Source organism: Bufo gargarizans, chromosome 5 (assembly GCF_014858855.1).
Source record: "Bufo gargarizans isolate SCDJY-AF-19 chromosome 5, ASM1485885v1, whole genome shotgun sequence".
Lineage (NCBI taxonomy): Eukaryota > Metazoa > Chordata > Amphibia > Anura > Bufonidae > Bufo > Bufo gargarizans.
In genome coordinates, this window is record NC_058084.1 from 470,182,827 (window position 1) to 470,245,781 (window position 62,955).

The window sequence follows — 62,955 nt, forward strand, 5'->3', positions numbered from 1 at the left end:
GTATTACTTGCTAATTCTACGAAAAAGAAAGCAGGAGTAGCCATTGCATTAAAAAACTCACTGGGGCTCCAAACAGAAAAAGTGATTTGTGATGAAGGCGGGCGATATATTATCTTAGTAGGCCGGATTGGCACGGAAGTAATGACTCTTGTCAATATTTATGCCCCCAACAAATCCCCAATTAGATTTTAAAACAAAGTCCTGACAAAAACTCGCAAGGTTCAAAAAGGTTCTTTGATGATGTGTGGGGACTTTAATGTTGTCCCGAACGGTTCTATTGATTCATCCAACTCAAATAGAGTATTGGCGCCCTCGTTGGGACGGTGGATACGAGACAATCAGTTTTATGACACGTTTAGGTGTTTAAATGCTAATTCTAGGGAATATAGCTTCTACTCTGCTAGACATAGATCATTCTCCCGAATTGATTTATTTCTCTCAGACAGATCTCTTTTGCCTAAGATTTCCAGCTCTTCCATAGGGAAGACATCTTGGTCAGATCATGCGCCCATCTCGTGCTCTATCTCCCAAATACTACCGACGAACACGCTAAGAATGTGGAGAAACAATACTTTTCTCCTCCGTCATCCCACATATCAAGCACGGACTAAAGCAGCTTTGATAGAATATTTCTCCCTCAATAACACAAATGATGTAAGTAGCTTTACTGTTTGGCAAGCTCACAAAGCGACAATCAGAGGAGAACTGATTAAACAAAGCTCTCACTTTAAAAAAAACAGGGAAGTTAAACTGACATCTCTCCTGGATGAGGAAGCTAGACTAGAGAGACAAATTAGCTCTGACCCGTCCTTACTACTACATAAAAAGTTAATGTCTCTCAGACATGAAATCCACTCTACTCTCCAAATAGATTATGACAGGCAGCTAACCTCTATGCGTCTAGCATACTACAAGTCGTACAACAAACCAAGTAGATTGATGGCGAGGAAGGTAAAACCACTGGCCCAAAAAATTAGTATTCCCTTTGTACTAGCCCCAGACAAGATATCTAAAATCACTCATCCAAATAAAATTGCAGAAGCATTCAACCACTACTATTCGAAGTTGTACAATCTTAATAAAGACGCTTCCACCCACCAACCATCCACGGAAAGCATTGACTCTTTTCTTCAAAAAATTAATTTGCCCTCTCTAAACTCTGAACAATTAGCAGATCGAAACTCCCCAGTTTCCAATTCTGAAATAGAAACTATTATTAAATCTCTCAAAGCGAACAAATCACCTGGTCCGGATGGATTTTCCAACGAGTATTATCAGATATTCTCCTCCATACTACAACCACATCTAGTGAAACTCTTTAATGGAGTCCTACTTGGGGACCGGTTCCCATCTGAAATGCTTCAGGCCACCATTGTCACCATACCCAAACCGGGGAAAACACCGGATTCCCCTGCAAATTTCCGCCCAATATCACTGCTTAATTGTGACATTAAGCTGTATGCCAAACTACTTGCTCATAGACTTATGAAATTTATGCCTGAATTGATCCACAGTGATCAGGTAGGCTTTACAAAGGGCAGGGAGGCCCCAGATGGGACTAGGAGGATGCTGGGTTTATTGCAGAAGGCTGGGTTCATGGCGTCGCCTTCTCTGCTTCTTACCCTGGATGCAGAGAAGGCGTTCGACCGGATTCACTGGGGATTTGCATCAGCAGTTCTAGATAAATTTGGGTTTCATGGCTATATAAAAAATGCGATTTTAGCTCTATATACTTCCCCCTCAGCTAGAGTATTGGTAAACGGGTCCTTATCTTCCCCATTTTTATCACAAATGGCACTCGCCAGGGTTGCCCTCTTTCACCTTTCCTATTCTTAATGGTTATGGAGCCCCTTGCAGAATTGATAAGGATGTCGGACAAGATTAGGGGTATCCCGGCAGGTAACCGCCAACATAAAATAGGACTGTTCGCAGATGACGTTATTCTCTCATTATCTGATCCCATTCCATCCTTAGGAGCGGCTTCTCAGATTATAAAAGAATTTGGAGAGGTATCGTACTATAAGGTTAATGAGTCCAAATCCCAAATATTAGCTATAAGAGTCCCTCCACCCTTGAAAGAGATATTGGAAAAAGAATTCCCTTTCCAATGGGCAGAACAATCTATTACCTATCTAGGTGTCCAAATATGTTTCCCCTTATCTAAAATAGTTAAGACTAATTACGATACGTTGTACAAATCTCTTCAATCTGACGTGATCAGATACTCAAAAATAGAACTGTCCTGGCTGGGGCGAGTAATAATATATAAAATGATGATTCTACCAAAAATTCTATATCTATTCAGGACTTTGCCTATTTCCATCCCGGCTTCAGTCATAGCTAAGTTTAAGTCTCAAATGCTTTCTTTTATATGGAATAAAGGTCCTCATAGAATTGCTGCCTCTATACTTTATAACCACAGGTCCCATGGAGGCCTAGGTGTCCCTAATCTCCAGGGGTATTACAACTCCTTTATCCTCAAGCAACTAAAACTTTGGCTTAGTACAGAGCAATATCCAAGCTGGAAACAGATAGAAATAGATCTTAATAAGGGGAAATCTCTCCGTTCACTTCTTTTATTACATGCAATAGATGAGAACTTTCCGCTCCCCACAGCACCGACAATGAAAGCAGCTGTCCAAACTTGGAAAACACTATTGCAGAAAACTGAACCTAAACCACCGTTGAAAACCTTGCAGATCCCTGTAGAGATTCTGCAATATTATATTCCAGACCTCTCGGTGAGTGGGTGGCAGAAAGCTGGGTTTCAGGTGTTGAATGACTTTTACGATGGAGATACCGTTAAGTCCTTTACGTGTCTAAAAACGTCTCATAATCTACCGGATTCTTACAGCTACCAGTTTACTAGAATATCCCACTTCTTAGGTAAAGGGCCTAAAAGAGAAGTCAATATCCCAGCAATTCTGCTCAATACAGTACTTAGCCCACAGGGAACTCCGCAGGTGCCTACAAGGGCAATCTATAAGTACATAACTAATGATGAGCACTTTACTAAAAAAGCACATCTACTAAATTGGGAGAGAGATCTCAAACTCTATTTTTCTCTGTCTAAATGGCAGATTGCGATTAGAACTACACATAAAGCCACGAGAAACTCTAACATGGTTGAAGGTTATTTGAAACTTCTAACAAGGTGGTACTTCACCCCAGTCAAACTAGCTAGATTCTATCCTAACGTTCACAATGTATGTTGGAGGTGCCAAGTGAAGCCTGGTAATTTGATCCATATATTCTGGGATTGCGATAGACTTCGCCCCTTCTGGGTGGGAATTAATAAGTTAATAGAAGATGTCCTGGGACGGAGTCTACTGTTGTCTCCAGCTATGGCGCTTTTATCGTTGGATATTGACACCATACCCCCCCAATTTAGACCTTTACTATGTCATATTTTATTAACGGCCAAATTATTGATTGCTAAACATTGGAAATCATCTCAGAGCCCTTCCATGACCGAACTAACAGACAAGATCTCCACCAATGTTATATTTGAACATTTATGGGCCCAGAGAACGAACAGGTTAAAATTTTTCTATACTTCTTGGTCCCTTTGGCTGGTTAAATTTCCTATGACTCAGTAAACAATACACGCTGTAATCCTCTTGAGCATTTCTCAGATGTAGCCTGCATTGGCCTAATATGTATGTAGGAAATTATATGTCCATGGATGTTTATCAACATCGCCATCTCTCCCACTTTTTCCTTTTTCCCCTCTTTCTCCTTCCTTGACTTACCTGTCTGATAACTTACTGAACTAATGTTATGGTTCCTTACCATGGTTTCCCTAAGTTCTATGCTGGCAGCACCCGAGCGGGTGCCATAGGACTTTCTACTTTAAATACAAAAATTGTCAATATACCAAAGTGGTGGCTGCGCCCACCTATTACTGAATTTATATGTTTTCAGAACTCTTGAGTGGCTGCGTCCACAATATGTCGTTGTCATTGGCTATCCATTATTGACAATAAAAATTGTTTTGAGAAAAAAAAAAAAAAAACATTCACCTTGTCAGCGGTTTTGGCAGCAGAAGTCCACAACAGGTTTTAGGGGCCTGCTTCCCAGCAATGCGGCTCTCAGCCCTTTAGCATGACACACATCCTTAGATCTCAAAGCACAGAGACTTCACAGCTTCTCTGTCAGATGGAAGATCATCCACACACAGCTGAGACTGCTGGCTGGGTTTTTATATAGGCCATAAAGACCCGGCCTGGAGCGCGGGGAGCAGCTACCCACTCAGCACTTTAGCTACTCCCAGTAAGAGACGTCCCGGTACGGCTTTACGGCCATACTAACAACAAACAGTGTCAGTCAGCACTAGCTGCCGCTGACCCTTAAAACTACTGGCTCTTACCTCACCGAGGCCAGGAACCTCGGTGACACATATCTTCCATCAATGATGGCCCCTTGCGCCTTTCTACATACCTCCCCCCTTTGTTCAACCCTGAGGGGGTGAACACCCGCCAGACAGTGTACCTGGGACAGGGCATCTGCGTTTCCCTGTAACCTGCCTGCCCTATGTTCCACAGCAAATTTAAAGTTTTGTAATGACAAGAACTACCTGGTGACCTGAGCATTCCTCTCTTTGGCTTGGCTCATCCACTTTAGAGGAGAGTGGTCGGTCACCAGATAGAACTTTCTCCCCAACAGATAATAGCGGAGAGACTCGAGTGCCCACTTGATGGCCAGGCACTCTCTCTCCACTATACTGTACCTAGTCTCGGCTGGGGTAAACAACAGGATGTTTCTCCCCATTGATGTCCTGAGACAGTACAGCGCCGAGGCCTACTTAAGAGGCATCAGTCTGTACCACCAACTCCCTCTTGAAGTCCGGCGTTACCAATACCGGGGACCCACACAGGGCAGACTTCAAAGCGGAGAAAGCCTTTTCCGCCTGCTCATTCCACTGGACCATATCCATGAAGCAAACATAATTACAAAAAAACAAAATGGCTGCACACCATTATATATGCAAACAATAGAGCTAAGGAATGGGGGTCATTCTAAATAAAAGTGGTACAATACCGACTATAAATGAGTAATGGAAGCTCTTAGCGCACATACGTGTCGGGCCCACCTACCAAGCGTCAAGGTGGCTTCCGCAGATGGGTCCCTATCACCAGCTACAAAAGTACTCTGCTCAGAAGTCCCAGGTAGATGGGCGTGTCCCATCTACCTGGGAGTACTTTTGAAGCTGGTTCCTACACAGCCCTGAATATTGGAGACTTTAGTAAGTCCAAAGTGAGGCAGTATCTTTAGTGATAGGGACCCATCTGTGGAAGCCACCTTGACGCTTGGTAGGTGGGCCCGACACGTATGTGCGCTAAGAGCTTCCATTACTTATTTATAGTCGGTATTGTACCACTTTTATCTAGAATGACCCCCATTCCTTAGCTCTATTGTTTGCATATATGATGGTGTGCAGCCATTTTGTTTTTTTGCATTCCACTGGACCGTCACTAACTTGCGTCCCTTCAAAAGGCCTGTCAATGGTGCGGCGACTGTAGCAAAATTGGGGACAAACCTCATATAGTACCCACCATACCCAGGAACGACTTTACTTGCCGAGTAGTGACAAGTGGGGGCCAATTCCTAATTGCCTCAATTTTGTTCACCTAAGGTTTAATAATTCCGCGCCTAATTACATACGCCAGGTACTTTGTCTTTTCTAACCCTATTGTGCACTTTTTTTGGTTAGCGGTTAAGCCAGCCTTCCTAAGGGAGTCCATTAAAGCCAGTACTTTAGGTAGGTGACTTTCCGATTCGGTGCTGTGGATACAAATATCGTTCAGGTACGCCGAAGGGTACCGACGATGTGGAGGGAGTACAATGTCCATTAGCCTTTGAAACGTGGCGGGAGCGCTATGTAGACCAAAGGGTAATACCTTGTACTGATACAACCCCTCTGGTGTGATAAAAGTCACTCGGGGCATGGGATATGCGTCAAACTTGGACACCTTATTCAGTTTGCAGAAATCGTTACAGAACTGCAATGTCCCGTCCGGCTTGGGTATTAAGACTATCGAACTGGCCCATTCACTTTTTGACTCCTTGATGACACCTAGCTGGAGCATTAGCTGCACTTCCTCCAAGATGGCTTGTCGCCGAGCCTCGGGTACCCGGTATGGTTTTAACGGGACTTTTGCCTGAGGCTCGGTGACAATGTCATGTCGGACTATGGAAGCGCGTCCAGGAAGGTCCGAAAACACGTCCGTGTTCCGACTAATATACTTCCTGAGCCTGTTTAGAGGAGAGTCTGTGAGCAATTTTCACTGTGGCAGCCGCTTCCCTTGCTTCATGACAGAGGGTCCGAAACCGCTTCCCCTAGGAATCCTGGTCATGGGCCGTCTTCCGAATAGGTTTCCCTATCTTTCCAGGGTTTGAGCAGATTCACATGGTACCCCTGCTCCGGCTTTCGACTCCCTGGCTGGTGTACCTTGTAATCACCCTCTCCCATTTTTTCAAGTACCTCATAGGTCCCCTGCCACCTAGCTAGGAACTTACTGTTTACGGTTGGTACCAGAACCAATACCCGGGTTAAAGTTCCAGACCCAAGCCTACTCTGGGCTCGCTTTGCTGCCTCCATATGCTCCCTAACCAGAGGTAACACTGTTTCCATCCATCCTTGCATCTGGGTGATGTACTCAACAACACTTCTGTCCGGTGTGGGTTGTTGTTCCCACGCCTCTTTGGCAACGTCCAACAGACCGCGAGGGTGTCTGCCATATAGCAGTTCGAAGGGCGAGAACCCAGTAGAGGTTTAATGCGTCTACCAATAATCATGGTATAAGATTGTCTGCTAATTTACAGTAAAGTAGATTACTGATTTCAACCATTGTGTGTCTGTATCAGCCTTCTCTGTGCACATACGCGATTTGAATTTGGAACCCATAATCATAGACACAGCGGTAATTGCCCTCACACCCCCGAGAACATGCTGGTGGGCTAACTCTAACACGAGTTTGCGATAAGCCTGGGGCACCACCAACTTTTCAATGGATTCACCTCGCAGCTGCTTTACTCGATACAACATCTCTTGATGAACCACAAAACGGGGAAACACTGACTCTGCCCCTGGTTGTTGTGGGTCCCAATCTATTATTAATACATTTTCCCAGGCTCAGGATAGGGTTGGGTCCCGGTGTTGTGCAGTACCAAAATTATCCCCGGAGACATTGAGGTCGGCTAGCTCCGGACCTGGCGGCAAGTCCTCCATGTCTCACACTATCATACTTAGCGGGGTTGTCTTCCCCTCTTCCACCAAAGTGGCGGTCACGCCTACTACTGGCCCTTCGGACTCAGGTTCCCAGGGTTCTGGTTTCCCCACTGAGCTGGGCCACTCTGCTAGGAATACATCTGTTTCACGAGTATTGGTAACTTTCGCATCTAGTCATAGTGCCGGGAAACCGGGATAGTCTCTCCCAATTATTAGTTCATACGGTAATTTTGTGGCGACGGCCACCTCATGAGTCCCCCTGCCGGCCACCGTTAATAGCGGTGGGATAGTCTTTTAAGTCCCCATGAATGCACACAACGCTGACCTTCCGGCCAGTATACTCGACGGGCCGCACCACGGCAGCTCTTACCAGGGACACCAGGCTCCCGGTATCCAGCAGTACTACCGCCAGTGTCCCTCACTTCCACCTGGCACAGGTGGCTATTGTCCATAGTCTCGGAGGTACCTGTGGCACACAGCTACCTGGCATATAATGAGTGGCGGTAGATATAGTTGGTGTCGATGGGTTCACCCTAATGGGAACAGTCGACCCTTATGTGTCCAGGCTCCTGAAATCGCCAGCAGACCACCGGGGCTGGGTCTACAGGGGGTACGCCAGGTTTAGCTGGCACCGGCCGCCAGCTCTAGGGTGGAGATTTCCGGGGTTTGATTGGCCCCCTCCCAAAATAACCCCCCTGTAGATTTCTGGTGGCCTCGTAGCACTCCACCAGGTTGACCATCTCTAAGGCATTACCTGGAGACACCTGGCCGATCCAGTGCTCGAGAGGGTATGGCAAAGCCCTCCAAAACAAATCCGCCAACAGACAGTCCAGCATAGCAGTGGTAGTCAATATGTCAGGCTGCAGCCATTTCTGCAACCAGTGTAGCAGGTCATAATATTGTGGTCTGGCGGGTTCAGCCGAGTTAAATTCCCACTGATGCACCCGCTGAGCCTGGGTGTCACGGCCATGGTTTGGTCGTGACTCTTGTGGTCGCATGCGGTTGTCAGCGGTTTGGTCTGGTTGTCAATCACAGGTGAGGGCTGTAGTATTTGCCTCACCTGTGGTTGCCGCTGGCAACAGTATTTATGTGGCAGCATGGCAGCCTGAGCTGTGTCGTGGCAGCTTGCTGTGTTGTGCGTGCGGTTGCACTTGGCAACTTGTGTGATTGGTGTGCACTTCCCATGTTTGGTGTGCACGGGGTTGTTTGTGTGTTCACTTCCCCTTTAAGTTGCAGTCTTCCCTTGTCTGGTGTGTGAAGGGTTAATTTCCTTTCCTAGGCTGTGAGCACTGGGTGTGTCCGCGTGGGTGTGGCCACTTTGGGCTATATAGCCTAGTTGGAGATCAGTAGCTGAGGGGTGCTTCAGCCATGCTTTGCTGGAGACACCCTCCTGGTATTTCCATCTGCCAGTGGGGGCCACCCTTGTGGTCATAAACTAACTGTGACTCTTAGGTTTATGTTGATGTCCACTTGATGTTTTCCTTTGTAATGTTATGCACCTATGGATCTGGGTTCCTGTGTGTTTGTGTGTGTGCTATGTCCATTGGTGTTTGCGTGTGGACACTTGCTGTCTTGCATGGGATCCAGTCTGTGTGTCTGTGGCAGGTAGGTGTGGAAGTGCTTTTCAGCCTCCTGCCATATCCATAGGCTGTTTATGTTCTCTTTCCTTTGCAGCTTGGCTAGTGAGACTCCTGTTCCTCCGTGTCCAGAAGGAACAGGTCGTCTTACCCTTCACTCCTAGTTCAGGGACCGGCGGAGGGTGAGTAGGGATCCGAGGTTCCTGAGCATGGGCCCTCCTACTTTCAAGGTCGGCCCATGCAGCTAGGAGTTAGGGTCAAATTAGGGACGCGATAGGAGGTGACCCGGTCCCTAATTCTGTCGTCCTGGCCAAGCAGCGCTTAACATCTATGGGCATCGCACGGCTGAGGGTTTTCCCCATCCTCAGCTGTGACACTGGGCCAATACATTCACCCCCAGTGTCGCCAGGATCTCACCTTTTACAGTCAGGTAGTCGGCCGCTTGATCATCGGGAAGATCAAAAAACACTTGCTGGGGTCCAGACGCCAGGAACGGAGCGACGACCTCAGCCCACTGGTCTCAGGGTAACTTTTCCCTCACATCGCCAGATAGGTCTCGACGTCATCCGAGGGGGACATCTTAGGATTTGCCGCACGGACAGCTTTCCGGGCATCGTTGACGTTCTTGGACGCTCTGGCCGCTTGCAATGCCATCACATGTTGTAATAGCAGCTGGTTAAATTCCTGCTGCTGCTTGTTAGCCTCCCGCTACTGCAAGTTAGCCTCCACGAGGGCTTTCTCGACCGCCTTCATTTTGTCAGGGGACACTGGTTGTAACCTTGGCGGCTTAATATAGGACGTGCACTTGTGCCCGGGAAAAACTAAAAACTTTTCGGCCTTCAGGGCCTGCCTCACTGTGTTTGCCTGCATCCAAATCCAATTGTGGGGATTCGCTCTGGTAGGCAGATTAGCGGACGCAGTATAGAGGCAACAACAAAGTCTTCAACTTAGGCTACTTTCACACTTGCGTTAGGAGCGGATCCGTCTGGTGTCTGCACAGACGGATCCGCTCCTATAATGCAAACGCTTGCATCCGTTCAGAACGGATCCGTTTGCATAACTGTTTATTTCAGATCTGATTTTTCACTTCGGAAAACTCAGATCCGACAGTATATTCTAAACACAGAAGCGTTCCCATGGTGATGGGGACGCTTCATGTTAGAATATACTGAGAACTGTGTACACGACTGCCCCCTGCTGCCTGGCAGATGCTGCCAGGCAGCAGGGGGCAGACCCCCCCCCTCCTGTATTTAACTTATTGGTGGCCAGTGCTGCCCCCCCTCCCTCCCCAGTACTAAATATGACCAGTGCGGCCTCCCCCTCCCTCCCTCCCCAGTATTAAATATGACCAGTGCGGCCCCCTCCCTCTATATTTATTGGTGGCCGGGCCAGTGCGGATTCCAAGTATTGTGAGCAGTGCGGCCTCCCCTCTCCCCCCCTAATTAAAATCACCCCCCCCCATCATTGGTGGCAGCGGAGAGTACCGATCGGAGTCCCAGTTTAAATCGCTGGGGCTCCGATCGGTTACCATGGCAACCAAGACGCTATTGCAGTCTTGGCTGCCATGGTTACTTGGCAATAAATACAAGCATTATACTTACCTGAAGAGCTGCGATGTCTGACCGGCCGGGAGCTCCTCCTACTGGTAAGTGAAAGGTCTGTGCGGCGCATTGCCTATAGCACAGACCTGTCACTTACCAGTAGGAGGAGCGCCCGGCCGGTCAGACATCGCAACTCTTCAGGTAAGTATAATGCTTGTATTTATTGCCAAGTAACCATGGCAGCCAAGACTGCAATAGCGTCTTGGTTGCCATGGTAACCGATCGGAGCCCCAGCGATTTAAACTGGGACTCCGATCGGTACTCTCCGCTGCCACCAATGATGGGGGGGGGGGGTGATTTTAATTAGGGGGGGAGAGGGGAGGCCGCACTGCTCACAATACTTGGAATCCGCACTGGCCCGGCCACCAATAAATATAGAGGGAGGGGGCCGCACTGGTAATATTTAATACTGGGGAGGGAGGGAGGGGGAGGCCGCACTGGTCATATTTAATACTGGGGAGGGAGGGAGGGGGAGGCCGCCGCACTGGTAATATTTAATACTGGGGAGGGAGGGGGAGGCCGCACTGGTCATTTTTAATACTGGGGAGGGAGGGAGGGGGAGGCCGCCGCACTGGTAATATTTAATACTGGGGAGGGAGGGGGGCCGCACTGGCCACCAATAAGTTAATTACAGGAGGAGGGGGGGGTCTGCCCCCTGCTGCCTGGCAGCATCTGCCAGGCAGCAGGGGGCAGTCATGTACACAGTTCTCAGTATATTTTAACTTGAAGCGTCCCCATCACCATGGGAACGCCTCTGTGTTAGAATATACTGTCGGATCTGAGGTTTACGATGTAACTCAAATCCGATGGTATATTCTAACATAGAGGCGTTCCCATGGTGATGGGGACGCTTCAAGTTAAAATATACCATCGGATCGGAGAAAACTCCGATCTGATGGGGACTCCTGACTTTGCATTGAAAGTCAATGGGGGACGGATCCGTTTGAAATTGCACCATATTGTGTCAACGTCAAATGGATCCGTCCCCATTGACTTGCATTGTAAGTCTGGACGGATCCGTTTGGCTCCGCACGGTCAGGCGGACACGAAAACGCTGCAAGCAGCGTTCAGGTGTCCGCCTGCTGAGCGGAGCGGAGGCCAAACGGTGCCAAACGGATGCATTCTGAGCGGATCCGCATCCACTCAGAATGCATTGGGGCTGTTCGGGGCCGCTTGTGAGAGCCTTCAAACGGAACTCACAAGCGGAGCCCCGAACGCTAGTGTGAAAGTAGCCTTAAACAGTTCAGTGTTGATTCACACATAAACAAAATGCCCGTTCCCCGTCTTGGTGTTCATTCACACCATGGCAAGTCCAGAGAACAAAAAACATTCACCTTGTCAGCGGTTTTGTCAGCAGCAGAAGTCCACAACAGGCTTTAGGGGCCTGCTTCCCAGCAATGCGGCTCTCAGCCCTTTAGCACGGCACACATCCTTAGATCTCAAAGCACAGAGACTTCACAGCTTCCCTCAAAGTAGAAAAGATAGTCCAGCACTTTAGGGGGGATATCGATGCTCCGTCTTTATTGGTAAAAAATTACAATCCCATACGGTGGACCCCACTGCACACTTGCACATCCGAGTTGACGCGTTTCGACCAGTCACTGGTCTTAGTCGTAACTAAATGTCCCATCTTTCTGCACATGTTGTCAATTTCATTTGAAGGAGGGGCTTGTAGTTAGTGTGTCCACCTGTTTCATAGTGGAGGCGCTATATATCCAACCCTCTCCTTAGTGTGTGTATTGTCATGAGTAAGGATCGCTACTGTCTCTGATCCGAAACGCGTATACTAGACTGTAACTGGCTTTTATTTGCACTGAAAAATAAAGGTAAAATTTTTAACCAAGCTGGACCCTTTTCTCTCTATTAAATGTCCCATCTTGGCTCTGGTCTTAAATATACACCTCCCACCTGTAACAGTGAGGAGAGGGGGGGATCCAGCCACAGAGCAAGGTAAGGCATTAACTCTGTTTCATGCAATCACCATTAACCCTATGTGTGAAATAAGAACATTTCTAAAAATACATATAATAAATACAATACAAACACAAGTTAAAAGATGCTCAAACCATGGTCACATTGCGACGGGAAAAAAAGAGGGGATATATTTTATCTATTTTGCAGTTTTAATTGCTTGTATAGTTCCCCTGAAAAAATAAATGGCATAATGTGAACAGGGTGTGAACCATGGCAAAAACAAAAGAAAGAGAAAAAAGAAAACAAATAAACCGAGGAGAGAGAGAGAAATGTCAGTCCTCGTCTGTCCGGAGTCCTGTGATGGCTCTAGCTGACAATATTAACTTGCGGATGTCATGAAAAATAATTAATAAATACACATTAACTCTTTTCTTAGGTTGAGTCCAGACGGACGTCCGGTGCCCAGTCTAACAATCCAATGAGCTTCACGTACTAGAATCTTTGTTTTGATGTTACCTCCTCTATGTGGAACTATTACTTTTTTGAAGGCAAAGCTACTGAAGCTATTCAGGTTGCGGTTATGGTCTGTGATAAAGTGATCAGCCGCATTAGATATGCCGATGGCAGACGGATTGGTAATATAATTTAGGTGTTCCCGTAATCTTGTTTTAAATGTTCTACTAGTGCTGCCTACGTAGAGTAAATTACGGCTAGTGCATTCGATAATATATATAACACCTGTCGTATTACAGTTAACGTGATTTTTTATTTGGAATGTTTCATTATTTTGTGCATTTTGAAAGCAACCATGGTTCACACCCTGTTCACATTATGCCATTTTTTTTCAGGGGAACTATACATGCAATTAAAACTGCAAAATAGATAAAATATATCCCCTCTTTTTTTCCCGTCGCAATGTGACCATGGTTTGAGCATCTTTTAACTTGTGTTTGTATTGTATTTATTATATGTATTTTTAGAAATGTTCTTATTTCACACATAGGGTTAATGGTGATTGCATGAAACAGAGTTAATGCCTTACCTTGCTCTGTGGCTGGATCCCCCCCTCTCCTCACTGTTACAGGTGGGAGGTGTATATTTAAGTCCAGAGCCAAGATGGGACATTTAGTTACGACTAAGACCAGTGACTGGTCGAACCGCGTCAACTTAGATGTGCAAGTGTGCAGTGGGGTCCACCGTATGGGATTTTCATTTGTACCAATAAAGACAGAGCATCGATATCCCCCCTAAAGTGCCGGACTATCTTTTCTACTTTTGCTGATTGGAGAGCTTGCATGGTTTCGGTCCGTGCACGGGAGACTCGATATGCAGGGTGAGCTGGATTTGTTTTCTACTGTTTTCACAGCTTCCCTGTCAGATGGAGGATAATCCACACCCCGCTGAGACTGCTGGCTGGGTTTTTATATAGGCCATAAAGACCCGGCCTGGAGCGTGGGGAGAAGCCACCCACCCAGCACTTTGGCTACTCCCAGTAAGAGCCGGCCCAGATCGGCTTTACAGCCATACTAACAATAAACAGTGTCAATGAGCACTAGCTGCCGCTGACACTTAAAACTACCGGCTCTTACCTCACCGAGGCCAGGAATCTCGGTGACACATACCTTCCATCAATGACGGCCCCTTGCGCCTTTCCACAGCATCCAGACAGTAGCAGCCCTGTTCATGTGCGCGGCACAAATACCACCGTCTATAAGCCTGTCTGCATATAGGATTACAATAAATATATGGGTGGAGTGGACCTTGCTGACCAAATGCTGCTGCCCTATAGCGCGGTCAGGAAATCCCGCATTTGGTATAAGAAACTTTCAGCCCACCTTAAGCAAGTAGCCTTGTATAATTCTTTTGTCATGTTCCAAAAAGCAGGGAACCAAGAAACATATCTTGATTTTTAAGAACAAATCATTAAAAATGTAATATTTGGAGAGCAGTGCCAGGATAGCAGTAGATAGCGTCATCTAGTCATGCCAGCAGAATTATCCCAGGGGAACATTTCCCATCAGAGGTGCCCCCTACTGCGGAAAAAAGCAGAGCCCAAAAGAGATGTAGGGTCAGTTACAAGAATGGGATACGGCGGGATACCACATATCAATGTGACACCTGTTCAGATAAACCTGGACTTTGCCTTAGGCCTCATGCACAAGACCGTACGTATCTTAATGGTCGGTCCATAAAAAATGGATTTGCAAATAATACGGATGACGTCCGTGTGCAGTCCGTATTTTGTGGAATGGAACAGCTGGCCCCTAATAGAACAGTCTTATCCTTGTCTGTAATGCGGAGAATAATAGGACATGTTCTATTTTTTTGTGGAACGAAAATACGGAAATGGAATGCACACGGAGTAACTTCCGTTTTTTTTTCCGGAACGGACACTGAAAGAAAATATGTTCGTGTGCATGAGTGTCACGGATGATGTTGCAGATAGCTGGAACTTATAAATAAACGACCGACTGGCTTGATCCCAAACTAAGGAGCATATAGGTGAGCTCTTTAAAACCCTAAGAGCTCTCCCTGACTGCTATGCACATGCAAGGGTCTCAATGGTAGACGATTGCATGCCCACGTACCTAAGACTGTGTGACACCTGAAAACCCTATAATAGTGAGAGGACACGACCACCGGCTCCCTGCACTTAATACGGACGGAGTCAGGGTCACCTAGAATCAAGCCAGCAAGGAAACACAATAAAGGAAAAGACCTCCGGCAGTGAACACCTCATCCAGGAAGTAGTATAAACCGCAAAGTGAGGCAGTATGGGAGGGAATATAAAGGAAGACGATTAGTCTAAATAAGTGACACCTGGCAGAAGGAAAGGAGATGACAAAGTGAAACCAAAACAAAGAACGTCATACAAGAGGTAGAAAAGAACGTCTGCCAGACCTTCTCACAGAACTGGCGGTGACAATGAGGCCTTAAGCAGTGTTACCGCAATTACCATACTTCCCTAGATTATTGATTTAACCAAGTTACACTCCACATTTCATTATATTATTAGCCAATTATAATTTGGAAAACTAGACAAACTCCAAAATGTAAAAACACATTCTCACTACACCCCTAGATGAATACTTTAGGGGGTGTAGTTTCCAAAATGGGGTCACATTTTGGGGCACCTCATGGTAACTTCAAATGCGACACAGCGCCTGAAAATTATTCCAGTGAAATCTGCCCTTAAAAAACCATATGGTGCTCCATCTGTTCTAAGCCCTGCCGTGCGCCCATATAGCAATCGACAACACATATGGGGTGTTACTGTAAACTGCAGAATCAGGGTAATATATATTGAGTTTAGTTTGGCTGTTAACCCTTGCTGTGTTACAGGAAAAAAATTGATTAAAATGAAAAATCTGCAAAAAAAGTGAAATTTAGAAATTTCATCTCCATTTTTCTTTAATTCTTGTGCAGCACCTAAAGGTTTAACAATGTTTGTAACATCAGTTTTTAATTACTTGAGGGCTGTAGTTTCTAAAATGGGGCCATTTTGGGGTGGTTTCTACTATGTAAGGCCCACAAAATGTCCTTATAACTGAAGTGGTCCTTAAAAAGTGGGTTTTGGCAATGTTCTGAAAATTTTTAAAATTTGCTTCTAAACTTCTAACGTCCTAAAAAATGAAAATAACATTTACAAAATGATGCAAACATAAACATATAGGGAATGTAAAGTAATAACTATTTTGCGAGGTATCACTTTCTGCCTTAAAAGCAGAGAATTTCAAATTCAGAAAATTAGACATTTTTCCAAATTTTCGGTAAATTTGGGATATTTTTTTTATAAATAAAGGTGAAACATATTGACTCAAATTTACCACTAACAAAGTACAATGTGTTCACGAGAAAACAGTCTCAGAATGGCTTGGATAAGTAAAAGCTTTCCAGAGTTATTACCACATAAAATGATACATGTCAGATTAGCAAAAATCTGTCTGGTCACGAAGGTGCAAAATGGCTCGGTCACTAAGGGGTTAAAGGGCCCAAGCACAAGTTTTGCTTTGGGGCCCAGGAGCTGATAATTCTCAGACTTAAAGCTATTACCTCTGATAAACATGCGAAAAATGTAATGTCTGAAAATATAACGGGTCATAGGAAGCGCAGGAATGTGACGTCACCTGGTGCGGGGGTCACGCAGGCCGCCCTCTTGTGGTTCACAACCGGTTATTCTCCCATCATGATCCTCAGGATAATCTCCGGTATCACCTTCATCAGACCTGTCCACAAATGAAGAAGAGAATATCTGAGCAGAGGTCCCCCCTCAGGTGTATCTCATCTGCTCCGGGCGTGTCCTTCCTCGGTGGTCCCATCCGCTCTTCTCATCGCTGCAGAATTTCCGGACTCTAGTAGGAACGCTGGGTGAGATCTGCAGAGGCGGCCATATTGGACTCACCGACAGAGAGCAGTGTCTGGTACTGCTCCACCACGACCTCCTTGTACAGCTCCTTCTGCCATTTCTCCAGGGTCGCCCACTCCTCTGCAGAGAAATACACCGGGCAGCCGGGGGAAGATGGCGTTAATTTTGTAGTGCCCCCACCCGACCAAACCACAGATGAATATGCCCAGACTGTGGGAGGTGCACATTGTTACCACCCTGATGGCGATGCACTGTACAGTGCAATACTCTGCAGCATATTTACAAATTTCATGTAAAGTGCTCAGCAATTTTCATCATATGAGGTGTGACTTTCTGCAGAGGGCCACATAAACTTACAGTAGGATATTGCGCTGGAGGTCAGCAAGTGTAATGCGCTGCAGAGCTCTAGCCAGGCTACACGGTTACTGCATGAAATGCAATGCTCTGCACAGGGCCACTATTTGAAATGTTCATTACTCTCAAATATTGTTCACAAATCTGTCTACATCTGTGCTAGTGAGCGCTTCTCCTTTGCCGAGATAATCCGTCCCACCTCACAGGTGTGGCATATCAAGGTGCTGATTAGACAGCATGAATATTGCACAGGTGTGCCTTAGACTGCCCACAATAAAAGGCCACTCTGAAATGTGCAGCTGGATCACACAGCACAGTGCCACAGATGTCGCAACGTTTGAGGGAGCGTGCAGTTGGCATGCTGCCTGCAGGAATGTCTACCAGAGCTGTTGCCCGTGCAATGAATGTTCATTTCTCTACCATAAGCCGTCTCCAAAGGCGTTTCAGAGAATTTGGCAGTACATCCAACCGGCCTCACAACCGCAGACCACGTGTAACCACACCAGCCCAGGACCTCCACATCCAGCATGTTCACCTCCATGGTCGTCTGAGACCAGCCACCCGGACAGCTGCAGCAACAATCGGTTTGCAAAACCAAAGAATTTCTGCACAAACTGTCAGAAACCGTCTCAGGGAAGCTCATCTGCTTGTCGTCCTCATCGGGGTCTGGACCTGACTGCAGTTCATCGTCGTAACCGACTTGAGTGGGAAAATGCTCACAATCGATGGAGTCTGGCACGTTGGAGAGGCGTTCTGTTCACGGATGAGGCCCAGTTTTCACTGTTCAGGGCAGATGCCAGACAGCGTGTGTGGCGTCGTGTGGGTGAGCGGTTTGCTGACGTCACTGTTGTGGATCGAGTGGCCCATGGTGGCGGTGGGGTTATGGTATGGGCAGGCGAATGTTATGAACACAGGTGCATTTTATTGATGGCATTATGAATGCACAGAGACACCGTGACGAGATCCTGAGGCCATTGTTGTGCCGTTCATCCACGACCATCACCTCATGTTGCAGCATGATAATGCACGGCCCCATATTGCAAGGATCTGTACACAATTCCTGGAAGCTGAAAACAGCCCAGTTCTTGCAGTGCCAGCATACTCACCGGACATGTCACCCACTGAGGATGTTTGGGAGGCTCTGGATCGGCGTATATGACAGCGTGTTCCAGTTCCTGCCAATATTCTGCAACTTCGCACAGAAGAGGAGTGGACCAACATCCCACAGGCCACAATCAACAACCTGGTCAACTCTGTGCGACGGAGATGTGTTGCACTGCGTGAGGCAAATGGTGGCCAACCAGATACTGACTGGTTTTCTGACCCCCCCCCCCCCCCAGTAAGGCAAAACTGTGCACATTTTAGAGTGGCGTTTTATTGTGGGCAGTCTAAGGCACACCTGTGCAATATTCATGCTGTCTAATCAGCACCTTGATATGCCACACCTGTGAGGGGGGATGGATTATCTCGGCAAAGGAGAAGCGCTCACTACACAGATCTAGACAGATTTGTGAACAATATTTGAGAGTAAAGGGTCTTTTGTGTCTGTAGAAAATGTTTCAGATCTTTGAGTTCAGATCATGCAAAATGGGAGCAAAACCGATAGTGTTGCGTTTATATTTTTATTCAGTGTAGTATACTGCTCTGCAGAGGACCCCACTACAGCTCAGCGTGCACAGTGTAATGCTCTACAGTTATATTATCAGATAGACATTATACTGTAATGCTCTGCAGGGATATCTTGTCCAGGTCTGTGAGAAGTCCATACAAACCAGTGTAATGCTCTGCACCGTCTCTTAGTGCAATACTCTGCAGCACGTGCTCATTTGGCAGAGACACTCGTTTTGGTAAAAACGCCTGCAGACACTCATCCGCTGAGCAGACATTCTGCGCCCGGGTGCAGGACACGAAGTTCAAAGCCGTTGGGTGACTGAGCACGTGACCTGAGGAGGGAAAGGTCTGTCATGTGACCAATGCTGACTACTGCAGCTCAGGAGCGTCGGAGAGAGACGATAATATATTCATGTTATATAATACTGTAATAATACAATAATGTCATAATAATCCTATATAATACTGTAATACAATAACGTAATATAAAACTGTAATAATAGTGTAATATACTGTAATGATACAATAATAAAGCTGTAATAATTTCATCATGATGTAATAAACTGTAATATAATAATGCTATATAATACTACAGTATAATAATGTAATGATAATGCTATATAATACTATAATAATGTAATGGTAATGCTATATAATTCAGTTATATAACAATGAAATATCATAATATTGTAATCATGTAATATAAAATAGTAATGCAATAATTTAATAATAATGCTATATAATTATGTAATAATTTAATAATGTAATATAATACTGCAATAATATGATAATAATGTAATATAATACTGCAATAATATGATAATAATGTAATATAAAATGAATACTGTAATAATATAATAATAATAATAATAGTGCAATATAATAAAATGCTATAATAATTAAATAATGATGGAAAATATTCCACAGTTTTCTATTGAGGTGCTACATGTCACTTGGCCAGGATGGTGCCAGGCGGGGTAGAAGAGGATTTGGCAGGGGTGGCACCATACTTGCCAACTTACCTGAAATATCCGAGAAGCTCCTGGAAGAGCTGGTGCATTTCCTGGGCACCCCTGGTAGGTTTTAAAAGCAAGCCTCCATGGACTGTGCGCGGCACCGGGATGTTGTATCATCATCAGGCACTTGGGAATGTGATATAAAAGTGTGCGTATCAACACCGGAAAAACGGTCAAAAGCCGGCCAGTGTGGGTGGCACACGTAGCTGCAAACAGACCTTCAGGACATGCTGGGAGTTGTAGTTTACCAAAAACCATACTTTGAGAGACAGGTATCCAGGGAGGGCAGAGGTTTTATTTGGGTGCAGTCATGCAGCTTTACACAGGCCAGGCTTGCCGGAGATTTGCAAAGTCTTCCTTTTGGGAGACAAGCACTTGTTCCAGGACCCACGTGGGTACGCTTGCGCAGTACCGTTCCATTAGAGACAAGCACGCACAGCTATCCTGCTTATAGGACACATTTGTTGTTTGACCCGAATCAGAGTGTGATTTACTACTACTAATAGAGGTGAGGTACGCCGTGCACCAGGATTTTGGGTATTTTCCATGTGACATTATTTCTGATTTGTCTCGTTTGATCATCAAGATTTTCTGTCTCAATTTGATGATGTCACTATTTTGTATATCTATACGCTATATGGAGAAAAGTATTAGGACATCTCCAGGAGCTTCTGTGACCTCACATTCTCTACCCTTAGGCAATAATATGGAGTTTATCCCCCTTTGCTCCTCTGGGAAGGTTTTCTACAAGATTTTGGAAGGTGTCTGTGAAAAGTTTTGCCCATTCATCCAGAAGAACGTGTGAGGTCAGACCCTGATGTTGGAGGAGATGGCCGGGCTTGCAGTCTCTGCTCTGATGTTGGATGGGGTTCAGGTCAGGAATCTGTGCGGCCGGTCAGTTCCTCCAGACTCCCCCCACCACATCTTTATGGAGCTTGTGCGCTGGGTTCAGTCATAGGGGAGCAGAAAAGGGTCTTCCCCAAACTGTTCCCACAAAGCTGTCCCCATATAAATGTCCACAATGTCTTATCTCCTGAAGCACTAAGATTCCCTTTACTGGAACTAAGGGTCCGAGGCCGACCCCTAAACCCCCCCCCATAGCATTACCCCTCCTCCACTGACCCCTGAAAACCCACATGGCATTACCCCTCCTCCACTGACCCCTGAAAACCCACATGGCATTACCCCTCCTCCACTGACCCCTGAAAACCCACATGGCATTACCCCTCCTCCACCTACTTCTGAAGACCCCCATAGCATTACCCCTCCTCCACCGACCGGTGAAGACCCCCATAGCATTACCCCTCTTCCACCGACCGGTGAAGACCCCCATAGCATTACCCCTCCTCCACCGACCCCTGAAGACCCCCATAGCATTACCCCTTCTCCACTGACCCCTGAAAAGCTCCATAGCATCACACCCCCTCCACCAACCCCCCATAGCATTACCCCTCCTCCACCGACCCCTGAAGACCCCGCATAGCATTACCCCCCTCCGCCGACCCCTGAAGACCCCCATAGCATTATCCTCCTCCACCAGACCTTACAGCCGGCACAATGCAGTCAGGCAGGTAACCTTCTCCCAGCATTCACCAGACTCGTCCATCGGACACCAGATAGAGAAGAGTGATTGGTCACTGCACAGAAGAAGTCTCCTCTGCTCCAGAGTCTAGGGGTTTCATGCTTTACACCCTCCACCCCACACCTGGCATTGTGCTTGATGATGGAAGGCTGGCATGCAGCGGCCATCGAAACCAATGACATGAAACACCCTGGGCATAGCACAGTCTTTGTGCAGTTTTTTTTAAATCAAGTTTTTTAAATTGATTTTCATACATATATATGCACAAATATGTTAGTAAGCATGTCTTCAATGAGTTAATCGTGGAAGCACAGCAATAATAATAATCAATATCACTCCAAACAAACCCCCCCTTTCCCATCCTTAATAATAATAATCAATATCACTCCAAACAAACCCCCCCTTTCCCATCCTTCCGCGCAGTCAACGTAGGGCCATCCCAGCAAAACAGGGTTTTATAATACAACACAATAATTGGTATTTAATATATCCGCAACAGGGCCACCGAGGCCGATCCTGGTTTGGATACCCAAGCTCTCTGCTGTTTCTCAATTGCCCCACTTTAAGTATACTTTCCATTCCATAAAGATCATATTATTAGCATTTCTAAATAACTCTGATACATTCGGAGGTGCAGACTCCTTCCAGTGCCCGGCGATAAGCTTCCTGGTTAAATAAAGGATCTTGCCTATAGCCAGCTTGGACATATCATCTATGAAATTTCCACTACACAACCTAGAAGCCCAACCACCGGGGCTTTCAGCAACTGTACATTGTAAACATTTTGTGCTGTGATGTTAATGGAGGAGGAGGTCTGGACTCTGCAGTTATGGAGTCAGCAAAGTGCTAGGGACTTCTATGCACTATGCTCCTCAGCACTTGGTGACCCCGCTTTCTAACTATACGTGCTCTCCACTTCGTTGGCTAAGTTGCTGTGGTTCTTTCCACTGTATAATAATACCACTTACAGGTGATGGTGGAATATCTAGGAGGGAAGACATATCAGGAAGGGACTTGTGGAAGTGGTGACATCCTATTACAGGACCATAGTGGAATTCAGGGTGCTCTTTACAATGAGCCATTTTGTCATCAATGTCTGTAAAGGAAGACTACATGGTCGGGGTTGGATGTTATACACCTGTGGTAATGGCAGATTACATGGCTGGGGCTGGATGTTATACACCTGTGGTATTGGTAGACTGCATGGCTGGGGCTGGATGTTATACACCTGTGGTATTGGTAGACTGCATGGCTGGGGCTGGATGTTATACACCTGTGGTAATGGTAGACTACATGGCTGGGGCTGGATGTTATACACCTGTGGTATTGGTAGACTGCATGGCTGAGGCTGGATGTTATACACCTGTGGTAATGGTAGACTACATGGCTGGGGCTTGATGCTATACATCTGGGGTAATGGTAGACTGCATGGCCGGGGCTGGATGTTATACACCTGTAGAAATAGTAGACTGCATGGCCTGGGCTGGATGTTATACACCTGTGGCAATGGTACACTGCATGGCCCAAGGCTGGATGTTACACACCTGTAGTAATGGTAGATTGCATAGCTAGGGTCTGGATGTTATACACCTGTGGTAATGGTAGACTGTATGGCCGGGGCTAGATGTTATACACCTGTGGTAATCATAGACTGCATGGGCATTGCCAAATGCTATACACCTGTGGTAATGGGGCTAATTGACACACCTGTACTCACAGATTGAGATGTGTTCAATACCGAATGCGATATATCGTATGGAGCAATGGTGGGTGTTAGCAGTGGCCGTACACCTATTATGCATGTTGGTGGAATATTCTTATGATAAAAAAGTATTATAGGTTGCTCTTAGGATCTATCTTTATACAATCACCAGAACCTTGATGGGAGTATGTCTCAGTCCAGTGCTCTCTTTTATCTTAATACTTGTGGACATATTAATATTTGTTCCTCTGTGTTGATTACATGGGTCATGTTTAGTACCTATCTGATCGTCAGGAGGTAATATGCTCTGTAAAAGAATAACTTTTGGTAGTTGGTTCCGTATTGGGGCGGTGCAATATTACATATCATGAGCGCTGTTTGAAGGGAGAGGGGGCATTTTGCATAAATAAAGAAGTGTCCTCCTCGTGGGCTTATCTATCAAAATGTTAAAATGTCCAGGATGTTGATACTGGTGGCGAATCCTCAACACAGATCATCAATATAAGATGGCCAGGGGTCCGGTGCCTTGAATCAGCTGTTTAGTTGCAGTTCCGGAGCTGGAAGTGGGCGCCAGAACTACCGCGCTCCATCCATTGTGCAGTGGACGGGGCTGGTAACTGTAACGCTACTCCTATTGTTGTGTGTGCTGCAGTTACCAACTCCATCCACTACACATTGGATGAAACTGGTTATTTTTGGCACCAGCTTAATTTCACACATGTACCGTTACTGTGAGAATCGGCACATGCATGAATATACTTTACAAATCCGAACCCAGAATTTGTTATGAAGTATAATGAGCAATCGGTGCATGTGTGAGATGAAGAAGGTCACCCGATACCGGCGGCCACCTTAATCTGCCCTCATTGTAATAAATATATTCTAACAGTGCAGTTAAGGTTTTTCCTTGCCTACAATAATGATAATATGATGAATTAATCGGGGTTGTCTTTCTTCTGCTTTACGACGATTAATTATCTCAATGTTCAGCTCTTAGATGAGATATGGCCTCTAGCCGGGATACAAGAGGAGATACGGCCTCTATCCCGGATACAAGATGAGATATGGTCTTTAGCCTGGGCACAAGAGGAGATACGGCCTCTAGCCTGGGCACAAGAGGAGATACGGCCTCTAGCCTGGATGAATACAGGTTCTGTATGGTATCCTGCAGAACATTGGCCCACAGATGTCATAGCTGGGCCTGTAGATCCTGCCCACTTGTAGGTCGGTGAAGCTGGCGTCCCAACTGGTCTCACAAATGCTCGATTGTTGATAAATCTGGTGACCGGGCGGCCAAGGAAGTGCTGTAATCGAGAGGAGACATTCCTGGGAAACCATTGCTGTGTGCGGGCGAGCCTCACCCTGCTGAAAAATGCCAGTTGGAAGCCCTGCCATGGGAGGAACACATATGGCGGCAGGATGTCCTGCTCATATTGCTGCATTGTTAGTGTCCCTCTTATCACTACTAGGGACCCCGACTGTCTAATACGATGGCTCCCCAGATCATCACACCGGCAGTCGTTCCACAGCATAGCCAGAATTGAAGCAATGACCACAAGGCCTCCATACTCCAACCCAACAGTTGTAGGATCCCAAACAGAACCTGGATTCATCACTAAAGACAGTTCCAGTCGTAGCAGTCCAGGTTTGTAGTTCACACCATTGCAAACTAAGATGACGGTCACTTACTGTCAATGGCAGGACACATACTGGGAGTCAGCAAAACAAATTTGATTTTGCTAAGCATCGGGAAATGGTCCGAAGAGATAAGGGGCTGTAATAAAGGGTCCGCCTCTGTCTGGATGCTGGACAACAAAACTATGCCTGTACTGGTGGTCTGTCTCAGCAGTTCAGAGCCTGCTTGCTGTGTATGTGTGCCCTCATATAACCTCTGCTCCCAGCACCTCCTAACAGCTAGGTCAGAATGGCCTGGAATTTGTTGAAACCACCATCCTGCTGGTCTCGGTCCAATGATGTGCCGCTCTCAAAGTCTGTCAACTGGATAGAATGTCTTTAAGCACTTCATAGAGGCCTTCCTCCTCAAACCACTCATTCTTAACTGCTTCTTCAGGAAATGTTCAACCCTTCTTATAACTGTCTGGTCCTGATTCTGAATTCAAGATGAATGCAATCCTTGACATCAAGAAATCTCAAGGCAAAACTGCTGATCTAATTGACTACAGATATTTTGCTCTGGGAAAAAAAAGATCCTGGACCTGTGGAAAATATCTATTCTCATCCGCTCATCCAAAAATGTCATCAACAATTTCTCCACAAGCAATGGTGAAGTAATGTAATGAGACGTTGGTTTATGTTTTGGGCACCCAGAGTTCTCTTCCTGGACTCCATTCTCCTCCAGAATCAACAGGTTCTGCCACAAGTCATTCTGCTGCTGGGTTTTGCACATTTTCTGTCTTTCAGTCTTTTAAAAGGGCCAGTGTGCACTAAATGCCCATGACATCAGCCAGTACCTGAATGCCTAAGCTTTATAATGGTCCATCACACACCACTGTGGGCCTGAACACTAAGGTCCATTGGAATCCAGTCTGCTTTGGTGTTTGTTCCTGATGTTTACAGTTAAGACTTGGCTTGTTTTCCTGACCACGTTCTTGTCTGCTGCCTGTCCTGACCATTGCCTGACTTAATGTTACGACTGAACGCTACCAGCCCTGGCCGCTGACTACTGACTTGATAACGCATTTGGGAACTTCTGCTTGCCTGTATGTCAGCCACAGCCAACTTTTCTCCATACCATGAAGTACTTCCAGTAAGTCTCCATACAGGACTGGTCTCTTTAACCACCCTGCTTCCAAAGCATCACACTGAGCCAGCCAGTGTTTCATCCGAAGTCGATTCGCTCATCCCTAAAACCCACCCTCAATATGACATCTATATAGTGACGGCTACAAAAACATGGAGGCAACAAACATCCAACACCAAATTATCACCAAGAATTATGTCTGGGAATATTTTATTAGATGATACACTCTGTTCTGACTCTGTGACTGGAACAGTCTTGATGGTGAACTGGTTAAGGTTACTTTGAGTGTATGAACCAGGGTCGTACTGGTCCATCAGAGTACCAAAGGAACCTAAGACCATCAATGTGCAATGGGCAGAAGACTGGAGGAACACTGGACTGTAGAGGAAGCCCTGCAGCTGCTCAGTACCAGAGGCAGAGCTCCAGCACGGAGTCTGTTCTGCTTATGTTAGAAGGTGTTAAACTTTGCTGATAATTCCAGTGGGAGGGGAGACACAGGGCAGACAGATCAGCCAACGGATCGGGCATTGCAGGGGGCATGGCCAGCAGATCGGGCAGTGCAGGGGGCATGGCCAGCAGATCGGGCAGTGCATGTTCTGTGAACAGAAGCAGACATGCTCCTCCTGCTTCCTCAGGGTTGTGCACGGAATGTTATCAGAGCAGGGAAAGTGACATCACAAGTCATGTGACCCTCAGCTAATCAGCACATGATGTCACATTCTAAAGAGATTCAATGGCCCATCGAATCTCTTTAGAATGTGACATCCTGTGCTGATTTTTTTTTAGACCTTCTATAGCTGCTTCACATAGTAAGCAAGACAAAAGCTATGTACACCTGCAGAGGCACTTTTTCATGATTTCATTTTACTCATTTTGGGCTAAATTTTTTTTTTTTTAATTGGCCTTTAGTAAAATGATTAAGCCGTTCTCTCCCAAAGGATTAACCATTTGTTTAGCTGTGTGAATGTTCTTTCACTTTGTGCAAGTCATCCAATAACCCTTATCTCTAAATGACTGAGAGGTCATAAACACTTATTATTCATTAAGATAAGAATTGAGCTATAATGGGTGTGTAGGAGATCAGAGATAAGGAACCGTCAGCTGAGCTGCCTGATGGAACAAAAAAAATAATAATTACAGATCCACCTAGAGAATCTCATGCCTGTACAGAGACAAGGGCTAAAAAATGTTATAAAGATTAACTAAAAAAATGATTTTGAGCTCAAAATGAGTACAATGAAATAATAAAAAAAAATGCCCTCAAAAGGTGTACATAGCATTTAGCATTTTATGTTTACTCGAGTTATAAGTGTGACAAATGTGCAAAAAACATAAATAAAAGAAATTATGAATTATTCATGGCAAAGAACATACACTACGCCAGACGTAACAATTGCCAGTGGATTCATCTGCTCCTATGTGTCTTAATATGTCTATGCAGACCAGGTGCATCTCTGAAACGCCTCCTGCACTGGGAGCACTGGTAGGCCTTTGCCGTGTGAATCTTGCGATGTCTATTCAGAGATGACGAGTCGTTGAACCTTTTTCCGCATTCGGCACAACAGAAAGGCTTCTCTCCTGTGTGGATCCTGAGATGCCTCCGCAGCTTTCCAGCTTCCTTGAAGGCCTTGCCACATTCTGTGCAGGGGTAAGGCCTAAGTTCTGTGTGAGACCGAAGGTGTTGGATAAGATTGGCTTCACACTTGAAAGCTTTTCTGCACTTCTGGCATTTATAGGTCTTAAGGCTGCTGTGGGTCTTCTGGTGCCCTTCCAGCTGGAAGCCGTGCTTAAAGCTTTCGCCACAGTCACAATGAAATAATTTTTCTTGGCACCTGTGGGGGATGAGACGGCGACAGTCATAGGTAAAACTCTCCCCGCACTTGCTACAGGTCCTCTGTTTGATATCAGCCACTGTTTTCCTGCTCCTTTTAGTTACATTTTTCTGATTACCCAATGACTCTGATTTTTGGCCGGGCTGTGCTGCGAGATGGCTTCTCCATCGCAGATCAGTTGTAGCACAGATTATTCTAGGTGACTCTTTGGTGGTATTCTGTGTGAATCTAGAAATGTCCTCCTTGGTCTTGAGCACATCTTGAGTAGACCAAGTTGTCTGTTGAGTCAGTTCCCATTCATCAACCTCACCCTTGATTCCTGATGGTGGTGCACTAAGTCGAATTTCACACGTGGTATTCTCCAAAAGGCCATCCTCCCACTCTTGCTTGACATTAATTGGGTACAGTTGTTCATCAGCATTAGATTTATGTACCACCAGATTTGGGTTTGTGGCAGGAGGACCCTCATGAGAACTGCAGGCAGAAGTGAGCACAATATTCTGATCTCTTTTGTTTTTTAACCCAAATTTGGTGCTGTTTTGGTGATTATCGCTGTTGGAGTTGACTCTGTTGTCCATGTCTTGGACCATGTTCTCCTGACTCAAGGTTCTTGTATTTTGGGTATGAATATCACTGCTTGAGGCAGGTGGTACAATCAGTATTACGTAAGACTTACACATATCATTTACTATTCCCTTAACATAGCTATTAGTCACAGGGGTCCAATCCTTGCCACCACCACGCTCTACGGTTGGATGTACCTCGCGGTCGCACTCATCCCTTGTATCTAATGGTTTCATGATCTCTTGGTATGTAACACCTACACTGTTTAACTCTTCCGTGAGGGACAATCTGGCGTCACCAACAACCTGGGGGTCACCCTGTCCACTTTCCATTACCTCGGCTTCCAGGGTTAAAAGACTACTACAAACTTGTCCACCTTCCACGCATGTGATTGATGGTTTACTCTGGGATTCAGCATCCAGAGCACCATTTCTGGGCTCCTCTCTGACCAGTTTTCTCGACTTGCCTTTCTTTAAAGGACAATACCATTTGCCATGTCGAATCAAAACAGACGCGTCGTTGAAGCATTTGCCACAGCAGTCGCATCGAAAAGGCCTCTCACCAGTGTGAATACGGACATGCCTGCGTAGATTGCCAGCTTCGTTAAAGTTTTTATTACACAAGCTACAAATGAACGGTTTTTCTCCAGTGTGGGATCGAATGTGAACCTCCAGAGATGATTTGCGCACAAAACATTTTCCGCAGGTAGAGCATTTGTGGAATTTGGAGCCGATATGTGTTTTCTGATGAATGAGAAGTTGGGATTGGTAATTAACTGAAGCTCCGCAGTCTGAGCGAGAGTGTTTTCTGATGCAGGAGTTGGCGGTAGTATGTGTTATTAGGGAGGAACGCAGTGTAAAGGTCTTGCCACAGTCCACACAGACGTGATGATTTTTCACTCGGGTCTGCTTCTCTATAGCGGGCATCAAACCTTCATCTGGGTCACTATGGTTCTCCAGGAAGTTCTTATAGATTTCACCCTTCTTGTGAGTTGTCTTCTCCTTCTGTCTGGCAGATATGGGGTAGATCTCGGTGGGAATATTGAGTTTTTTATGTCGAAGATTCATTTTTGTATTACTAGTGTTATTCCAGGAGTCTTCCAGTATCCTGATGGTGTTACCCTGGGGTCTTGTGATGGTGTTACCCTGGGGTCTTGTGATGGTGGTACCCTCCGGTCTTGTGATGGTGGTACCCTCCGGTCTTGTGATGGTGGTACCCTCCGGTCTTGTGATGGTGGTACCCTCCGGTCTTGTGATGGTGGTACCCTCCGGTCTTGTGATGGTGGTACCCTCCGGTCTTGTGATGGTGGTACCCTCCGGTCTTGTGATGGTGGTACCCTCCGGTCTTGTGATGGTGGTACCCCCCGGTCTTGTGATGGTGGTACCCCCCGGTCTTGTGATCGTGTTACTTTGTGGGCTTGTGATCGTGTTACTCTGTGGGCTTGTGATCGTGTTACTCTGTGGGCTTGTGATCGTGTTACTCTGCGGGCTTGTGATGGTGATACCCTGAGGTCTTGAGATGGTGTTACTCTGCAGTCTTATGATGATGTTACCCTGGGGTCTTGAGATGATGTTACCCTGGGGTCTTGAGATGATGTTACCCTGGGGTCTTGAGATGGTGTTACTCTGCAGTCTTATGATGATGTTACCCTGGGGTCTTGAGATGATGTTACCCTGGGGTCTGGCTGAAGACGTCTCTGTGGAGGAGAAGAGAGATCTCATGTGAAAACACAGAAGACCACAAAACAGTTTCAAATAAAAGTGTCCCTGTGAAAAGATACAGATGTCAATCACCTGTTGGTTCTGTACAAGTTTTCTACGTAATAAAATTACTTATCATATTTTTTGGAATATAATAAACACTTTTTTCCCCCAAAAGTGCTTCTTGCTAAAGACCGCTTCTATTATGGAAGTGGTCATCAGAATGAGGGAGGCGGTTACTGTACTCACCTTCCCTGGTCTTCTTCTGGGCCACGTTTTGCACGTAGGCACGAACTATCACCTGAAGCTGTGCAACGTCAGGTCACAGTGCAGCTCGGGCCGGAAGAAGCGATGCGAGGAGCGGTGAGTCCTGGATCTGCAGCTCCATCCAAAGCAAGGGAGGTGATGGGAGTCTGATCTGAAGCTGACCAGGGGGGGAGGGGGGGGTCTGATCTAAAGGCTGATGGAGGGGGGTCTGATCTAAATCTGATGGGGCTCTGATCAGAGGCTGATTGGTGGGGAGGTCCGATCAGAGGCTGATTGGTGGGGAGGTCCGATCAGAGGCTGATTGGTGGGGAGGTCCGATCAGAGGCTGATTGGTGGGGAGGTCCGATCAGAGGCTGATTGGTGGGGAGGTCCGATCAGAGGCTGATTGGTGGGGAGGTCCGATCAGAGGCTGATTGGTGGGGAGGTCCGATCAGAGGCTGATTGATGGGGAGGTCCGATCAGAGGCTGATTGATGGGGAGGTCCGATCAGAGGCTGATTGATGGGGAGGTCCGATCAGAGGCTGATTGATGGGGAGGTCCGATCAGAGGCTGATGGGGAGGTCCGATCAGAGGCTGATTGGTGGGGAGGTCCGATCAGAGGCTGATTGGTGGGGAGGTCCGATCAGAGGCTGATTGGTGGGGAGGTCCGATCAGAGGCTGATTGATGGGGAGGTCCGATCAGAGGCTGATTGATGGGGAGGTCCGATCAGAGGCTGATTGATGGGGAGGTCCGATCAGAGGCTGATTGATGGGGAGGTCTGATCAGTGGCTCATGGAGGGTCTGATTAGAGGCTGATGGGGTTTTGGGGTTCTGATCTGAGGCCTGATGGAAAATATTTTTTTCTTATTTTCCTCCTCCAAACTCTGAAAAATTACGATAATCACTGAGTGACAGCATTAATTAAGCAATATATAGAAGTATTACTGGAGCATTATACAGCAGTATTACTTGAGCACATAATGGCAGTATATGGAAGCATTATTTAGCCATTATCTACTAGTATATGAAGGAACTGTAAGAGCACAACATGAGTATTATTGATGCACTGTATAGTAGTGCCCAGTACTGTGTGACTGTATGGAGCAGTGACATTTCTGAGCACTTCATGGCGGTGTTAATTTGGGACACAGTGTAGGCTTTTTGGTACAGTGTCTCAGCAGTGTCTTACCGTATTTTTTACCCTATTAAGACTGAATCTACCCATAAGACGCACCTAGGTTTTAGAGGACAATAGGAAAAAAATATTTTTCATTACACCCCTGATTACCACCAATCATACCCCCAATGTTAATCAGATCCTCAGCTGACAGCCCCAATAAGACCCCCAATGTTAATAAGACCTCAAATCAGACCCCAATCAGCCCCATGCCTCTCAGCCCCCATATGCCTCTCACCAGCCCCAAGCAGCCTTATATCAGCCCCCAATGCCTCTTACCAGCCCCCTGGCAGCCTCTCTTCAGCCCCCATTACCTCTCATTAGCCCGCAGCAGCCTTATATAAGCCCCCATTGCCTGTCCCGCGCCCCCAGCAGTATTATATAAGCCTCCTTGCCTCTCACCAGCCAGGGCTCCAGATGGCGATCAAAATGGTCGCCAATGAGACTTAGAATTGCAAAATGGCCACAAGACTTTGTAGTCTTGTCGCCATTTGCGCCTAGACCCTCCGCTCCTCTGCCGCTTTAAGAAGAACGGGATTTCATACAGCAGGCAGATGGCAATCCAATAACAGAGCTCCGCGCAGTACAGAGCTCTGTTATTACAGAGGAGGCTGCTGATTGGTGATAGTATCCCCCGGGCTGCCCTGCCATTGGCTGCTCCTCTCACCCCCCCCCCCCCATTCTCCCGCACTGAACACAGCAGCAGCTTGATCTTCAGTCAGAGTCATGAAGACAGGGAGCCGCTCCATGCCGACTGCTCCATAGAACAGAGGTTAGCTTGAGAAGCGAATACTTAACAATCCACAAACAGACAGTCACAGTCACCCCTGCGCTGATAAAGGCTAATGCTTATCGTCTTTACAACCCTGATAACACTCGGGGCCGCTGCTGGTGCTCCGTGTGAGCTCCCTGCCTGGGCTCACAAACATTCTTAATAAGGGAATAAAAGGGTTAATAGGAGCCCCGCGCTGGTCAAGACACTAAAAAGCCAGTGAACCATATCTCTTTCAATAATCGTGCTTAGTAGGAGGAGATAACCTCCAGGGGATAACCTCCCCTCCTTCTAAGCATGGACTTTTGAAAGAGATATGATTCACTGGCTTTTTAGTGTCTTGACCAGCGCGGGGCTCCTATCAACCCTTTACATACTTAACATTAGCAAGTGGTGAGATGACTGATGATCACCTCGCCACTTGCTAATGGCTGCCGCTGCCCAGTATCCCCCCGCCTACCTACCTAACTTTCTCAGCGCATCTCCTGTTTTATGCTGCTGAAGTGGGGGGGGGGGACCGTTTCTGGTGTGAGCCTGATAAGTGCGATTGTGACCAGTTCCATCAGTTGGCGCACGTGCGGCGGTATGAGGGAGCACTCCGCCATTTGTACAGCCTACAATGCGGAGTTGCCACCACGCTGGGGAGGCTCAGGTGTGGCTGGCAGTGAAGGTGTTAAGGCTGCAGGGCTGCCGGTCGTTAAAGTAACGTTAGGCTGATATAAGGGGCAGCCGCGCAGCCCACCTGCTCCTTGCAGGACTCTGATCATGCACCCTCCCTAACTATGGGCCCACTTACCGGCTACAGCCCCCCTACTACAAACCCAAGGGGCCCTACTGGAAGCCTCCCTACAAGGGGGCCCATGAAGTCTGCCCTTCCCTTTAACTGCCTGGATAACTACCGGTTATGGGCTCAGCTGTAGGCCTTGCTCAGCCAGCTGGGGCCGGAGTTGGGGCTGACTGAGCCGCTCTTACACCAAAGAAGTAGGGGTTCAGGTGAACCCCAGAGTGGACGCGTCTGTTCAGTGTTCACTGGGGCCCCGTACGCTGAAGAGCCGCAAGGGATGGGCCCTACTGTGCCATGCCACACCTGGGCAGCATGCCGGACTGCGTAACCTCACCCCAGTCAGTCCGCTTTCCCCTCACTGTAGCCAGACAAGTCTTTTATTTTTTATTATAATTATATGTATTTTACATTTGGCGACTAAAAAATTAATTTGGCTCCTAAACTTTTCAGATTAGGAGCCAATGGCTCCTTGAGATATTTTTTTGTCTGGAGCACTGCCAGCCATGTTACATTAGCCCCCATCAGCTTCATATTGAAAACAATAACAAAACACTTACCTCTCCTGCTCCTGGACGCCGCCGCTCCTCTCCGACCACGATCTGCTTCCTCCTGCTGTCGGCTGTGCTGTGAAACGACGTGCACAGCGTGAGGTCATAGAGCGCCCTAACGCTGTGCGCAGCCACTGCACAGCCGACAGCTGAGGACCAGGAAGCGGTGAGTACTGAGAGCCTTCACCGCTTCCCGGTCCACTTTAATGGCAGGCGAACCTTGAAAAACCTTCAGGTCATATTTGGAGCCACCAAATACTTACAAGAAGTAACCAGACATACCAGAGGGGGATCAATGGCAAAAACTCCCCCCAAAAATATGTATTTTAATCAGGAGCCATTTTTATGCGTCTTATAAGGGAAATTCTCAGAAATGTGCCCTGCTGGAGCTTACAAAAAATTATTTTAGGTCATGGGAGTACGGTCCTTAAAAATTAGGCATTGACCTGACATAAAAGAAATTGTGATTATGTGGCTCGAGGTACATTATGCGGTCAATGGATACACATTTTAATGTAGCCCACTGGAGTACAGGCCTCAAACATTAGGCATTCACCGGACAGAAAAGAAGTAATTATGTTGTGGCTGGAGGTATATTAGACGGCCATTAAATATCAATTTTACTGCAGGCCAGTGGAGTACAGGCCCCAAAAATTATTCATTTACCGGACAGAAAAGAACAATTGATAATGTGGCCGGATGTACATTAGACGGTCACCGTATAGTCATTTTACTGTTGGCCAGTTAGATTACAGGCCCCAAAAATTATGCATTCAACGTACATAAATGATCAAGTGATTATGTGACTGGAGGTCTATGTCACGGTGGGGAGTGGGGGAAACCGTACAATGTAAGAAGGATAAGGGTAGCAACTAAGCCAGGAAGCAAGGAAAAGGGAAGCAGGTCACCTCCTAAAGCATCCCTAAATCTAGCCCTGTTCTCCTAACTGTATGAGCCGACCCATAAGGTAGGAGGGCCCATACGCTGGAACCTCAGAACCCTTAAATACCCGAATTTTCCTGAGGTTAGGAGACAGGGACCAGAGACAACCAGGTTCATCCAAGACACGGATGAAGCAGAGTCTCCACAAGCCTAGCAACAAAGGGAAACGGAGAGACCATTCACATCAAGAGGATCGGCAGGTAAGAACAAGAAGACAACTCACTTACCTGCCGAAGCCTCCACAACTGGAACCCGTGCATCAGTACAGGAGCCCAAACACACAGAAGGTCACAGTACAAACAACCACACAGGTGTCCGGCATACCAACTCTGCCAGAGCCCTCCATGCTCACACAGTGCATGGCAGGCCCCAAGCAGCGCTGCATACAGGCCACAACATACAGGGCAAACGTCAAACATACATGTAGGGACAAACACCAACAACAGCCCAGACATGTAACAACCATGAAGACGTACAACACAACCTGAACATAAACCCACACCAAACATACAACAAGTGAGGTTGGGTACATAGAGGATAAGGGAGACAAAGCAATGATATCGATGTCCTACAAGGTGGCCCTCAAGGACTGGGCAGATAGATCCCCCTGGACTGGAGCGGAGCTCCAGCACCAACAACAGCTGAAGTACAACTGCCTCCAGCCAGGAAGCCACAGGAGATAAAACCCAAGTGACAACACCCAGTCAGGGAGTTAATCCTTACCGCACCAGACAGGTGAAGGCTACACCTTAATGGAAAGTGCACACCCCAGCCAACACGCAACACGTTGCCACCGGCAACAGCATGCGTGGCAACCATGTCACGGCGCACACAGCCAAAGCCGAGACACTGCCACCACATGCCTTAACAGCAACATGTTGCCACCGGCAACCGCAAGCATGGCACAAGTGTCACGGCGCACTCAGCAAAGGCCGTGACAGTATATTAGACGGTCAATGGATATCAATTTTACAGCAGGCCAGTGGACTACAGGCCCCAAAAATCATTAATTCACCGTACAGAAAAGAACAATTGATAATGTGGATGGAGTTGGCCAGTTAGATTACAGGCCCCGAAAATTATGCATTCGACGTACATAAATGATCAAGTGATTATGTGGCTGGAGGTATATTAGACGGTCATTGGATATCAATTTTACTGCAGGCCAGTACAAATAGATGTCAAATACATATGCTTAAAAGAACAAAAAATATAAAATTGGATTAAAAACATGGCTAAGGGCTCTTTCACACTTGCGTTCTTTTGTTCCGGCATAGAGTTCAGTCGTCGGGGCTCTATGCCGGAAGAATCCTGATCAGGATTATCCCCATGCATTCTGAATGGAGAGAAATCCGTTCAGGATGCATCAGGATGTCTTCAGTTCAGGACCGGAACGTTTTTTGGCCGGAGAAAATACTGCAGCATGCTGCGCTTTTTGCTCCAGCCAAAAATCCTGAACACTTGCCACAAGGCCGGATCCGGAATTAATGCCCATTAAAAGGCATTAATCCGGATCCGGCCTTAAGCTAAACGTCGTTTCAGCGCATTACCGGATCTGACGTTTAGCTTTTTCTGAATAATTACCATGGCTGCCGGGACGCTAAAGTCCTGTTTGCCATGGTAAAGTGTAGTGGGGAGCGGGGGAGCAGCATACTTACCATCCGTGCGGCTCCCGGGGCGCTCCAGAGTGACGTCAGGGCGCCCCACGCGCATGGATGACGTGATCGTCATCCATGCGCATGGGGCGCTCTGACGTCATTCTGGAGCGCCCGGAAGCCGCACGGGCGGTAAGTATACTGCTCCCCCGCTCCCCACTACTACTATGGCAACCAGGACTTTAATAGCGTCCTGGCTGCCATAGTAACACTGAACGCATTTTGAAGACTGATCCGTCTTCAAATGCTTTCAGTTCACTTGCGTTTTTCCGGATCCGGCATGTAATTCCGGCAAATGGAGTACACGCCGGATCCGGACAACGCAAGTGTGAAAGAGCCCTAACGAAATCCCCCCTCTTGAAAAAAATAAAAAATAATAATAATAATAGTTGAAATTCGATAATACGTGGTCGCCATTCACCGGACAGAAAAGGCCTTTTATGCCGCTGTATTTACCTAAGACAGGGACCATTATTTTTTCTGGGTGGTGGCGGATATGTGTGGGCTGGCATAAAGGAAATTACACGTGGTCGTCACAGTTGTTAAATTCCTCCGAGATCCATGACTCATTTACTTTTAGAAATGTGAGGTAGTCCACACTGTCGTGGGCTTGGCGAGTGCGCTTATCGGTCACGACCCCCCCTGCTGCGCTGAACGTCCTTTCGGACAGGACACTCGACGAGGGGCAAGCCGAGAGTTCCATGGCAAATTGTGCCAGCTCTGGCCACAGGTCAAGCCTGCACACCCAGTAGTCAAGGGGTTCCTAGCTTCCTTAGAGCGTCCACATCGGCCGTTAACCCGATGTAGTCGGACACCTGTCGGTCTAGGCGTTCCCTGAGGCTGAATCCGGAGGACGGCTGTCGATGGGTTCCCTGCAATAATGATCTCATATCCGAAGTGACCAACACATCTTCAAACCGCCCTCTTCTTGCATGCGCTGTAGGATTGGTACTCGCAACTGTTTCTCTGTGGGTGGAAATTCCTCTGCCAGCGCCCGCAACAGCAGAATGCAGCATCTTTCGCAGCAGGGCGTGGAAATGCTGCATTCTGACAGCCCTCTGTGATGCTGGTAACATGTCTGCCATTTTGTGTTTGTATCGGGGGTCTAAGTACGCTGCCACCCAGTACTGGTCCTTGCCCTTTATGCTTTTTATACGGGGGTCCCTCTTCAAACACTGGAGCATGAAGGCCCCCATTTGCACTTAATTGGAAGTGGTGGAGCGGCCTGGCTTCTGCTCATCATCCAGGAGAATGTCCTTGTTCTCCTCCCCCATCCACGGACAACACCAGGGATCCCAGAAAAGTTTAAAGCCTGCTCTTCTTGCTCCTCCTCCGCCCCGTCACCATCCTCCTCTGACTGCTCTTCAGACTCCTGCTGACTTGTCTCAGATGGAGTAGCCCCCCTCTGGGAATTCATCCAGCATTGTGACTTCCTCATCTTCCAGCTCCTGCTCCTCGACGGCTTGATCAATGACACGATGCAATGCACGCTCCAGAAAGAAGGAGTAAGGTACGATGTCACTGATGGCGTCCTGGCTGCGACTGACCATTTTGGTGATCTCATCAAATGGCCTCAGAAGTCTGCATTCGTCGCGCATGAGCAGCCACTGGCGCGGTGAAAAGAAACCAAGCTCCCCAGAACCTGTCCTGCCGCAGAGTTCGTACAGGTAGTCGTTAACGGCACGTTTCTGCTGGAGCAGCCTATCAAGCCTATACAAGGTGGAGTTCCATCGCGTCGGGCTGTCACAAATCAGAAGTCTGACGGGCAGGTGGTGTCGCCGCTGAACATCAGCAAGGTGAGCCATGGCCGTGTAAGATATAAAATGGCCAGAGATTTTCCTGGCCTGCCGCAAGAAGTCCTGGTCCCCGGGGTATTTGGCAACGAATCGCTGCACGACTAAGTTCAGGACGTGTGCCATGCACGGCACGTGTGTCATTTTGCCCTGTTTCAGCGCGCTCAGGAGATTGGCACCGTTGTCGCACACCACTTTACCAACTGTCAAATTGAGCGGGGTAGCCACTGATCGGCCTGTGACCGCAGAGCTGAAAGTAATGCAGGACCGGTGTGGCTCTTGGTTTCCAGGCACAACAGCCACAGCACAGCATGGCAACGTCTCACCTGGCACGTCGAATAGGTTCTGGGGAGCTTGGGGGGTGCAGCAGAAGAGGTGGTAGCAGTGGAAAAGGAGGAGTCAGCCTAGGAGGACACGTAGGATGGAGTAGGAGGAGGAGAAGAGGCCGGCCTGCATGCAATCCGTGGCGGTAACACCAAATCCACACGAGTGCCATGGAATACATGCTTGACGGGCGTCAGAAGGTTCACCCAGTGGGCAGTAAAAGTTATGTACCTTCCCTGCCCGTGTTTGCTAGACCACGTGTCTGTGGTCAGATGTATCTTAGCAACGACACTGTTTGCCAGAGATACATTCACTTGCCGCTGAACGTGGCCATATAGCTCTGGGATGCCCTTCTGGGAGAAATATTTCCTTCCAGTGACCTTCCATTGCGGTGTGCCAATGGCCACAAATTTTCTAAAGGCCTCCGAGTCCACCAGTTTATATGGCAGTAGTTGGCGGGCTAGCAGTTCCGACAAGCCAACGGTCCGCCGTTGGGCAAGAGTATTATCCGCCGTGATCATTTTTTTATGCTCTTTTTTTTTATGCTCAAACATTTGGGCCACGGAAGCCTGCCTTGTGCCAGATGAACGCGACGACGGCACGGTGGAAGGTGGAGTGGAGGACAAATGGGAGGAGAGAGGAGAAGAGGCAGGACGTGGAGCACCAGGAGTGTGGCTTTGTGGGTTCTGACTGCGTTGCTCCCACTAGGCTCGGTGATGGGAGGCCAGGTGCCTTCTTAAGGCGGTCGTCCCTAGGTGAGTGTTGGGCTTATTGGGACTTATGCATTGACTGCACAGGCTGCAGATGGCAGCACTATTGTCAGCAGCGGACACGTTAAAAAAAGCCCACACTGCGTAGCCATGTGCAGGCATCCTGGGAGCGCCAGATGTGACTGTGCATGGTGGATGGCTCATTCCAGATACATTAGCAGTCTGCTTTTTGCCTCCTGTGCACTGTAAGTTCTGCCTGCTTCTCCTCCCTATCTGCTGCTCTGTTTCTCCCTCTCCCACGTGACGTCCATAGACACGTCATCATCGTCCCCTTCACCACCACTGACATTAGAGATCTCGGAGTAGGCAGTAACAGCGGGGACCAACCTCCTTGGGCTGATCTGGGTACTGTCGTCAGACCGCTGGGTGGCGGCCGTTGCTTCCTCCTCTTCCTCATCTGATGCCAAGAATGGCTGCGCATCGGTAAGGTCTGGAAATTGATGGGAAAATAATTCCTCTGACTCGAGCGGAGGGGCTATGATGGTGGTGGTGTCTTTGGGGGTACACACAGCAGAGAGTGAGGAGGGTGCAGATACAGAGGATGAAAATGGTGCAGAAGCGGAAGGCTGAATGAGCCACTCAACCAACTCTTGTGCCTCCTTTGACGTAATCGCACGCGCCTTCTCCAACTTCCCACTTAGTCTCCGGCCTGGTGCACCTGCCCGACCCCTACTGTTATGGAATATTGAGAGAAAATGGATACTTGCTTGTTGAGAACTATACTTTAGGCTACTTTCACACTTGCGGCAGGACGGATCAGACAGGCTGTTCACCCTGTCGGATCCGTCCTTCCGCTATTTCGCCGTGCCGCCGCTCCGTCCCCATTGACTATAATGGGGACGGGGCGGCAGTCCAATGAAATAGCGGAAGGACGGATCCGACAGGGTGAACAGCCTGTCGGATCCGTCCTGCCGCAAGTGTGAAAGTAGCCTTAGCTAAAATGGCGGCCAGGCACCCAGCCAACGCCTAGAACAAGAATCTTACTGTCGTGCTTCATTATGTGCCTCAAGACAGTTTCTATTCATCTCAAGCAAGCAGCTTCCCCCATCTGGAAGGGGGGGGGGACTTCCTCTTGCATATAGATTTGACAGAAAATACTGAGTTTTTAGCAAATAGCAAAGATATACGCCACCGTACCTTCCCCTCTTCTTCCTGTTCTACATTTGCTGCCCTATATAATGTCATCTGTCCCGCAATAAACTAGAGATCTCGCTTTGACCCCCAGCTCTGTGCGTCTCAGTTTGATCGTTCCGAGCACGTATTCATTTAACACTGATTTGGAGCAGTACATCAACCGAACTGGTAGTATGACCAGATCCGAAACACTACCACCCCTGCCGAACGGCCTCTTCCTCTGCCTGTCATTTTCAAAATGACCCTGTGAAAAAGTCCCTATAGAAGAGCAGTATTTGTGGAAGCAGGTATATAGAACCCCTTAATCCGTTTTTTTGGGGGGCAACTGGTATATCCCACCAGTTGCAATTATTTGTTCCAATAGTGTTTGCCCCTCTGTATAGCTGCGGTATCGCAGCAGAACCGCACACAACTGCTGCACAATACAAATGCACTATATACTATGTTAGAAAGTATATTATAAGTATATCGCACCCCTCTGTGTATCACACCTATTGATAGCACACCTATACCAGACCTTAACAGGACTTTTGTGGCCCTATTAGCTAGTGTTTGGTGTCCCTAACAGCCTGTCCCTGCTCCACACAGCAACCTCTCCCTGCACTGGCAAAAGACTGAATGTAAAATGGCGGCCAGATCGGGTTTATTTATAAGGTAGGGGGTGTGTCCATGTGCTGTAACGTCTCAATTGGCTGTCCTGTACCACCTGACGGATGTGTCATGGGTCAAAGTTCTGCACAACGCAAAGATTATGGCGCCGGCGGACATCACCATATGTTAGCCTGTTCGGCGAACTGCGAACTAGCAAAGTTCTCAGTGAAACGACCGCCGGGTGAACCGCAAGGCCATCTCTAATGAGGATCTTCTCAAGATGGTCCTCTGAGGCCAAAACTGCTCTCCCTCACTTCCCATACACACTTGCTGTAGCCAGCAGCTCCCTGCCAGCCAATCAGATTGGATCACTGAGAGACACGCCTCCTCACTCTGAAGCCTAATGCAGGCATGTAGTGTGGAGGACCGCCCCTCCGGAGACAGATGAGCCCTAGCAACGGTCTTTTAAAGGGACAGGAGACATTAATGAAAGCTATTATTATGAGGCAATTACAGATCTTTTGCCAATCGTTGACAGACTAACTCAGGTATACACTAGCAAATGAAAAAAAATATGACAATTATCATTTAAAAACAGTTAAATGGTCAGTTTTTTTCACGGCCATTTTCTCCCAGTCTATCTGTTTTTTAATGTCCGTTTTGCATTCATTTTAAAAACGGATGAATTTCATTGGCTTTTATTTATTTTTTTAACCACTTCAACCCCGCTAGCTGAAACCCCCTTCATGACCAGGCCACTTTTTACACTTCGGCACTACACTCCTTTCACCGTTTATCGCTCGGTCATGCAACTTACCACCCAAATGAATTTTACCTCCTTTTCTTCTCACTAATAGAGCTTTCATTTGGTGGTATTTTATTGCTGCTGACATTTTTACTTTTTTTGTTATTAATCAAAATGTAATGATTTTTTTGCAAAAAAATGACATTTTTCACTTTCAGCTGTAAAATTTTGCGAAAAAAACGACATCCATATATAAATTTTTCGCTAAATTTATAGTTCTACATGTCTTTGATAAAAAAAAATGTTTGGGCAAAAAAAAAATGGTTTGGGTAAAAGTTATAGCGTTTACAAACTATGGTACAAAAATGTGAATTTCCGCTTTTTGAAGCAGCTCTGACTTTCTGAGCACCTGTCATGTTTCCTGAGGTTCTACAATGCCCAGACAGTAGAAAAACCCCACAAATGACCCCATTTCGGAAAGTAGACACCCTAAGGTATTCGCTGATGGGCATAGTGAGTTCATAGAACTTTTTATTTTTTGTCACAAGTTAGCGGAAAATGATGATTATTTTATTTTATTTTTTTTTTCTTACAAAGTCTCATATTCCAATAACTTGCAACAAAAAATAAAAAATTCTAGGAACTCGCCATGCCCCTCACAGAATACCTTGGGGTGTCTTCTTTCCAAAATGGGGTTACTTGTGGGGTAGTTATACTGCCCTGGCAATTTAGGGGCCCAAATGTGTGAGAAGTACTTTGCAATCAAAATCTGTAAAAAATTACCGGTGAAATCCGAAAGGTGCACTTTGGAATATGTGCCCCTTTGCAAACCTTGGCTGCAAAAAAGTGTCACACATCTGGTATCGCCGTACTCAGGAGAAGTTGGGGAATGTGTTTTGGGGTGTCATTTTACATATAACCATGCTGGGTGAGAGAAATATCTTGGCAAAAGACAACTTTTCCAATTTTTTTATACAAAGTTGGCATTTGACCAAGATATTTTTCTCACCCAGCATGGGTATATGTAAAATGACACCCCAAAACACATTCCCCAACTTCTCCTGAGTACGGCGATACCAGATGTGTGACACTTTTTTGCAGCCTAGATGCGCAAAGGTGCCCAAATTCCTTTTAGGAGGGCATTTTTAGACATTTGGATCCCAGACTTCTTCTCACACTTTCGGGCCCCTAAAAAGCCAGGGCAGTATAAATACCCCACATGTGACCCCACTTTGGAAAGAAGACACCCCAAGGTATCCAATGAGGGGCCTGGCAAGTTCATCGAAATTTTTTTTTTTGGCATAAGTTAGCGGAAATTGATATTTTTTTTTGTTTTTTCTCACAAAGTCTCACTTTCCGCTAACTTAGGACAAAAATTTTAATCTTTCATGGACTCAATATGCCCCTCAGCGAATACCTTGGGGTGTCTTCTTTCCAAAATGGGGTCAGTTGTGGGGTGTTTGTACTGCCCTGGCATTTGAGGGTCTCCGCAATCATTACATGTATGGTCAGCATTAGGAGTTTCTGCTATTCTCCTTATATTGAGCATACAGGTAATGAGATTTTTTTTTCCGTTCAGCCTCTGGGCTGAAAGAAAAAAATGAACAGCACAGATTTCTTCATTCGCATCGATCAATGTGGATGAAAAAATCTCTGCCAAAAAAAAAAAAAGGAGGGGAAAGGCGTCTGCCAGGACATAGGAGCTCCGCCCAACATCCATACCCACTTAGCTCGTATGCCCTGGCAAACCAGATTTCTCCATTCACATCAATCGATGTGGATGAATAAATCATTGCCGGGATTTTTTATTATTTTTTTATATACAAAGTGTTTGCCAAAGCATAGGAACGCCGCCTCCTCCTCAGCTCGTATGCCTCGGCAAACGTATCTGTTACTGCAGAGGAGAAATCTCGTCTTGCAGCGCCGCATACACCGACTTGCGTGTAATCTGACAGCAGCGCAATGCTTCTGTCAGAATGCACATCAGTGCTGCAGCTAGTCGATCGGTTGGTCCACCTGGAAGGTTAAAAAAAAAAATATATGAAAAAACCAGGCCGCAACGCAATAATTTTATTAACTTTGGAACAGAACATATAAACTTTAACTTTTTGAACTAAACATTAACCTTTTTGCTTACTGGTGTTTTTTTTTTTTTTACCTTTATAGAACAAACCTCTCCTTCCCCATGGGTCAATGTGCAAAGCGCAAATCGCCCAAAGATGTGGCGAAGTGCGTTATGCACTTTGTCCCAGGTGAAAGGAGACGTTAGCAGCAGCTGTGTGAGTGAATGGGCCCTAATAGCCCTGTGTGCCTGTCCTGGTGAGATGATCCCTATGCTAATAGTGTACCTGTGAGTGGTACTTCCGGAAACACTCTCCAAAGCATAGGGCAGGGTGGTCAGGGCAGTCAGGACAGAAATAGCGGGTGTCACGCCTTATTCCACTCCTGCTACAGACACAACATCTTTTTCGGGGTGACTGTTGGGTTGAGGTACCAGGAACGACATTGGGGAAATGTCGCTCGTGTAGACGGCTAACTACACTGGTGGATGGGGCCACGGAACCTCCTGGGTACAGGAGGTTCGCGATGATCTCTTCCTGAAATTTGAGGAAGGATCCAGTTCTCCCAGCCTTACTGTAGAGAACAAAACTATTATACAGAGCCAATTGAATTAAATATACAGACACCTTCTTATACCAGCGTCTGGTTCTGCGGGAAACTAAATACGGAGACAACATCTGGTCATTGAAGTCCACCCCTCCCATGTGAAGGTTATAGTCGTGGACTGAGAGGGGCTTTTCAATGACACGGGTTGCTCGCTCAATTTGGATTGTCGTGTCTGCGTGAATGGAGGAGAGCATGTAAACTGAGAATTCCCTGAGACTACCCAAGAAAAAAAAGCAAGCCTGTCTTACAAAGGGGAGGCTAGCGAAGTACCGGAGGCTGCTGCGGTTGATAAAAAATATCAAAACTAATTTTTATTATCGCCGCAGTGCGTGTAAAGTGAATGTGCAGTGATCAAAAAAAAAAATTTTTTGTCACTGCGGTGGGGCGGGCGTGGGTGAACGCACGCGTGGGCGACCGATCAGGCCTGATCGGGCAAACACTGCGTTTTGGGTGGAGGGCAAACTAAAGTGACACTAGTACTATTATAGATCTGACCGTGATCAGTTTTGATCACTTACAGATACTATAAAAGTACAAATGCTGATTAGCGATACGCTAATCAGCGAATAACGGACTGCGGTGCGGTGGGCTGGGCGCTAACCGATCCCTAAACTACCTAACCAAGGGGCCTAAACTATACCTAAAACCTAACGGTCAATACCAGTGAAAAAAAAAAGTGACAGTTTACACTGATCACTTTTTTCCTTTCACTAGTGATTGACAGGGGCGATCAAAGGGGTGATCAAAGGGTTAATTGGGGTGCAGGGGGGGTGATCTGGGGCTAGTATGAGGTGTTTGGTGTACTCACTGTGAAGCCTGCTCCTCTGCTGGATCCAACCGACGAAAAGAACCAGCAGAGGAGCAGGCCAGCCATATAACAGATCACCATCAGCTTGCCAGCCGCGATCATTGGCTGGCAAGCTGATGACGCGACTCCCCTCGACGAAATGCCGGCCCGAACTGCGCATGCACGGGCCGGCAAAGCGCGTCATCTCGCGTCTTGCGAGATGACGCGTATATGCGTGACTGTGCGCAGCGCTGCCGCCTCCGGACCGCACATCTGCGTTAGGCGGTCCGGAGGCGGTTAAACCAGTGACCTCGGTATACATTACGTATAATGCCCCCATAGCGCCGCCAGTATTTTAACCACCTCCGGACCGCCTAACGCACGGATGCGTCCGGAAGGTGGTTGATTTACTCCTCCTGGACGCATCCGTGCGTCATCTCGCGAGATTTCGGTCAGAGCCGGCCCGCGCATGCGCATCGCGGGCCGGCAAAAGTTAAAGCAGTATTTCGTCAGCAACCTGCCAGCCAATGATCGCGGCTGGCAGGTTGCTGATTTTTAAAAAATCCAATCAGAAGCCATATAGCAGATCATATTAGTAAATATGATCTGTTATATGGCTGCCTGCTCCTCTGCTGGTTCTTTTCGTCGGTTGGATCCAGCAGAGGAGCAGGCTTCACAGTGAGTAGCACCAACAGTACACTTTAGCCCCAGATCACCCCCTGCACCCCAATTAACCCTTTGATCACCCCTTTGTCAATCACTAGTGAAAGGAAAAAAGTGATCAGTGTAAACTGTCACTTTTTTTTTCACTGGTATTGACCGTTAGGTTTTAGGTATAGTTTAGGTCCCTTGGTTAGGTAGTTTAGGGATCATTTAGCGCCCAGCCCACCGCACCGCAGTCCCTTATTCGCTGATTAGCGTATCGCTAATCAGCATTTGTACTTTTATAGTATCTGGAAGTGATCAAAACTGATCACAGTCAGATCTATAATAGTATTAGTGTCACTTTAGTTCGCCCTCCACCCAAAACGCAGTGTTTGCCCGATCAGGCCTGATCGGTCGCCCACACGTGCGTTCACCCACGCCCGCCCCGCCGCAGTGACAAAAAATTTTTTTTTTTGATCACTGCACAATCACTTTACACGCGCTGCGGCGATAAAAAAATAAGTTTTGATATTTTTTTATCAACCGCAGCGGCCTCCGGTACTTCGCTAGCCTCCCTTTTGTAAGACAGGCTTGCTTTTTTTTCTTGGGTAGTCTCAGGGAATACCCCTAAATTTAGTTGCCCACATGTCAAACAGGGGGTATTCCTCTGAAGAGGCCTACAGGCTTCTGACCCAGTCGGATGAGGAGTGGGAACCCTCATCTGATGAATCTAGCGGGTCAGAATATGAACCTGTAGAAAGCAGTGGCAGTCTGACCCAAAGTTCGGACGAGGAGGCTGAGGTCCCTGATAGCACCAGGCGTACCCGGCCCCGTGTCGCTAGACCGCAGGGTGCGCAGGATCCGCTTCAAGAGCAGCAGAGTGGGGCTGGTGCTGTCGGATTACGTGGTGAGGCATACACCAGCAGCCCAGCCCTCCCTGGACCTAGTACCAGCACTGCCGTACAACCTGGTGAAGTAGCGAGCACCAGAAGGGCAGTTGAAGCTGGTACGGTGGCACGAGCAGTAGTGACCCCGTCGCAGCCACCGCAAAGACGTGCCCGTAGACCCCATAGAATCCCAGAGGTGCTGGCAAACCCTGATTGGCAGTCCCCAACTTCAGCCGCACCTGTAGTTCCCCCTTTCACCACCCAGTCTGGAGTTCGGGTTGAGACAGCTCAGATCGGTTCGGCCCTGGGATTTTTTTAGCTGTTCTTGACTGCGGAGTTCTTGGACTTAGTCGTGGCCGAAACAAATCGGTATGCCACACAATTTATAACCGCCAACCCGGGAAGCTTTTATGCCCAGCCTTTCCGGTGGAAACCAGTCCAAGTTTCCGAAATTAAAACTTTTCTGGGCCTTCTCCTCAACATGGGTCTAACTATAAAACATGAATTGCGGTCATATTGGTCCACGAACCCGATTCATCACATGCCCATGTTCTCTGCTGCCATGTCCAGGACACGATTTGAGGCCATCCTGCGTTTCCTGCACTTTAGCGACAACACCGCCTCCCGTCCCAGGGGCCACCCTGCTTTTGACCGGCTCCACAAAATTCGGCCCCTCATAGACCATTTCAACCAGAAATTTGCAGATTTGTATACCCCTGAGCAAAACATCTGCGTAGACGAGTCCCTAATACATTTTACCGGGCGCCTTGGCTTCAAACAATACATCCCAAGCAAGCGCGCCCAGTATGGGGTCAAATTGTATAAGCTCTGTGAAAGGGCCACAGGCTATACCCACAAATTTCGTGTCTATGAGGGAAAAGATCAGACCCTGGAGCCGGTCGTTGCCCTGACTACCTGGGGAGCAGTGGGAAGACAGTCTGGGACTTGGTGTCACCCTTATTCGGCAAGGGGTACCATCTTTATGTGGACAATTTCTACACAAGTGTGGCCCTCTTTAGGCATTTGTTTCTAGAACAGATTGGCGCCTGTTGCACCGTGCGAACTAGTCGCGCGGGCTTCCCCCAACGGCTCGTTACCACCCGTCTTGCAAGGGGGTAGAGGGCTGCCTTGTGTAACGAAGAACTGCTCGCGGTGAAATGGAGAGACAAGCGTGACGTTTACATGCTCTCCTCCATTCACGCAGACACGACAATACAAATAGAACGAGCAACCCGTGTCATTCAAAAGCCCCTCTCAGTCCACAACTATAACCTTCACATGGGAGGGGTGGACTTCAATGACCAGATGTTGTCTCCGTATTTAGTGTCCCGCAGAACCAGACGCTGGTATAAGAAGGTGTCTGTATATTTGATTCAATTGGCTCTGTATAATAGTTTTGTTCTCTACAGTAAGGCTGGGAGAACACGATCCTTCCTCAAATTTCAGGAAGAGATCATCAAGAACCTCCTGTACCCAGGAGGTTCCGTGGCCCCATCCACCAGTGTAGTTAGCCGTCTACACGAGCGACATTTCCCCAATGTCGTTGCTGGTACCTCAACCCAACCGTCACCCCGAAAAAGATGTTGTGTCTGTAGCAGGAGTGGAATAAGGCGTGACACCCGCTATTTCTGTCCTGACTGCCCGGACCACCCTGCCCTATGCTTAGGGGAGTGTTTCCGAAAGTACCACACACAGGTACACTTAGCATAGGGATCACATCTCACAGGACAGGCACACAGGGCTATTAGGGCCCATTCACACACAGCTGCTGCAAACCTCTCCTTTCACCTGGGACAAAGTGCATAACGCACTTCGCCACATCTTTGGGCGATTTGCGCTTTGCACATTGACCCATGGGGAAGGAGAGGTTTGTTCTATAAAGGTAAAAAAAAAAAAAAAAAAACACCAGTAAGCAAAAAGGTTAATGTTTAGTTCAAAAAGTTAAAGTTTATATGTTCTGTTCCAAAGTTAATAAAATTATTGCGTTGCGGCCTGGTTTTTTCTTTTTTTACCTTCCAGGTGGACCAACCGATCGACTAGCTGCAGCACCGATGTGCATTCTGACAGAAGCATTGCGCTGCTGTCAGATTACACGCAAGTCGGTGTATGCGGCGCTGCAAGACGAGATTTCTACTCTGCAGTAAAAGATACGTTTGCCAAGGCATATGAGCTGAGGAGGAGGCGGCGTTCCTATGCTTTGGCAAACACTTTGTATCTAAAAAAAATAAAAAATTACCGGCAATGATTTATTCATCCACATCGATTGATGTGAATGGAGAAATCTGGTTTGCCAGGGCATACGAGCTAAGTGGGTATGGATGTTGGGCGGAGCTCCTATGTCCTGGCAGACGCCTTTCCCCTCCTTTTTTTTTTTTGGCAGAGATTTTTTCATCCACATTGATCGATGCGAATGAAGAAATCTGTGCCGTTCATTTTTTTTCTTTCAGCCCAGAGGCTGAACGGAAAAAAAAATCTCATTACCTGTATGCTCAATATAAGGAGAATAGCAGAAACTCCTAATGCTGACCATACATGTAATGATTGCGGAGACCCTCAAATGCCAGGGCAGTACAAACACCCCACAAATGACCCCATTTTGGAAGGAAGACACCCCAAGGTATTCGCTGAGGGGCATATTGAGTCCATGAAAGATTGAAATTTTTGTCCCAAGTTAGCGGAAAGTGAGACTTTGTGAGAAAAAACAAACAAAAAAAATCAATTTCCGCTAACTTATGCCAAAAAAAAATAATTCTATGAACTCGCCAGGCCCCTCATTGAATACCTTGGGGTGTCTTCTTTCCAAAGTGGGGTCACATGTGGGGTATTTAAACTGCCCTGGCTTTTTAGGGGCCCTAAAGTGTGAGAAGAAGTCTGGGATCCAAATGTCTAAAAATGCCCTCCTAAAAGGAATTTGGGCACCTTTTCGCATCTAGGCTGCAAAAAAGTGTCACACATGTGGTATTGCCGTACTCAGGAGAAGTTGGGGAATGTGTTTTGGGGTGTCATTTTACATATACCCATGCTGGGTGAGAGAAATATCTTGGTCAAATGCCAACTTTGTATAAAAAAAATGGGAAAAGTTGTCTTTTGCCAAGATATTTATCTCACCCAGCATGGGTATATGTAAAATGACACCCCAAAACACATTGCCCAACTTCTCCTGAGTACGGCGATACCAGATGTGTGACACTTTATTGCAGCCTAGGTGGGCAAAGGGACACACATTCCAAAGAGCACCTTTCGGATTTCGCAGGCCATTTTTTACACATTTTGATTGCAAGGTACTTCTCACACATTAGGGCCCCTAAAATGCCAGGGCAGTATAACTACGCCACAAGTGACCCCATTTTGGAAAGAAGACACCCCAAGGTATTCCGTGAGGGGCATGGCGAGTTCCTAGAATTTTTTATTTTTTGTCGCAAGTTAGTGGAATATGAGACTTTGTAAGGAAAAAAAAAAATCATCATTTTCCGCTAACTTGTGACAAAAAATAAAAAGTTCTATGAACTCACTATGCCCATCAGCAAATACCTTAGGGCAGTGATGGCGAACCTTTTAGAGACCGAGTGCCCAAACTGCAACCTAAAACCCACTTATTTATCACAAAGTGGCAACACGGCAATGTAACCTGAATACTACAGTCTAATGTAGTACATCTTCCATGTACTTTATCATTTAGCTATAATAGTCTGCCTGCATTCAATACGCTGCCTGTGCCGTTCATAGTGCGCCCTGCGCTGATGATGGCAGGAAACATCTAAGGCATATTAGTAGACCATAGACTTTTTCCACGGTGCGGGTGCCCACAGAGATGGCTCTGAGTGCCGCCTCTGGCACCCGTGCCATAGGTTCGCCATCACTGCCTTAGGGTGTCTACTTTCCGAAATGGGGTCATTTGTGGGGTGTTTCTACTGTCTGGGCATTGTAGAATCTCAGGAAATATGACAGGTGCTCAGAAAGTCAGAGCTGCTTCAAAAAGCGGAAATTCACATTTTTGTACCATAGTTTGTAAACGCTATAACTTTTACCCAAACCATTTTTTTTTTTGCCCATTTTTTTTTTTTATCAAAGACATGTAGAACAATAAATTTAGCGAAAAATTTATAAATGGATGTCGTTTTTTTTGCAAAATTTTTCAGCTGAAAGTGAAAAATGTCATTTTTTTACAAAAAAAATCATAAAATTTTGATTAATAACAAAAAAAGTAAAAATGTCAGCAGCAATGAAATACCACCAAATGAAAGCTCTATTAGTGAGAAGAAAAGGAGGTAAAATTCATTTGGGTGGTAAGTTGCATGACCGAGCGATAAACGGTGAAAGTAGTGTAGAGCAGAAGTGTAAAAAGTGGCCTGGTCATTAAAGGGGTTGTCCCACTTTGCTTTTTCAATCTTACCAGCAGTAAATGTCCTGATAACTTCCTGGTTTGGCTCCGGCAGTTGAGTGAAGGCCGGCCACGCCTCCTCATGACTCACCCTGAGAGCTCAGTCCTTGCGTGCTCGTTCATGTGGATGAGTCATCCTTCTGGAGCCGACAATGTATGTGAGGGCCCCCCAGTATAATAAACATTGAGTGAGGCCCCCCCCCCCCACCAGTATAATATACATTGAGTGCGGCCCCCCCCCCCAGTATAATAAACATTGAGTGCGGCGCCCCCCCCCCAGTATAATAAACATTGAATGCGGCCCCCTCCCAGTATAATAAACATTGAGTGCGGCCCCCCCCCAGTATAATATACATTGAGTGCGGCGCCCCCCCCCCAGTATAATATACATTGAGTGCGGCCACCCCCCCCCCCCAGTATAATAAACATTGAGTGCGGCCCCCCCCCCCAGTATAATAAACATTGAGTGTGGCCCCATCCCCCCAGTATAATAAACATTGGTGGCGCAGTGGGAAGTGCCAATGAGGGTTAAAAAAATTCATAAAAAATTAACTCACCTCCACCAATTGATCGCGCAGCTGCCGGTCTCCTGTTCTTTCTTTAGGACCTGTCAAAGGACCTGTGGCGACATCACTGTGGTCATCACATGGTACATCATATGATCCATCACCATGGTAATGGACCATGTGATTAGCTCAGTGACGTCACCACAGGTCCTGAAGCAAGAACAGGAGACCGGCAGCGATCCACCGCGATCAATTGGTGGAGGTGAGTTAATTTTTTATTTATTTTTTTAACCCTCATTGGCACTTCCCACTGCGCCACCAATGTTTATTATACTGGGGGGGCCGCACTCAATGTTTATTATACTGGGGGGGGCCGCACAATGTATATTATACTGGGGGGGGGGCCGCACTCAATGTTTATTATACTGGGGGGGGGGGGCGCCGCACTCAATGTTTATTATACTGGGGGGGGGGGCGCACTCAATGTTTATTATACTGGGGGGGGCCGCACTCAATGTATATTATACTGGGGGGGGGGCGCACTCAATGTTTATTATACTGGGGGGGGCCGCACTCAATGTATATTAAACTGGGGGTAGGGGGCCGCACTCAATGTTTATTATACTGGGGGGGGCCTCACTCAATGTTTATTATACTGGGGGGGGGGGCGCACTCAATGTTTATTATACTGGGGTGTTGGGGGGGCGCACTGCGCCACCAATGTTTATACAAATGCAGGAGGTGGGTGCCGGAGTGAAATAGCCGGCACCCGACCTCTATGATAGGGGGCTGCGATCAGCGGCAGTTAACCCCTAAGGTGCCGCTCCCTGTCATAGAGGTCGGGTGCCGGCTATTTGATTCCGGCACCCGCCTCCTGTATTTGTATTACAGGTCAGTTTTCATCATTGGTGGCGCAGTGGCCACAGCCCCTCCCCTCCTCCTCCCATGTCTCTTCTTATTGGCGGGTGTTCGCGCATGCGCAGCGCTATCTCCGACACACAGCGCATGCGCGGACGTGCGCGTACTCGTACGAATAGAGAGGCGGCCCGATGACTGTGTTCAGCGGTTGTGCGCAGGCGCGGCACAGCGATGCGGCCGGCCAGAAGAGGCCGTATCCATGGGATACTGAAATAAACAAAGGGATCGCATATCTGGATTTATTGAAAGAAAGGTAGCTTTTTGATTATGACATAGATAGGAAGATATGTTCTGTGGGGGTAAATAAATTAGATAAAACATATTTAATGAAGTGGGACAACCCCTTTAAGGGGGTTTCAGCTAGCGGGGTTGAAGTGGTTAATTGTTGGCCATATCTTTAAGGACTTCCCTCCCAACTACCTTAGATACTGACAAAAAAAATATATATAAAAAAAAAAAAAAAAAAAAACTCGCTCCACACCGGAGGAAGCAAGACCTGGCAGCCCCAGCGTGATCACATGACGCCAGGTCCTGCTACCGCCAGTGTGGAGCGAGTGTTCCCGGAATTGCCCGCGCTGAGTATATATATATAATTTTTTCACATATTTTACCCTTTTGAATCGCCATAAGACGGGTTCACTTTTGTCTAAACTGCCAAAAATAGGACAGCGTTAAAAAAACGTAGTGTCTGAAAACAGGCCCTAAGAAGCGCAGAAATGTGACGTCACCTGGTGCGGGGGTCTCGCAGGCCGCCCTCTTGTGGTTCACAACCGGTTCTTCTCCCATCATGATCCTCAGGATAATCTCCGGTATCACCTTCATCAGACCTGTCCGCAAATGAAGAGGAGAATATCTGAGCAGAGGTCCCCCCTCAGGTGTATCACGTGTATCTCATCTGCTCCGGGCTTGTCCTTCCTCGGTGGTCCCATCCGCACTCCTCATCGCTGCAGAATTTCCGAACTCTAGTAGGAACGCTGGGTGAGATGTGCAGAGGCGGCCATATTGGACTCACCGACAGAGAGCAGCGTCTGGTACTGCTCCACCACGACCTCCTTGTACAGCTCCTTCTGCCATTTCTCCAGGGTCGCCCACTCCTCCGCAGAGAAATACACCGCCACCTCGTCAAACGTGGCCTGCAAGACCAAACACTGGGGTAGCAGGGGGAAGATGGCGTCTGCAGTGAGGTGCTTGAACACAGCGCAAGCGCCACAAGACCGCGCCAGGTGATTGTACCCTTATCGCCATGATGGTGCAATAAACAGTGCAATGATCTGCAGCGGTCACGGGACAAAGCCGCTACTGGTCATCTTTTCATTGGCTGTCAGCTTCTAGCCTGGACAACTCCTTTAAGTGCAACATTTGCAGAAGGACATATAAACGTACAGTGCAATATTGTGCTGGGGGGGTCAGTAAGTGTAATGCTCTGCAGAGCTCCAGCCAGGCAATGCATGGAATGCAACACTGGGACACTATCTACATTGGTAAACTCTGCAGAGTATCACTACACACAGTGCAATTGTCTCCAGAGAACAGCAGACAGTATGGACTACATGTACATGACACCCAAGGTCAGTGTAATGCTCTGCAAATGCCCAGTATACCTAATGCAATACTCTGCGGGAGGCCACATTACAGTGGACAAGTGTAAGGCTCTGCAGATTCTTCTATAGAAAATATAAAATATACTGCGATGTTCTGCAGAGGTACAAGTCTGTAAAGACTGTACATATAGTGCAATGCTCTGCAGGGATATGTTGCACAAGTCTGTGAGGAGGGTAAATATAGTGCAATGCTCTGCAGAGACTGGGACTGTACACACAAAGCAATACTCTGCAGCATCAGCATGACCTGGAGGATACCCCAAGCCGACACTCACCCCTCGGCTCCACATTCTCCCGGGCTCACGAGTGTCGGCAATTCCGTCCAAAGACGTCGGCTGTTGACGTCACTGGTCACGTGACCCTAAGGAAAAGTGGGAGGAGCGGTGGGAGCAGCTGGAGGGTCCGGACATCACTAGTGCGGGCGTGAAGATAACGGCCGCATAACGTGTGGATGTGTCAGTGTACACTGCAGGGCGGCCGCAGCGCCCCCGCCGACACCGCAGGCAGAGCCCGGGGGGCAGTGAGGTCGGCGCTGTACAGGAGGGAAGCGGCTGCCGACAGGACCGTTACCATGGTGGCCGGTATGCGAGGTCTCGTGACGCCACGCTGGTGTGACGCATGTACGTGGTCACCTGACTTTGAAGATTGTCGCCCCGACTCAGTCCGACTGCAGTGGGCCTCCTGCACCCATGTCCCACAGACAGACCATGGACTGAGCCTCCTGCACCCAGAGTGTCTGCACCCATGTCCCCCAGACAGACCATGGACTGAGCCTCCTGCACCCAGAGTGTCTGCACCCATGTCCCCCAGACAGACCATGGACTGAGCCTCCTGCACCCAGAGTGTCTGCACCCATGTCCCCCAGACCATGAGCTGGGCCTCCTGCACCCATGTCCCCCAGACCATGAGCTGGGCCTCCTGCACCCATGTCCCCCAGACAGACCATGGACTGAGCCTCCTGCACCCATGTCCCACAGACCATGAACTGCTCCCCCTGCACCCATGTCCCCCAGACCATGAACTGAGCCTCCTGCACCCATGTCCCCCAGACCATGAACCGAGCCTCCTGCACCCATGTCCCCCAGACCATGAACCAAGCCTCCTGCACCCATGTCCCTCAGACCATGAACTGAGCCTCCTGCACCCGGGTCCCCCAGACCATGAACTGAGCCTCCTGCTCCCGGGTCCCCCAGACCATGAACTGAGCCTCCTGCACCCAGGTCTCTCAGACCATGGACTAAGCCTCCTGCACCCAGGTCCCCCTGACTATGAACTAAGCCTCCTGCACCCGGGTCCCCCAGACCATGAACTGAACCTCCTGCACCTAGGTCCTCCAGACCATGGACTGAGCCTTCTGCACCCAGGTCCTTCAGACCATGAACTGATCCCCCTGCACCCAGGTCCACAGACCATGAACTGAGCCTCCTGCACCCAGTGTCTTCACTCAGGTCCCCCAGACCATGGACTGAGCCCCCTGCACCCAGGTCCTCCAGACCACGAACTGAGCCCCCTGCACCCAGGTCCCCCAGACCACGAACTGAGCCCCCTGCACCCAGGTCCCCCAGACCAAGAACTGAGCCTCCTGCACCCGGTCAATAACAACTGCAGCATCTACAGTACAGACCAAAAGTTTGGACACACCTTCTCATTCAAAGAGTTTTCTTTATTTTCATGACTATGAAAATTGTAAATTCACACTGAAGGCATCAAAACTATGAATTAACACATGTGGAATTATATACATAACAGAAAAGTGTGAAACAACTGAAAATATGTCATATTCTAGGTTCTTCAAAGTAGCCACCTTTTGCTTTGATTACTGCTTTGCACACTCTTGGCATTCTCTTGATGAGCTTCAAGAGGTAGTCACCTGAAATGGTCTTCCAACAGTCTTGGAGGAGTTCCCAGAGATGCTTAGCACTTGTTGGCCCTTTTGCCTTCACTCTGCGGTCCAGCTCACCCCAAACCATCTCGATTGGGTTCAGGTCCGGTGACTGTGGAGGCCAGGTCATCTGGCGCAGCACCCCATCACTCTCCTTCATGGTCAAATAGCCCTTACACAGCCTGGAGGTGTGTTTGGGGTCATTGTCCTGTTGAAAAATAAATGATGGTCCAACTAAACGCAAACCGGATGGAATAGCATGCCGCTGCAAGATGCTGTGGTAGCCATGCTGGTTCAGTATGCCTTCAATTTTGAATAAATCCCCAACAGTGTCACCAGCAAAGCACCCCCACACCATCACACCTCCTCCTCCATGCTTCACGGTGGGAACCAGGCATGTAGAGTCCATCCGTTCACCTTTTCTGCGTCGCACAAAGACACGGTGGTTGGAACCAAAGATCTCAAATTTGGACTCATCAGACCAAAGCACAGATTTCCACTGGTCTAATGTCCATTCCTTGTGTTCTTTAGCCCAAACAAGTCTCTTCTGCTTGTTGCCTGTCCTTAGCAGTGGTTTCCTAGCAGATATTCTACCATGAAGGCCTGATTCACACAGTCTCCTCTTAACAGTTGTTCTAGAGATGTGTCTGCTGCTAGAACTCTGTGTGGCATTGACCTGGTCTCTAATCTGAGCTGCTGTTAACCTGCGATTTCTGAGGCTGGTGACTCGGATGAACTTATCCTCCGCAGCAGAGGTGACTCTTGGTCTTCCTTTCCTGGGGCGGTCCGCATGTGAGCCAGTTTCTTTGTAGCGCTTGATGGTTTTTGTGACTGCACTTGGGGACACTTTCAAAGTTTTCCCAATTTTTCGGACTGACTGACCTTCATTTCTTAAAGTAATGATGGCCACTCGTTTTTCTTTACTTAGCTGCTTTTTTCTTGCCATAATACAAATTCTAACAGTCTATTCAGTAGGACTATCAGCTGTGTATCCACCTGACTTCTCCACAACGCAACTGATGGTCCCAACCCCATTTATAAGGCAAGAAATCCCACTTATTAAACCTGACAGGGCACACCTGTGAAGTGAAAACCATTTCAGGTGACTACCTCTTGAAGCTCATCAAGAGAATGCCAAGAGTGTGCAAAGCAGTAATCAAAGCAAAAGGTGGCTACTTTGAAGAACCTAGAATATGACATATTTTCAGTTGTTTCACACTTTTTTGTTATGTATATAATTCCACATGTGATAATTCATAGTTTTGATGCCTTCAATGTGAATCTACAATTTTCATAGTCATGAAAATAAAGAAAACTCTTTGAATGAGAAGGTGTGTCCAAACTTTTGGTCTGAACTGTAAGTGGTTAGTGGTTCATTCTGTCACCAGACATCATGTGCACCTATTTTTCAATAGAAAAATAAAGTTATGATTTTTAAAATGTCGTAATCCTGCTGATATAGAGTGCTGACATTAGAGGGCACCACTGCCATGAAGGGGGGTACTTGTCTTTATGATGGTTAGGTAGGTGGTATGTGTCACATCCACATGATGCCAGGAATAGTAATAGACAAACATCTGCCTGGACGATTCTTGATTGCGCGAACGCGATCAAATGTTCGCGAACCGCAAGTTTGCGGCGGGCCCCATTCACTTTAATGGCAGGCGAACCTGAAAAACCTTCAGGTCATATTTGCAGCCACCAAATACTTACTAGAATTGCACAAATTGTCACACAACATGGACAGTGACATACCAGAGGGGGATCAATGGAAAAAATTCCCCCAAAAAATATGTATTTTAATCAGGGGCCATTTTTATGTGTCTTAAAGGGAAACTCTCAAAAATGTGCCCTGCTGGAGCCTAGAAAATTTTTATTTTAGGCCACGGGAGTGCGGGCCCCAAACATTAGGCATTCACCAGACAGAAAACATCAAGTGATTATGTGGCTGGAGGTACATTAGACGGTCATTGGATATCAATTTTACTTCAGACCAGTACAAATACAGGTCAAATACATATGTTTAAAAGAACTAAAAATATAAAATTGGATTAAAAACATGGCTAACGAAATCCCCCCTCTTAAATAAACCCCAAATGATAATAAGTGAAATTCGATAACATGTGATCGTCACAGATGTTGAATTCCTCCGAAGCCCCAACAATTAGGCATTCACTGTACAGAAAAGATCAAGTGATTATGTGGCTGGAGGTACATTAGACGGTAAATAGATATCAATTTTACTGCAGGCCAGTGGAGTACAGGCCCCAAATATTATTCATTCACCGGACAGAAAAGAACAACTGATAATATGACTGGAGGCACATTAGGCGGTCACCGTATAACAATTTTACTGTTAGCCAGTTAGATTACAGGCCCCAAAAATTATGCATTCACCGTACATAAAAGATCAAGTGATTATGTGGCTGGAGGTATATGTCACACTGGTGACAGGTTTGAGAAGGTCTGAAAGATTATCTGCTCATTAGTGATCTGACAGCATCTTTTGGTTTCACTTTGTCTGTGTGTTGCTTGTATGTCCACACCTCCTGTTCAGAGTGTGGTTCTAGTTGAAGTCCTGATCATCCTTAGAAGTTAAGTGTTCTGCTTGTTGTGTTTTGTATTCCCCCCCCTGTTGTTTACTAGGCCTCAGTGAGACGCTGGTTCCTTCACCAGGGAAGGAGCGGGTTGTCTCTGCCCTGTTTATTAGGTCTAGGGCATCTGAGGGCCACCAGGGTTTTCTAGGTTCCTGTGTATGGGCATGTCTACCATCGAGAGGTGCCCATACGAATAGGTGTTAGGGCCAGGAGCAGGGTTTCATAGGTGGTGACCCTTTTCCTTCCCTAGCGGTGAGGCCCAGTGTCTTTTCCCTTCCGTCTTGTTGTCTTTTGGTGTTCTCCCCTACTACATCCGTGACATTATCCAGAGCCCATACCGCCATTTTTTGTTCTGATCTGTGCAGCTATGGATGCTATGACTGCACTGGTCGAACAGATGCAGAATCTGACTTTGGAGGTAGCAGACCACCGTGCGATGGTTTTGCAGATTCAGAGCCCACAGGCTGCTGGTTCCGGTGGTGGGTTCCAGGCCTGCCCTGAACCGAAGGTAGCTCTCCCGGACAGGTTTTCCGGGGGTAGTGACAATTTAATCCGGTTCAGGGAGTGATGTAAATTATACTTTAGGCTTCGTCCATACTCTTCTGGTGATGAGTGTCAACGTGTGGGTATGATTATTACATTACTTAACCACTTCAGCCCCGCTAGCTAAAACCCCCTTAATGACCAGGCCACTTTTTACACTTCTGCACTACACTACTTTCACTGTTTATCGCTCGGTCATGCAACTTACCACCCAAATGAATTTTACCTCCTTTTCTTCTCACTAATAGAGCTTTCATTTGGTGGTATTTCATTGCTGCTGACATTTTAACTTTTTTTGTTATTAATCGAAATGTAACGATTTTTTTGCAAAAAAATGACATTTTTCACTTTCAGCTGTAAAATTTTGCAAAAAAAACGACATCCATATATAAATTTTTCGCTAAATTTATTGTTCTACATGTCTTTGATAAAAAAAAAATGTTTGGGCAAAAAAAAAAAATGGTTTGGGTAAAAGTTATAGCGTTTACAAACTATGGAACAAAAATGTGAATTTCCGCTTTTTGAAGCAGCTCTGACTTTCTGAGCACCTGTCATGTTTCCTGAGGTTCTACAATGCCCAGACAGTAGAAACACCCCACAAATGACCCCATTTCGGAAAGTAGACACCCTAAGGTATTCGCTGATGGGCATAGTGAGTTCATAGAACTTTTTATTTTTTGTCACAAGTTAGCGGAAAATATGATTTTTTTTTTATTTTTTTTTCTTACAAAGTCTCATATTCCACTAACTTGTGACAAAAAATAAAAACTTCTATGAACTCACTATGCCCATCACAAAATACCTTGGGGTGTCTTCTTTCCAAAATGGGGTCACTTGTGGGGTAGTTATACTGCCCTGGCAATTTAGGGGCCCAAATGTGTGAGAAGTACTTTGCAATCAAAATCTGTAAAAAATGACCGGTGAAATCCGAAAGGTGCACTTTGGAATATGTGCCCCTTTGCCCACCTTGGCTGCAAAAAAGTGTCACACATCTGGTATCGCCGTACTCAGGAGAAGTTGGGGAATGTGTTTTGGGGTGTCATTTTACATATACCCATGCTGGGTGAGAGAAATATCTTGGCAAAAGACAACTTTTCCAATTTTGTTATACAAAGTTGGCATTTGACCAAGATATTTATCTCACCCAGCATGGGTATATGTAAAATGACACCCCAAAACACATTCCCCAACTTCTCCTGAGTACGGCGATACCACATGTGTGACACTTTTTTGCAGCCAAGGTGGACAAAGGGGCCCACATTCCAAAGTGCACCTTTCGAATTTCACCGGTCATTTTTTACAGATTTTGATTGCAAACTTCTTCTCACACATCTGGGCCCCTAGAATGCCAGGGCAGTATAACTACCCCACAAGTGACCCCATTTTGGAAAGAAGACACCCCAAGGTATTCCCTGAGGGGCATGGCGACTTCCTAGAATTTTTTATTTTTTGTCACAAGTTAGCGGAAAATTATGATTTTTATTTTTATTTTCCTTACAAAGTCTCATATTCCACTAACTTGCGACAAAAAAAAAAAAATTCTAGGAACTCGCCATGCCCCTCACGGAATACCTTGGGGTGTCTTCTTTCCAAAATGGGGTCACTTGTGGCGTAGTTATACTGCCCTGGCAATTTAGGGGCCCATATGTGTGAGAAGTACTTTGCAATCAAAATCTGTAAAAAATGGCCTGCGAAATCCGAAAGGTGCACTTTGGAATGTGTGCCCCTTTGCCCACCTAGGCTGCAATAAAGTGTCACACATCTGGTATCGCCGTACTCAGGAGAAGATGGGGAATGTGTTTTGGGGTGTCATTTTACATATACCCATGCTGGGTGAGAGAAATATCTTGGCAAAAGACAACTTTTCCCATTTTTTTATACAAAGTTGGCATTTGACCAAGATATTTATCTCACCCAGCATGGGTATATGTAAAATGACACCCCAAAACACATTCCCCAACTTCTCCTGAGTATGGCGATACCAGATGTGTGACACTTTTTTGCAGCCTAGATGCGCAAAGATGCCCAAATTCCTTTTAGGAGGGCATTTTTAGACATTTGGATCCCAGACTTCTTCTCACGCTTTAGGGCCCCTAAAAAGCCAGGGCAGTATAAATACCCCACATGTGACCCCACTTTGGAAAGAAGACACCCCAAGATATTCAATGAGGGGCCTGGCGAGTTCATAGAAATTTTTTTTGGGGGCATAAGTTAGCGGAAATAGATTTTTTTTTTGTTTTTTCTCACAAAGTCTCACTTTCCGCTAACTTGGGACAAAAATTTAAATCTTTCATGGACTCAATATGCCCCTCAGCGAATACCTTGGGGTGTCTTCTTTCCAAAATGGGGTCAGTTGTGGGGTGTTTGTACTGCCCTGGCATTTGAGGGTCTCCGCAATCATTACATGTATGGCCAGCATTAGGAGTTTCTGCTATTCTCCTTATATTGAGCATACAGGTAATGAGATTTTTTTTTTCCGTTCAGCCTCTGGGCTGAAAGAAAAAAATGAACGGCACAGATTTCTTCATTCGCATCGATCAATGTGGATGAAAAAATCTCTGCCAAAAAAAAAAAGGAGGGGAAAGGCGTCTGCCAGGACATAGGAGCTCCGCCCAACATCCATACCCACTTAGCTCGTATGCCCTGGCAAACCAGATTTCTCCATTCACATCAATCGATGTGGATGAATAAATCATTGCCGGGATTTTTTATTTATTTTTTATATACAAAGTGTTTGCCAAAGCATAGGAACACCGCCTCCTCCTCAGCTCGTATGCCTCGGCAAACGTATCTTTTACTGCAGAGGAGAAATCTCGTCTTGCAGCGCCGCATACACCGACTTGCGTGTAATCTGACAGCAGCGCAATGCTTCTGTCAGAATGCACATCAGTGCTGCAGCTAGTCGATCGGTTGGTCCACCTGGAAGGTAAAAAAAAAAAAAGCGAAGCCGCAACGCAATAATTTTATTAACTTTGGAACAGAACAATAAATATAAACTTTAACTTTTTTAACTGAACATTAACCTTTTTGCTTACTGGTGTTTTTTTTTTTTTTTTTTACCTTTATAGAACAAACCTCTCCTTCCCCATGGGTCAATGTGCAAAGCGCAAATCGCCCAAAGATGTGGCGAAGTGCGTTATGCACTTTGTCCCAGGTGAAAGGAGACGTTTGCAGCAGCTGTGTGAGTGAATGGGCCCTAATAGCCCTGTGTGCCTGTCCTGGTGAGATGTGATCCCTATGCTAGGTGTACCTGTGTGTGGTACTTCCGGAAACACTCCCCTAAGCATAGGGCAGGGTGGTCAGGGCAGTCAGGACAGAAATAGCGGGTGTCACGCCTTATTCCACTCCTGCTACAGACACGACATCTTTTTCGGGGTGACGGTTGGGTTGAGGTACCGGCAACGACATTGGGGAAATGTCGCTCGTGTAGACGGCTCACTACACTGGTGGATGGGGCCACGGAACCTCCTGGGTACAGGAGGTTCTCGATTATCTCTTCCTGAAATTTGAGGAAGGATCGTGTTCTCCCAGCCTTACTGTAGAGAACAAAACTATTATACAGAGCCAATTGAATCAAATACCGTATACAGACACCTTCTTATACCAGCGTCTGGTTCTGCGGGAAACTAAATACGGAGACAAGATCTGGTCATTGAAGTCCACCCCTCCCATGTGAAGGTTATAGTCGTGGACTGAGAGGGGCTTTTCAATGACACTGGTTGCTCGCTCAATTTGTATTGTCGTGTCTGCGTGAATGGAGGAGAGCATGTAAACGTCACGCTTGTCTCTCCATTTCACCGCGAGCAGTTCTTCGTTACACAAGGCAGCCCTCTCCCCCCTTGCAAGACGGGTGGTAACGAGCCGCTGGGGGAAGCCCACGCGACTAGTTCGCGCGGTGCCACAGGCGCCAATCTGTTCTAGAAACAAATGCCTAAAGAGGGCCACACTTGTGTAGAAATTGTCCACATAAAGATGGTACACCTTGCCGAATAAAGGTGACACCAAGTCCCAAACTGTCTTCCCACTGCTCCCCAGGTAGTCAGGGCAACCGACCGGCTCCAGGGTCTGATCTTTTCCCTCATAGATCCGAAATTTGTGGGTATAGCCTGTGGCCCTTTCACAGAGCTTATACAATTTGACCCCATACCGGGCGCGCTTGCTTGGGATGTATTGTTTGAAGCCAAGGCGCCCGGTAAAATGTATTAGGGACTCGTCTACGCAGATGTTTTGCTCTGGGGTATACAAATC

At 47.1% G+C, this 62,955-nt stretch overlaps 1 protein-coding gene across 1 annotated transcript; it reads right to left on the reverse strand.

The window, feature by feature from the left end:
• Window positions 1-25,914: 25,914 nt before the first annotated feature.
• Window positions 25,915-54,528, reverse strand: LOC122938202. The gene is made up of 4 exons (XM_044293565.1): window positions 53,961-54,528; window positions 53,097-53,217; window positions 52,813-52,911; window positions 25,915-29,807 (listed from the first exon to the last, which is right to left on the reverse strand). Exons 1-4 carry the CDS (start codon window positions 53,973-53,975, stop codon window positions 27,121-27,123), a joined length of 2,922 nt encoding a protein of 973 aa, XP_044149500.1. The 5' UTR covers window positions 53,976-54,528; the 3' UTR covers window positions 25,915-27,120.
• Between the last annotated feature and the right edge of the window lie 8,427 nt (window positions 54,529-62,955).

Excerpts from the sequence above, each read along its gene's own strand:
- LOC122938202 (XM_044293565.1), bottom strand. Across the intron at positions 52,912-53,096 it reads CCAGACGCTGCTCTCTGTCG|GTCTGATGAAGGTGATACCG; the intron begins GTGAGTCCAATA and ends ATTTGCGGACAG. Across the intron at positions 29,808-52,812 it reads CTGCGAGACCCCCGCACCAG|AGACGTCTTCAGCCAGACCC; the intron begins GTGACGTCACAT and ends TCTCCTCCACAG.